Source organism: Haliotis asinina, chromosome 3 (assembly GCF_037392515.1).
Source record: "Haliotis asinina isolate JCU_RB_2024 chromosome 3, JCU_Hal_asi_v2, whole genome shotgun sequence".
In the NCBI taxonomy this organism is placed as follows: Eukaryota; Metazoa; Mollusca; class Gastropoda; order Lepetellida; family Haliotidae; genus Haliotis; species Haliotis asinina.
The window spans coordinates 79,691,855-79,763,943 of NC_090282.1; the positions used below are offsets into that span (position 1 = coordinate 79,691,855).

Here is a 72,089-nt window from a genome sequence, read left to right on the forward strand (position 1 = left end):
CCTTGTTTCAACAAGGCTACATCTCAAACCGCTTTTGTCACAACGGCCTCTTTCAGCGCCAACAACGTGCCATAAGATTCCCTGACTTGTCTACGATAGAGCACCTGTGGGCGACAATCTCGGACGTCGAATTCATCAGCTTCCACACACGTCATGAGAAGTTGACTGGCCCAGGCGCTAGAGACAGAATGGCTGCGTATCCCCAATCAAGTCATGAGGAGACTTACATACTCTGCCCTACGACGTGTTCTGACATGCTTCGCGGCAAGGGATGGACATACATGGTACTGACCATCAGTCATCCCATTTCAACCTTTAATATGTCATTTTTGCTTGTGCTCGAATAGTGGACAATCGACTCCACTTGATAACATTTCATGTACCACTTTTACATATACCACCTTCTCTTTCTTTGTTCGAGACATGCTTTACATACACCTTCGTTATGCATAGTAAACGTTCATATCTACATGTATCGTTGCGTTTGTGTTGTTTGGTAGTTAACAGATACTCACGGGCGTTTCTTTTGCAAGTGGGTTTACTTTCAGAGCATGTCTTTGTTCATAAAAAAACACATCAACTGGTTGCTGTCCTTTTCTTAAATGAACAGTATTACATTAGAATGAACACTATAAGAATGTGCCTGATTTTTTTCACACAAAGTATTTATCCTCCGTGATGAAAAAACCAACACAGTCAAATATGACATGCTTGCCTTTCATCACACTGGATACACAATGAAGGCTCATCAACTTTCAGTTGGTATGCTACGCCCAAAATCTGAATTGTTTCAGAATGTCAGTATATAAATGTACAGGCACAATGTAAACAAACATAATAATTGACTCGATACTATCCGAAAGAAGACACCATAGTAATTAATTTGCACCAACAACAGTGCCAGGAATCGAGTACCCGGAAAGGGAGAGAACTCTGTAATGACAAGGGCAGGTAATCTAACCTAGCGCAAAACGGACAGCACGTGTGCTAGGTCGAGTATTTGGGCTCATATTGAGCTTTATATAAATGGTGAAAGTACCAAATTCCGACTCTTTGGTATCATACTAACCTACTGCGGAAGTAGTACAAGTTCGATGCTCAAGCATCTTGAACTAAAACACAAACTTTTGATTTATACGGAATCAAAAGCGGCAAAGAAACAAAGTACACTTACATTCACAGTCAAGAAAGCTCTTAAGAAGGAAAGATATGCAAGGCCATGCTTAGGTGTGTGAGAGATTTGAGGCAGCTGAAAATCGTACAGGGAGGTTTCCGTGAATTCAAAATCCAAAGCGCCAGCAGCATTACAGGTGCAGATAGGATGGCTGAATACCCCATGTGCGATGTTTCGCTCAGCTTGCAGTCGGAGATGCTGTTGACAATGTCATGATTCATTCAAGAAAACCTGTCCCCTTCTTCTCAAAATCACTTGTAGTCATACATCACCTGGAGGATGTGCAAAAACATAAAACGGGGAACCCATCAAACACGTCATATGAGCCCCAGATGGAACTCCACCTGTTTCATGTTAGAGCGGTTGGGTGAAGTACAGTGCTTCATGATGACTAGAGACCTGTCACTCACAGATGCTCACTGGAGCACCATGTTCATTGTCTGACACCCTTGGCGTGTATCTGACTTCGCGCGGATGAAGAAACAGTTAGTGTAGTTTGACCTCAGTGTGGGTGGCATCACACAGGTCAATATCAGATGGCCTTCTGTCAGAATTGCTCAAGGCCAACTTCTTTCTCTCCCCAGTAAAGACTGCTCCAGTCCTACATCCCTTGAAAGGACACTCTCTTGGTTGTAAATACAATGAAGAACGATGATCAGAAATGGAAGCACAACCCACGTAAATCACATATACTACCATTCAGTTACTGTATACATTATAGTTTAACGAATAATAATCAGCCAACATTTACTGCAATGAACATATACAGTAGTCACTTCCATAAAATTTAGAATATTGAAATAGAAATATTTTTTAGTGTAGTTCAGTATACATTTCTTTATCCCAACATTCAAACAAACGCATTTCAATACAACCCTGGGCACTCTTTTGGAAAGATAAACATGTAAAGTTAATTTACTGCACATATTCCACGGTTGTTGACTTATTAACAGCTCTGTAATGTGTAATAAAGTGTAATGGAAATTACCAGCAAACCATTTTGCTATGTTGCTTAACTCAGCTGAGGTACAGTTTGCCTGTCTCTATATCGCCTATAGAATTCTCTAGTCAGTAAATTCTCTAGTCAGTTAAGGCATACATCAATCAAAATTTACTCTATGTGAGTTTACATAAAGTCAACATGAAAAACCTGATAGGTTCAGTTTGAATATGACATCGGAAGGTAGTTCTCTACTAGTTGAATAAATAACTTGTCTTTTTCATGATATATGATTTGTATTGTCCGGTTAATGGAGGTTAGTATAAAAACGACTGTAATTTATAGGCACATGACTAGTGAGAAGTCAAGTCACAATACCATCGGAATCAAAACGTTATGTGTTTCAATAAGAAATGTAAGTAATGGTGTTACTCTTTATGTTGGTTGAACAGATGTAAATCAAACAGTCTGAGATCTGTTTCAGTGTCTTACTGCCACCATCTCAACTCCTTAACAACAATCTCTGTCAAATCGTGATTGAATATTGAGAATGCTGATAGAATTGATGTATTCCTTACATTTTATGGTACTCCATTCCGTTTCGGATATGTACATCCGAGTACTCGAATCAAGTTTTTCCTACCCGTCCAAGCCCTAAATCTGTAAAGGCAAGAAGAGGCGATATGATTCTAATAGCAGATATTTAGAAATCATTCGTACTTACGTCAATACATAAGCCATGGATCCATGGCGCATGATAAAAGAGAAAATGAATATATAATATAATGAAATAATGCATAATTCATAAAATGATTTCGATCCAATCATGTGGACTTATAAGGTAACAGATGCATGACGCCAACTTTGCAAGAAATGAGACAAAACAAACTGGCAGAAAGTGTGTGGTTGTATTGAATATGAATTTGAAGAATAATATTTGTACACGTTATCCCCTTTTATTCTGATGGAAAAGTACATTAGTAAAAGTCGCACAAGCTGCCGAAGTGTACCACGTTCTTTTGACAAAGGCACTCATAGCTAGTAAAATTTCAAAGTTATAATATTGTATTATACTCCCTCTCTGTTACCTTAACTTGCATTTTCTCAAACACTATTTACCGTTATGCATTGATATTGATATTGGTGCAAGGATTAAAATCAGATTCCATGCATGATTATCAATGTAAATGATTATCATGCATGATTATCAATGTAAATGATTATCATGCATGATTATCAATGTAAATGATTATCATGCATGATTATCAATGTAAATGATTATCATGCATGATTATCAATGTAAATGATTATCATGCATGATTATCAATGTAAATGATTATCATGCATGATTATCAATGATAAAGCATTCATGCTTTATCTACTTTCCAGATATTTGAACAATGTATGTGTCTCACAGTCTGCCGCGATAAACTCAAGTCAAAAGCGGATTGAGTTTTTGTCAGTTGGAAACAAGTCGTTTATCATAGTTGGCAGCAGCCAACATGGTCGATATACACTGCATCCTTGCCTAAGAGACGGCCACGACAGGCATATGCAAGTAGGGGATGTACGGTTGACGGAACATTTTAAAGACGGTTCATGTGCAGAGTCGCGAATAACTTACATGCGGAGAATGTCAATCAGTGGCAGCAGTTCACAGATTCTGGCTTCGGTACCAAGAGCATAATTCGTTGCGTAGTTAGCAAAAAACTCGTTTATTACTCAAATGGACCCATCATTGGTGGTACATGAGTAAAACAACATACTTTCATACTGACACAACAACAAGATGACAAAGCTGGGTATCAGTTAAGACTTTTCAATATCTTGCTAATGAACTGGTTTTTGAGGGTTGAAATTTTACATGGTAAGAGATGACGGAATTTAGGTAAAGTAGACCAGGAACAATAGGATTCTTTTAACAAAGATTTACGTGTATCTGCAAAATAACAATATTTAAATAGATAGTGCAACTCATCGCCAATCAGGTCAGATTCTTTGGAATATTTTGCCATCTTCCAGTTTCTATGGGTACATTATGGTTGCACGTTCTGAACTTAAGAATGGGTTTAGAAATAGGTATTGTTAGGAGATCGCTTCAAAACTTTATAATATTTCCCTTTTAAAGAAGTTTCGGTATCGCTCATCCATGACTGTAAAAACTGGTCTTTTAGCACAGATCATGCGGAAGTGGGCTTCTACGTCACATGACCACTATGTTGATTCGAAAGTTGAAACACGACGATTAACCCAGATATCTGAGGAGTGAGTTTAGTTTTACACCGCACTGACCAGTACTCCACTCATCTGGCCTCCGTTTGTGAATAATCGAGTCTCGACAAGACAATCCAATGATCAACATCATGAGCATCGATCTGTGCCACTGGGAACCGATGACATGTGTCAACCAAGTCAGCGAGTCTGACCACCCGATCCGATTAGTCGCCTCTTACGACAAGCATGAGTTTCTGAAGGTAAATTCTAACCCGGGCCCACATGGGGGACATATCCTAAGAACAGTGCACGGTTAGTAAGCAGCCATACCAGACTAAAGGATAAATTATGAATTATAGTGAAACACATAAGTCAAATATGTGGCATCAACAATACTTCACTGATCCTTATTTCAAGTGTCAAGAACAGTAGATATTTTCCCAGAGTCGGGAATAAGGCAAGTTCATAAATCTTGGTGGCGTTTTCTGACACATTCCACCTCCAGAGGCAAGGAGATAGGGCGCAGTCATATCGTGGAGGGAGTCCTCAAACTTCACCTCGTTCCGTACGATGTTTTCTTATTGGCAATTATCAGTAAAGAATGACGCCTCCGATGGGCAGAGCTGAAAACAAGAACGCTGACTAGATTTGTTATTTACACACAAACAGTATTAGTTGTGGCATCAGATCACGCAGTATTTAGCATAAACAGTGATGGAGAAGACGGATCTTTCAAGATTTATGTTCCATCTTGCAGATGCAACAGGGAAAGTTTTAGATCCATGTGCAAACAGGAGACAGTTTGACAATGGCACTCTCGGATAAGTTGAACATATTGCTGAAGCTATTAAGACAAACACCGTATAGATAGGCATTGTTAAAATGATGAATTATGGTAATCTCTTCCATATTTATATTTTTCATGTTTTATATCGCGGTTCTATATTCTACACATATCCATATAAACAACCAACTTTCATAAAGATGGCACGACATGCATAAGGATGTAACTTTCCTTTCACATGTCAAGCAACAAATAGCAGTTCCGTCCTCTTGTGTTGCCCTTTCTTTGAAATATTTTAAGGCGATTGCAGAATTCAGGGCATTCGTAAACGTCCGTATGTCCTATAGTTAGCATGCATGGAGCATTTCCAAATTTGATGCATCTGTAATCAAATTGAAGCCTGATGTAATTCTTCATTTTGACTTTTGCTGTTGTGTTTGTCTCGACAGCAAGTGACTTACGTTGGACTCCCCTAGTGTTTGTCTCGTCACCCAGTGACTTACCTTTGACTCCCCTAGTGTTTGTCTCGTCACCAAGTGACTTACCTTTGACTCACCTTGTGTTTGTCTCGTCACTATTATACTTTCATACTTTGTATGACGCGATATGTCCAAGATCATACTTATGAAGTGATCACAACGTCTACCATTGTGCTTTGTTGAGAGTATGTGACCTGTGATACTTGACAGGGTGATTACTTGTATCTGTATGGCCAAACCAACATTTAGCAGAAGACATAAACATCTTCAAGGTCACATGACGAGGTACATGGTACCATATTGCAGCACGTTGTGTTCAATAACTGTCACGGAGTGTGACAAAATGCAGACCAACCTGACTGTGTAAGAGATTTCCTTTCTATGTCGTTTGTGTGTCTCCCGTATCGGCGGTGTTCCAAACAAGGCAAACACTGTACTGATTTTAGCTATCCAATGGCTATGACCTTATGACCAGAAATATTGCCAACCACTTTCGGTGTTTACGTTTCGCAACTTTTAAAGTACCATGCTGAGGATTTCTGAGAGCCTTTTATGCTCAGGAGTTGCTCCATCAAGGTCATAGTATTCAATGCCTCAGTGTTTATTTTTAAAGGATTACGGTAGACATGTTGAGGAAGTGACAACAAATCCATCTATTGACTTGTACCATACGTTCCATGTTCCTTCAAGGAAACAAATGCCTCGCCTTTGTATTTCAGTACAGCGAGTACCAAACAAAAAATATAAGTTACTGTCCGTTAAACAAATGTTTCTAAATGTCAGGGTAAACTGATCATTATTACTTATTACTAATTTATTATGCATAACATTGGTGCGTGTCAATCTACTGAGAATAAATGAATATATATATATATATACCCTCATCCAGAACCCACGCATACAGAACGCCATTTTAAAGAGTAAATTGCGCTAGTTTCAGAGCAGTTATTTCAATGTTATGTCAATTGCAAAAAGGTGTAAATTCACTCGTTTGAACTCAAGGCGTTCGTTGTGTTTCTGTGTACTACAGGCCAGAAGACGGCGTCAGTGTCAGCACATTGTATCGCTACCACTGACCGCAATTACTACTCGGCACAGACTGGATAAGGACACAATGTAGCTCTTGTGGAGCTCTTCGTCACTGCAATGCGATGACCAGTTGGCGTCTCTTGAGCGTCGATCGGGCTCACCTTATATGTGTTCTATCTCGTAATCGGGAGGATCACTGCAAGACATTGATGTTAGAATTGGTTCTGAACAATTGGTTCTAATATGCTTATTAAATCGACATTTTGCACGGATTGGTAAAACCATTATAAAGGCACTATTTCACACCACACTTCACTAAAAATAAACAATACATTTCTCTCAATAATAATACTATCTATCAGTCATCAGGAAGGGTGCCGTGTAATTTATTTGAAACACGTATTCACGGATTTAGATTTAGATTTAGATTACAATATTAAATTAAAAATTTCGAATGAATTTATGCAACATTGCTTCAGATCTACCGGTCGAACATCATTTCAAGCGAACCTGATAGAGTTATGTCCCTTGGAGTGTTTTTACGACTGGCCTATAACTCATTTAGAGCCTGAACTTAACTCAGTCCTGAACCTCGTAACTGATATAGACGCTAACTTCTGGCTCAAAAACATGCGCGCAACGTATGATTGAAACCAGTTCGGCAAACACCGACAGCACTGCGTGCGGCAAAATAGTGGACGCATATGCCCCAGTATATATAAAATTTGAAAACCTATTGTCGGAAAAGTGACATTTTGCCTTTAATGATGGAGATCCACGTGAAACGAATCAGAATGACAGACGAATGGATGGCTTTCCTTTCATATCCAGAAATAGCCCATGACGACTGCACCTATGGAGCAGAATACTCTCTTCGTTTCTCATCACTATTTTATATCAATAATAAAAACAAACTTATCAGATAATGATACAGCGGGGACTGTGTCTCTAAATCTTGTGTCCACCACTACATCCACCCCCACCCCCAAACACACATGCACACATATCACACCGTCAGTCATGTTTTTCCTGTTTTTTCTCCAAGTAAAAGTCACGCTTTCCTTGCTGCCCAAATACAAAAGTCATGCCTTTCTCCCTGGCATCGAACACTTTGCCCACGGTATCACAGCCAAACTGTAGATCAGCAACACGTGTAGAACTCATGAGGTTATATAGTGGATGCCCATAATATGTGGTATTATGTTTCAACACGATTTATCGTGGGTGGCATCACGTGACAACCAAGAGCACTGTCAGTTTCATCCATAAGGTAAACTTTCAGTTTCCTATCGATTACGAAATCGAGTCAAACATGGGGATGGAAGTGGATAAAGCGACTGGTATGAGTACCTATCATTCATCTGCTTATTCCATGTTGTCACTAGTTCACGCATGTACAGATGCATTCAGCATTACTATTAGTCTTAACTCACTAGGGCAGCTTCGTGCCTACTTTATTTTTTAAAGTGATTGAACTTCCACAATTGGCTAGGAATATGGATATATTGTGGATGCATGCACTCATCATGAATACAAACAAAAGAACTCAATAGAAAACTTTTACATTCAATTTGTTTTGTTTCGCTGCGCGCATTGTTAATCTGGTCCACCTGCTACATTTAATCAGCATACCGACATATATAGATGGTAAGTATACTAAGATTAGTGAACTATGACTATGAAGCTAAATTAATTCATTCATGCATTACTAGTGATGTTCGTAGTGTGATGGTATCCACTTGAGATTAGGGTGGTGGGGGTAGCCTCGCGGTACTGCGTTCCCTCGTCACGCGAAGACCTGGGTTCGATTCTCTGCACGTGTGCAAGGAGTGTGGCCCTTTTCCGATGTCCCGTGGTTTGGTAGTGCTGGAAAATTGCTAAAGCCGCATAGAACCATGCTCACTCACTCACCCTGTGAGATTGTGTGACACGTGTCTCTAAAAGGCGAACATAAACAGGATGTATAATCGTATAGCCACAGACAAGCCCGTGATTCGGATTTCCCCTGGACTCATATTACGACAAGACTAATGCGTACCGTTTCCTCCCCAGCGTTATTCTTTCGTGTTTCAATTCAGATGACAGAAGAAAAGAAAAGTAACATGTCAGTATCCGAGGACTCTTGACTCTTTTCCGAACGCATGCAGAATCCCCGCATGTGAAGATGTAAAGTGAACGTTATTTATTGACCTCCAGTCACACCTGCCCTGTTTAAATACTTCGACCTGGCACTGGTACTGATTGAACTGGCGACAGGGAAGACGTTCAAGGATAAATTGTCTGCCTATTCCGGCCGGTCATAGGTTGCTTAAGGTGAGCTCAGACATCAAAGTCATGTATGCCATCATACTATCCCTTATCGGTCCATCCCGACTTTATCTCTACAAGGTAGCTTCATTTTTTGCACCCATCTATGTCTCTTCCTTTAGAGCTTCTCAATATTATAGTCAGTTCTTGTGAAATGTATACATCCAAATGAGGCGCATACATATATATCTAGTCTGTGTTTTTCTGGTTATCTCTGACAACAGCGCTGTACGTATTTGTTCTGAAAATATGCTTGTCTCAATCCTCCACAACGAACACCTGCCTGCAGTTTCATGAACAGCTACGCATTTTAACCTCTCAACTACATGCTCACCCTGAATTACGGACCCTATATCCCAGTCACACACACGTTGCTTCTGATTATCATGTTTGAAGGACACTTAGATATCAGTATTACCATATAGATGTGCTGCATTTCTGACTTGGCAGACGATTTATTGTAACAGCTGTTGCCGAGGTGCTGATTCATTTGGCACACCATACGCACAGATTAGAGAATATCCCATTTCAACGACACCCGACAAAACAGAGCATCTTGTCATAAGACCATGGTAGTAAATCAGAGAAACCAGCAGCGAGGGAGCAACAGCATTCTCATCAACATCTGTCTCTCGCTTTGGCTGGAAATGAAGAAACTTTCCATATCTCGTTGGACGTGAGACCTGAAAGCTCGTCCATTCAGAGGGTATAATTCTAGTTTTCTATTTTCTTCAATTTTCAAATTTTGAGCTTTGTGGAGATAATTTCAAAGCGTAGGTAGGAACGGATTATTCTGATTCAATCTTACCATCGAAACGTAGAAGTTAATTTCTGATGACAATTGTGGCAGAAGAGTGTTCATACGGAGGGTTCACTTTTCGAGGACGTGCCTCTTTTAAAATGATGATTGGAGATTTAACCTGCGTTTTCCAACATAACGTATTTGGCACATGTCTTCATCAGTGTGAAATGCCAGACACCCGTGTGTAAGCTCACCTTTGGCATAACACCTACTATTTATTGATGCACATTTTAACGTGAGGATATCTTTGATAGGCATTCTGGAAGTTGAGTAGATGAAGAATGAGGGCTATGATTTATGGATATACAACTTCTTTTATTCAGTGAGTGCGACGTTTCGACATAGATACTAATGTCGTTGTCAAGCAAATGGTTACAATGAATGAGAAGACGATGAGTTGTTTATACAATTAATTCAACATCACGACGGGACTAAACCCCGAAATCCCAACTCTGCCACCGTCTTATCGAGCTTCCACACCACGACGGGACTAGACCCCGTAAGCCCTACTCAGCACCCGTCTCATCGCGCTTCCACATCACGACGGAACTAAATCCCGGAATATCAGAATCTCTACTTTACTGTAAAAGTGTTAAATTAACGCTGCCTCTGGAAATTTCTAAAAGGCATTGAGTATTCGACCAATTAATTGAAAAGGAAAAGCACAACTATGGATTTCCAAATGTAAATAGAAACACAATTCAGCGCAAGGGTTGTAAAGGATGCTGCAGCAATAAGTAGTAGGCCTTTGATAATACTCTAAAAACTGGAAACAAGCCATGTCGGAAAGGTTTCGCCTCACACTCTTGTCCATCCCTATTTTATGCGTGCAACTAGTGTTTGAGACGATATTCCACCCAGAAAGTTCCTATATCTCATTCAAACTGGGCCACCTTAATCCAGAACCCTGTACTTTCAATGTAGACTGCACACGATAAGAATACGTTGCAAGACAGATGAACGGAATATTTCGTGGTAGTTTAATAAAGATTTATACTTCTATTTCAGTATTTTTAAGTGACACATAGCTGAGCTCCTAGACTGAACCTGAACTATGAAAACCAGGTAAGCAGTTCGTAGTCTAAATGTTGACTTACCAGAATACATAGTCTGGTTTGAAATCCAATTGATGTTTATCTTTTACTACAACCGGACTGCAAATTATCCTGAACTTAATCATGTCACTGATCAAATGGTCGGCTGATTGATGTTAACCACGAGGAACTTCAGGGCCGATTAACTCAGAACTGCACTCTTTTGCATATGTTGTTGTCATGCCTATTGGCAACACCTCTTCACGGCTAATTCCTGCGTTTTGACCACAATGGCCACTATCCTGAGGTAGCGTGATGAACAACGGGGAGAGTTCTGTGGATACACAACTTCCGCATTATTCTGTAACAAGCATTTGCTTAATAACGGTGTTGGTAGTTACACCGAAACGTTGCTCATATTTCATTATAAAGAAGTTATATATCCATAGAACTCTCCCCGTTGTTCATAATGGCCACTCTTTGAATGCGTTATTGTTGCCTTTTACAACACCGGTACCTTTAGTGCCTTCTTACATTGCAGTTACCGCCTTTGCTGTCGCTGCAGCGTCTATTTATAGGTCTGGGATGCCTAATATTTATCAAAGCCTCAATACAAACAATTTTGACGAATGTGTCCCAAACATCCATATTTTAGAAACAAACTGTATTTCAAAATGCAGTGCTATGGCTTTTTCTGCAGATGTAGAGGATACTAATGTGTGTCTTTGGAAAGACGGCACAGATGTCCCTTTGTACAGTCCAGTATTGTCATCTTTGTGGAAATATTTAATAGGTATTGTACATTTAACTGGACTACTATTTCCTGCAGCAATGGCATCACCAACGCCAACCGCATCATCTACACGACGGTGTTGTTTGGCGCTGCCTATACTACGGTAAATCCACTGATACACATTTATAACTCATTACAAAAACCAAATACCGGAATCATAAAAACAATCTAATGTACGCTAATCACCTTCTTTACATGTCATGCCCAGTTTTTACCATATGTTTGACACTTGAAACAGGAAGGTGGAGTACTGAGTATAGAACATACATTTACAGCATAGAGCTTGTTGTAAGATGTAAATAATATTAAAATATATTTGAAGTCTGAACAATCTTTCCTCGATTTACATTCTATGATCACTGATTTTGACAGAAGGAAATTTGCTAATTGATATCCTTAGCTTGGGTTAGATGTGACTTATAGTGTTTTCTCACATCATAGTAAAAATAATATAAAAAAAGATTTTGGAAAGATAAAAACATCATTTGTCAGATCAATACATGTAGAAGTGACTGCCAAATGCAAACCTGCAAGTAGCATTCTCCTAGAGTGATTTACTACTAAAATAAGTAAACCACAAGATATCGCATAGTGACATGTTTTCAGTATGGCGAAGGTTGAAATTACAGAAACACTCAATTACCGATTTTAACAGAATACCAAACCAAATCACGAAATAAATAACAAAGTTTGAGAAACGTATAGCCAATCGTCCAATAAACCCCAGTAACTGAGGGCCTTGTTTTTTGTTTCACTTGACAAGATGTTCTGGAAACATCTATTTTTCGCCGATTTCACTGACGCCATTTTTGTGAACAAAAATATGGGAATCAACACAGTGCCTGGCGCATTCCTTTCGAACATACAATTTGCTGCATACATTTTTCAAGCATCTACAACAAATAGTTGCCCTTACCAAAATCAATTTCGAGTGATTCAACTTACGTGGAGGATAAACTGAAGGTAAAAACTCCGACGTGACCCACGCATAGCTTCGTGGGAATTATAGCTTTGTCTCGCATGGCAGTGAACTGTTCCGAATTAGCTCAGTATATGGTCTCCATTAAGCGTAAACATTATTCAAATTACAGTTGCTTTGTCATTTCCACGACAACTGTATGCAAAACTAAATATCCCTCATTTTCGATATTCATAGATGCATGTGATTTACTAAACGAGATCCAGTTAGATACTGGCAGTGTTACAATAAATGTTTTGTTCAAACCGTATCTTGACAAAACAAGTTGGTTAGGTTCTACAAAATAGGAGTTTCACTCAGTGTGTTCATCCTTTTAGCTGTTCATATAGTCATTAAACACAAACATTGCAACATAAACGGAAACAAAGTTGACAGAGTAAGTGTGGCATGTGAATGTAACTGTTGGTGTAGACAATAATTCGAATACAGACTGATCATTCAAGATGTCTACATGATGAATGACTTCTTTCGGCAGCATTTATAAGTTTCTGTGACCAACACAGGGGAGAGGTCTATTCATACACAATTCATTTATTATTAATATAAAGAACGTTTCGGTGTAGCTACTAACGCTGTTATCAAGTTGGGTAAATTACTGCAGGAAAAGTTATATTTACATGGGTACAGTTGATTGATGTTTACACAAAATGGCACCTGTTACAAAGGCAGAATTAGCTAGGGATTAGGATCAATGTGTGGGATGGAGGTGGAGGCAATGGAAGAATATTAGGTTTTAGATTGCTTGGTGATGAGTTGATGGTACACAGTTGGGATGTGGTATTGTTGCGTGGCCTGGTAATGTTACCACACTTTGTGTTTTGAATGTGTATTGTTATGAAAAACGTTATTTCTTGAATGTAATAACAAATGTTAAATTCACACAGATGACTCAGCCTCTGATCGGAGTAACCTTGCCCGACATCCAGTGTTTGCTGGGCGTGGACCTGAAGACAACCAGCTCCCTCCTGTTATCCTATGGTTTAGGCATGTGTTGTAGTAACCTAACAGGCCATTTCATCAAAGACAGGGTCGATACGTTCCTGCTCCTGACGACAATATTGGTATTACACGCTGTGGTTATTGCTGCTGTGCCCACGTCCCCGTTCCTGTGGCTGACCATGTTCTTGATCCTCGTTGCTGGCTGGTGTACAGGAACCTGTGTACTTGGTAAGCGCTCGCCATCTGTACATCTTTTTCAGCCTGTTCAACTTTCTGACATATGAATAACATCGCAAATGATTCTGATAGTTCTCACTTTTTATAGCTTAAATGGACAGAATTATCATGAAAACGCCCACAGAAATGAGCGGGCTACTGTAACTTGATAATGCGCACACCTCTAAACTATTTGCCCCATGACTCTATAATGGTGTTTCAGCATTACAGCGCATGCTCTGTAAAGTACACGTCCTTTGCGAGGGGTAATGAATAACCATTGCACAGAGATTGCCTCTTGTACCATTATAGCACTATTCCTGTGGCGTTTCCGTTCATTTCCACGCATTGTAATAACATGTACGATTACCTCATGTCCTTGCTCGAGGAATGAAGTCTCCTTGCGATCTTACAGCAACGCAGCTCAGCACAACTGGCATGGTGCGTGTGGTTGTTCCACATGTCAGTGTTCTCCACCATGGATAGATGTATTGGTATATCAACATGTGTAACGTTAGATAGACATCAGAAATTACTCCAGTATGTCATTTTGCCATGTGGTGCATGTTGATCTTTTCTGTGATGGTACATGTATTGAAGTCTCTGTGTTACTCTTTGTTATTTGTTTCAGTGCGAACTTTACACTGCTTCGCGATATGGCCAGACAACGTCTTTGGTGTGTTCGTAGTACAATCAGGATCTTCATTCAGTACGATAACATTTCCCCTCGTGTCTAATCTCTTCAGGCACACTCGACAGGACATTGGTGCAGAAGAATCATTTGGCAATGCGACAAAGATACATTCAACTCCAGGGAACAGGTGCATCAGTTTCAATAATAACACAGAATACCTTTACATACTTGTGTCAGGATTAAGTCTTTTTGTGGCTGCAAGTGTCATGTGTTGTTACAAAACTTTCTTAAAGGAAGGTGACTCAATGGAAGTACTGCCACCAAGACAGAGGAGTTCATCAGCCAGTAGAAGCACAAGTCCTCTGATAGTGTGTTTAATCATGTGTCTCAGCTTTTCCTGCTCTGTGTGTCTTGCGCCATTTCAAGAACTATTCGTAACCTATGGAGTTCACACGCAGCTTAACCTGAGTCTCCGGGTCGTGTCCGTAATGTATTCAGCGTATTCTGTCTCCATATTTCTTAGCAGAATATGCGGTATCTTTCTCTCAGTGAGGGTAAAACTCGACCTAATGATGCTATTCTTCGTCTTGCTCGCCGGTGTAACATCTGTTCTGTTTCTGATATTTAAGGACACTAGTATCATCATGATGTGGGCAAACTGTCTTCTATATGCCGTCGGAATAGGGCCCCTATTCCCCGGCCTTCTTGCATGGATAAAGAAGTATTCAGGTGGATCAGCGAGACTTTTAAATGCGGTTTTGCTTTTCGCCAATGCTGGAATTTCGATCGGCCCCGCGTTTTGTGGCCTTATGATGGGTATATTCGGAAACGATGCATTTATATACGTCGTTTCCGGTGTAGGTTTACTTCAGTGTGTGTTGTTCGTTTATTTGCCTTACCATAATTGTAAGAGGAAAGACATCCTGCTTGATTGAACCCCCTTAAATGTGCATCGTCAAAATATCTCGACAAATACAGGCATCTTGCATCGTCATTCACATTATATAAGATAACTAATTTACCTTAACGAAATCCCGTTTTGATATACTCACAAAGAATAATTGAATTTAGTTTTACGCCGCACTATTCCCCTTTTCTAACCTTGACCTTCACGGGTATAGTCACAAAGGATGCAACAGAGACAGCCGTAAACATGATACGGATGATAGTTCAGGAACATATAGGGACAAAGTGATGTCGTTGTTCGAGATTCTGTGCCAGAATTGTCATGCTTTTATTTACCCGCATCAACCGCAAATGAATACTAATGATCGAGTCCACAAACGAAACGACAAAAACTACACAGGGTGCACTGAGTGCACGTTTCGATGCGTAGACAGAAAGAAAGACAAACAGAATTGCTGAATCTTAACAGAGACAGTGTAACGCAATTTCAACACTGCCTTACCATACATACCACGGCCTCATAACAATACACATTTTAGGTATAGGTGTCTCTTTCAATGATGTATGTGCGTTAATGCATGTATGTATACATATGTGTTGCGTACGTGTATGAGTGCACACGAATGCATATTTCGTACTGTATGTATATGTGTGATTGTATGTGTATTCCATGTGTGCATGTTTATGAGTGTTGTCATTTGTATAGATTTGTTCATTTCTATGTTGTAGTATATACGTGTGTTTGCTTATTCTATTCATATAGTTGTTATACTTTACGTCTTTCGTCAATACGTACACTTTGACGTTATACTGATTCATTTACACTTCTGTTAATCTCTTTCTAATGTATATTGCTACTTGTTTGAGCGGCATATTTTAGAAGGTGGAAGTAAATAGAATAAGTGTATATGGATGAAAACTTCTTTAATACTGGAACACGACGTTTCGATACAGGTTCTTGTGTCGTTTTCAAGGTGTAAATGATACAGGGAGAGAACAGGCGATATATATACATATATATATATATATATATACATACATACATACATACATACATACATACATACATACATACATACATACATACATACATACATACATACATACATACATACATATATATATATATATACACACACATATATATATACACACATATATATATGTATATATATATATACACACACACACACACACACACACACACATAAACTAATTAACAATTGATGATAAAGACAAAGGCTTAACAATGGATACACAGGACTTTGAGTCTTCCACAGGACTTTGATGTGGTCAAACATGGCATCCAAACATGCATTGACGACGTTTTGGAATGGATACTCAGTAATAAACTGAAACTGAACACTGAAAAAACAGAACTTATGCCAGTTGGTGCACCAAACCGTCTAAAACTCATTCAAGATGAGTCAGCTGTGGTAGGGGAGAGCGATATTCCCCTCCAACCTCGTGTGAAGTATCTAGGGGTGCACCTGGATGAATCGCTAACTCTCCACAACCACATCACCAGTGTATCACGTACTTGCTTCCTTGAGATGCGCCGACTTGCTTTCATTAGACCATATCCCACTGAAGATGCAGCAACCGGTCTTGTAAGTTGCTTTATCACTTCAATGTTGGACTACTGCAATTCAGTTTTCTTAGGTGTCCGTCTTGACGAGATCGGATCGACTCAAACGAATACAGCACAGTGCAGCTCGTCTCGTTATGAAGAGAAGGAAACATGATCATGTAACTCCCATGCTGCAGCATCTGCATTGGCTGCCTATCGTATTTCGATGCAAATACAAGATTGCAACACTTGTGTTTCGCCATTTTGATGGTTCACTACCGCCATATCTGTCCAGAGAACTTTCTACATACAAGGCTCCACGAACTCTCCGTTCTTCCAGTGAGAAACTGTTAAAAGTCCCAAAATACAACTTAAGGTCAGCTGGACAGCGCTCTTTCAAATACAGTGCGCCCTCAGTCTGGAATGCCCTTCCGAATAAACTGCGCAATTCCCCTTCTCTAAGTTCATTCAAGACTGGTTTAAAAACATTCCTATTCAAACAGGCTTTCCCTTAATGTGTACTCTTCCATCCAATTTTGGTGATACAAATGCGCAAAGAGTCCTTTCGGAGGTTAGCGCTGTATAAATGTTATCCATTATCATTATTATAACATGGAACCCAGTAGTGTAGGAACATCAGCCATCAACCATCAAATCGGACCAGAAATCAGCAGTTTCAGATCACATAGCGGCCCATCCCGATCACCAAATCAACTGGACTGACTACACCATCCTCTCAAGGAACCAATCAGACTTTACCAAAAGGAAAATAACTGAAGCTATCAACATCAAACGATACCGACCCCTGATTAACAGAGACCAAGGTTACCCCATCCCCACGGCTTACGATGAGCTCATCAAACCACTCTAGCCTACTGTACAAACAACCCACTCTGTGTTACTCACTGGCTTACTTACTTATCATCACTTTGTTAACTTGTATTCATACTAGGCTCTGTGCACCACTGGCTTCCATGCTATCCTTGTATCCATTGTTAACCCTTTGCCTTTATCATCACTTGTTAATTAGTTTATGTACATATGTATCGCCTGTTTTCTCCTTGTATCATTTACACTTTGAAAACGATACAAGAACTTGTATCGAAACGTCGACGTCGTGTTCCAGTATTAAAGAAGTTGTCATCCATATACACTTATTCTACATATTGCTACTGCTTCGTGTGGAAAGAGAACAGAGAGACTATTTTCAGAGACTGGCAGTTGTCATTGGACTCGGCATTCATGTTTGATAAATGTATTGACTTCATCCACTCGAATAATGTTATATCATCCTTGTTATGTAAAGCTACTAACCATACTCAGTAACTCATATATACAGGTTTTTCTGCAGGATATATCACTACAGACAATATTTTCACTTTTCACCCTACATGCAGTCATCCAGCGGTACGTGCATAAGAAGAGAGGTGAGATGGACATTTTCTATGTGGATTTTTCCAAAGCGTTCGACAGTATTGATAGATGTCATCTGTGGTTGATTTTAAAGGAAAATGGAATCTCGCCTAAAGTTCAATTTATAATCGTGTCTGGCTTAACGTGAAGTTTGTTAACCAATTATCAGAGAGCTGAGAGTTTAAACATGTTGTCCGTCAGGCAGCATCTTAAGCCCCCTCATGTTTTACTGATTTATTAATAAAGGAAATAATAAGGAAGCAGAGTTAGGATGTTTCCCAGGCGTTCAGTTTCACCTCGAACTGTTTTTGTTTTTCCTCTGCTTTTGTCTGACGATATTACTCTCGATGCATGTACGGTTTGGGCCCTCCCTCCCCAAACATATTTTTGTATGATTTTTGCCAGAGATATTTACTTTACGTAAATGTGGAGAAAACGAAAGTGGTCGTTTTCAAAAATGGTGGAATGAATTCTTTCAAGGAATGAAAAGTGGTACTATGGTAATAAGTTGTTGTGTCCTGACCGTTCATATTGGGCTGAAGCAAGGAGAGGAAATAGAATTAGTTCATTTATTGGGTTGCAAGTTATTAATTATTAGGAGTTGAAACATCTATTGCGGACCACTTCGGCGAGTACGGAAGTTATCCCCTCAATATTTCAGTCTTCAAACGTTGTCTGACATGCTGGTGTAACTTTTGAATATGCTCTACTCTCATTTTCGCAGGAAAGGGTATACTGTGATGTACCTCGAGGCTTCTCGTGGGAAGACAAATTGGGCATATAAATATAAATCCGTGCTTTAAGTTGATAAGTTCAGAACAGCTTTGGTGCGTTTCGTTGTAGTTCTCATCCTTTAAACATAGAAACGGGAAGGTTATCATAATACCCCCAAACGTCAAAAGGATCTGTAAACGGTAATAATGAAAACGAATTGCATTTTCTTATTTCATTTTCTTCTTGTATGTTACGCTTACAATAACCTTAGAAAACAGTTTATATCACATACATATTTCGTGCACCGTACAATAAGGTTAAAATCCTATTGTCCAATATTATTATTCAAATTATGAAACGTGCTGCAATGTTGATACTACGTGAGAGTATATATCGAAACTCTATACACCAGTGATATATATATGTAAGATGGACCCATACTAATGTAAATAACGAAATGTGTTGTCAAGTTTGTACTATGTGCGCGCAACTCCGTGGTTTATGGTGCATGCACCAAAGCCAGTACTAGTTTTACTGAAAATATGGAACGTGTTGAAATGTTTGTATTTATTTGCGAGCAAATACTGATACTCTGTGGGCTATGATGTATGTATGTGTTTTGTGTGTGTGTTTGTGTTTGTGTTTGTGTTTGTGTTTGTGTGTTTGTGTGTGTGTGTGTGTGTGTATCGTAGCCTATACTAATGCTGCAATTATGAAACGTGCTGCAACGATTGTACTAAGTGCGAGCAAGTACTGAAACTTTGTTGATCAATGATGTGTGCTTACTAATGTTAAAATCATGAAATGTGTTTCACTGGCCGTATTATGCGCGCGCAAATATTGAAATTGTGTGGGCAGTGATGTATGTTTACTATGTTTACATAATGAAACGTGTTGCACTGACCTTATTGCAAATAAACAGATATTAGCTCATAAAAGTAAAATTATATATTAAAATTCTATATGTATCTGTATGTATGTAACAGCGAGGGATAGCAAAGTCGTATTATTCTTGTCCAGTCTATCTGACCATTAAGCCAATACACGTCATTGCTGAAAGCCAAACATAACATGACACCCTGTGGCTACATATTATAATAATGGCTTTATTGACTTTGTCTGTACATCACAAACGATATTATCTTCCAGGAACTTCACACGGTAAGTATCTGAAAACAGACCAAGCTTTATGAAACAAGAGAAATACTACCTACACAATACAGTACAAACTACCTACGCAATACACTACAAACTACGTGACCTTGTACTCTACTTTGTAAAAACTACACTCTTCAGTGTATATATACGATGTAAAACTAAAAGACTTCTGAATAGCAGTTACACTTTCTTAAAACAATAAGCAACATACTGTATTATAACGTGGCATGTTTATGTTCGTGAGTATAACCAAAAGTATCTCATAACGTTATCATAATCCATTTATCACCGTGGGGTACCACATAGGATTCACATGTTTGTGCTGCGTGGAAATCAAACCTGCGCCTTACGCGTGGAGAGCAGAAGCTCTACCTACGAGGCTGCTCTACCTCCCCTTGTAAACGAGTAGAAGTAGTCATCAACAAAAGACAAAATCACTGACCATTCTTTAGAACCTGCACCACACAAGCTGGATACCACAGGCCGTCTTCCCACTGGGCCTCAACTATGTCGTTCACCTTGAGCTTCTGCAAAAAAAGAATAATTTCAAAGACCATTACTTCGGTCGTGACAAAGCTGGTTAAACAAAACGTTGTCACAAAACATCCGCATCTTTTGTTGTTATCACCCTAACTAATGAATTTTGGGATATAATGACCATAATTTATGGACGAGCGCTTAATATCCAATTTCATTTACATTTCATTTTGCAACCTACATACGTGAGTATATATTATATATATACATCTAGAAGAGATACATACTAGTAATGTAGAAGTAGAAGGTTGCTGATAATACCCTGAAGAACAATCCGACTGAAGTAGTCAATGACTTACATGCCTTGTATGACTTCTGGAAGGGAGCGATGATTCCAGCTGTTTGACCTTCTCCCGTAGCTCTGCCTCCGCCTAGAAAACACATACAATCAGAATCAGGGCTGACCCATTCCACACCGTTACATACGGTTCGAAAACAAAATGACATTTTGTGACCCTTGAGTGAACCACAGCTAGTACTTGGCAACAAAGTATCTTGCGGGGTAAAACGAACAATGAAAATGACGGATGCTGAGCATGTTCAACTGCGAAATATATGTAGTTTATGAACAACCAGAGAATCAAGTGAAGCACATGTTATAACTGGATTACACTCTCTTAGTTAAGTACAGATTCTAGTACTTTCATTGGGTTGAGACTCATCCGGGATTCGAACCCACCCCCCTTACAGTCAATAACGTACTCGCCAGCAGACGAAGTCAACGCTACTGTACAATATTGTGGGACCCCCGGTGGGTGAGTGGGTTAAATCGCTGTGTGTGCTGGCCACCTTTTACATGACATTGTGTATTCAAAGATTATCAAAGAAATCAAGAACGTCATTTGCCTGCCTATACTGATTCATTTGGGGTTGAGGTGTCGGGATTGAGCCCACCTGTCATCGGGTGTAAAAGCCTTGGAGTCAACTTTGTGCAGACCCCAGCAAGAGTTTTATAATCGCAAGGGAATTTAGATTGATAATACGATGTGCCGCTGGGATTGTCATCCAATGATCGAGGGAAAAAATACCAGCGCCTTGAGCAAACACTAGTTTCGCTGATATGTGCCCTATATAAATAACCTCTAATTAAAAAAAAACAAAAACACAAAAGAATAATTTGGGTGTGTAGGGTGGAAACAGCAGGTAAATATTGTAATCAGTGATTTACAGTTACCTTGACAAATGTGTTCATTTGCCGGTACAGATACTATCATGCCAAAGTTCTTACATTAATGTCAAATAATGTTGTCTCTGCCATGTGTCTTTAATGTAAACATTCTGCAAGTAAGTCGTCATCTGGAATTGTCAAATCCTTAACCCATACATGTACTATCTCTATTTGAGGTAGCGGAAACCCTATCCCATAAAGTCCGATATAATGATAAATACTTCATTGCATCCCCTTTCTTCACAAACACTGTTAATGCAACGGTCCCTGATGGCAAAGCTCATGTGTCTTTGGCTGTATTGACATGAAACAATAACCCGAAGAGTTTACCATGAACGCTTGCTATTAAGATCTCTGAATCTTCAACATAGTAAAATGTGAATGCACCAACATAGGTTTATTCCATTATATTCAACGATGCATTCAAACAGCGGTGCCATGTTTAACACTCATTATCTAAGGCCGTATCACTGCCTCGGTTCATATGTAAACATATTTCTGGTGTATCGCTATGGAACAAATTATTGATCACATATTTTAGACAGTTGATATGAGTATTTACTAAAACATCGTGTTTCTGCACAGGCACATGTCATGATCTCGTAAATCTTTAATTGGTTATTGTCATATGAAGTTTATTTTGTGCGTCCGTTTTTTCTGTTACTGTTCAGTAGAGAACTTGTGGAAGTGGCGGTGGCTGAGCGGGCCAGTGAAATCCCAAACATGACATATGAGGTTCTTGGAGTCCATGAAACGGTATAATCACTCTGCTTTTGATGTGGATTTTAAATAAAACGAGAAACACAGCTTCTATAATCATATGATATAACAGTTGTAAGTGACCATATCTTCAGCATATGCACAGTTAACTATTAATGGGTTAAGTGAAATAATGAAATAAGAAATAATGTCTCATCCAATGCCATAAATTAAATGAAAAGACATATTTTATCCACTATCATAAATTAATTGAAATGACATAGTTTATCCACAACTATATATAAATTGAAAAGATACATTTTATCCACTACCATAAATTAATTGAAATGACATAGCTTATTAACTACTATAAAGAAATTGAAAAGACATATTTCATCCACTACCACAAATACACTGAAAAGATGTATTTCATGCACCATCATAAATAAACTGAAAAGACATGTCATCCACTATCGAAATAAAACTGTAAATATACATTTTATGCACTATCATAGATAAACGGAAAAGAAATATTTTACCACTGCAATAAATATACTGAAAAGAATTTCATACACAATTGTGAATAAACTGAAAACATGTATTTCATACACTATCATAAATACACCGAAAGACCATCACTATCAAAATAAAACTGTAAACACATATTTCACCTAGTATGATAGATAAACAGAAAAGATTTTCTCCTCTGGAACAGTTTGTAGTAATCACTGCACTTACTATTTGTGTATCACACATGACAGTGAGGCGAATTGAAAACACCTATAAATGTTTTACATGTTATGTGATATAGCTCGGATTAGACACAGACACAAAACACACTTCTCAGTCTTAGGATACTCAAATTTGAAAACAACAAGCAAATAGTCATATGACTATAACCTTCTAGCGCATAACAGGCAGTTTGGGTTATCGGGGGTAATGATATGCCTGCTTTCACTGTTAGCGCTATGAGCATTCACCTCGTGAGTGGAGTTTGGCGCGATATACATGCACATATTATTATATCATAAATATTAATTATCCCTTACCTTTCTACACAATGAGAGACACGCTTTGGCTTTGAGTAATTCGTCACTTGTATCCCTCTCCTTCTTCTCTAACTGCAAAGTAAAGGTATGTCTTGTTCAGATATACATATTCAAGCATATATTCTGGTTTACAATTTATACAAATTGAATAGAGAATACTAATTGGGACCTGTCGTCATTCTGATATGCATTGGGAAATGATTTCGAGATAGAGCCAATAGACAAAGGATGACGATCATGTAAGTTAGATGTAGCTTTGTGTCACTTTTTATCTTCAATAATCATGAATGGCTGAATTTGTTTGTTTGTAAATATGGTATCATGGATATTTGAGACATCTTCTTGAATGTATGTAGACCAAGCAGTAAATGTTATTTTATCGTGAATCTGTTATGAAAATCACCTTTGCTATTTTTGTTTTGAGATGAGCTATTTCCTCTTGGTGGTTCGCCTCCTTTTGTTCCAACTGAAAAGAAAATACAAAAACTTGCAAGTAATGAAATGAAGCATTTTCCCCTATCGCACATAACTCTGTTCCTAGTCGGTGAGTGCTGTTAACCTGTCTCACTTAGGTTAAGGTGATCAGTTGCAACGCGAAATGAAATCACTCACGTTACTGAGTCGATGGTGTCTGACTCATCAAAGGGGACACCACTCTGCACAGCGCAATACAGAAATCATGGCATGGCAGATCAAGCATAGCAGATTATTGTTCAAAGAGGAAACCCCGATCTTACTGATACAAAAAAATATGAGTTCGATATACACAGAACATGATGCAGTGCATGTCGATATTCTCAAAGCATTTTACATACTCACAATTGCATTGTCAGCTCTCAGGCTCATAAGTTCGTCATCCTGTTCCGATAATCGTGCCTGCAGCTGAAACCAGCATCAGGAAAACTTTTAAATCCGCAGCTTGTACATTTGACATCATTCATCTAGATGTTAAATTAAACATGCAATGTTTTTTTTTTGTCTCCAACAGTTTACAGTAATTACATATTGTATCAGCTGTCGCAATAAATTGTGTGTATTCTTGCGCTTCACTGTACAAAGCCACCTTTCAAATACCGAACTTCCCATCACAGCAGCCCTATGACAGGTCTGTGGAACCAAGCCACGGTCTACCTGATCCATTTAGTCGCCTCTTAACACCTAACTCTGTATGACACTGGGATTCGCCGACCATGATACTCACCTCTTTGTTCGTGTCCTTCTGTTGTGTGAGTTCGTTGGTCAAAGATTCAGTCTAAAACATCAATCACATACCATGGTAATTCATCCTAGACATTCAAATTAAAAATCTCATTCATGCACTAGATGCCATACAAGTATAGAACGATTTTCATAATATGCCCATTTCTAGTGTGAAAACTACTGCTCGTTTAAGTTTTAGTCCAATGGTAAAAGCAGTATGATTACTGGTTAAATGTGGTCTTGAGCATGTGAAAATACGATGATGACATTGTTGCTGTACTTCGTCAAATACAGAACAAATACATACTATATCCAATCCATTTTGACTAACGCCTAGTTTCTAAAACATATTTTACAGAAGATCTGTCACAGAAATTCGTAGCAGTAACCCAACGACTTTACTATGGTGTTCTAGTCATATATTCTAGACCAGCATGGGCTGTATTGAGTACACCTGTTTGACAAACAACTATTTCATTGAATCAATTAAAATGTGTTTTCATATTCCCTTTACGTGTGAGCTGAGATTAAAAGAATTCATGTTATATTAAGGCGTGTCAACTTAGTGAAGACGAAGTACCTTCTTCGTGAAACCCACAATCACGAGTATAGTGCTGACGTACTTAGAAGCATTCTGAGTATCAGAGAAATGGAACCAGCTTATATGTATAAACTGAAGCGTCAGTCAATACCTGCTGACCGAACAATACGTCCGGTTCTTTCTTGTCTGTTCTGCGTCTCTTTGAGTGGTGGCTGTTCTTTGACATAATCTTCACCTTGTTTCGTCTCTGTCAAAATCAGACACAATACATATTGTCAGCCCATGAACGAAAATTCCATATGTCATTTAATTTTCATGCAAGCATATAATATCAATGCATTCGTGGGGTAATTCATGTCATGAGACGAGAAGACGACGCTCTCTTCTTGGTGCTAACATACCTGAGTGACACATAACAAAACGAATTTGCATGTTGTGAAGCATCCTCGATATCTCCAGAGTATACGCTCCGATAAGTCTCCACTATACCGTGGACGCATCTACGGCTCTGCCAGATAAATTTATTACCTCCCTTTGCTGGCTCCGCCTTCTCACAGTAGCCAATCAGCTAGACCGCTGTTATAACAGAGCTTGCCAGTGTCAACAAAGGTAGCGGTCGCAACTGCGAAGGTTTGCCCACAGTGCGTCGCAGATTTTAGGGAAATCATACAAACAAATTGACAGGTCCGAAACTTTAAAACAACATATGCAAGAACGCCTTCTACCTCTTCCAGGGAACCTCTGCATGGTTTCTGTTGCCAAGTATAATCAGTTAGATAATTCAAAAAACGAAAGTGAGTTGTGATTGGTTCGCTCAACTTCCCAGCGTAGACACCTGACTGGATGAAAAGACAGTCAAGGGAGGTAATAAATTTATCTGGCAGAGCCGTAGAAGCGTCCATGGTATAGTGGAGACTTATCGGAACGTATACCCTGGAGATATCGAGGATGGTTGTGAAGTCGCGTGATTGAGACCTCGTTGTGTACATTTGAGGTGTGACACTGAGGATTTTGATAGTATTGCATTCTATCAAGATGACATTCTACACGGGGCTCATATATATGTAAAGCAGAATACCTGACTGTCACAGTTGAAGCTGTCGCTGTCTTCTTCAGTGTCCTCATTTGACGTTGATCTAGAGCGGATGGACACGCCATTGTCGCTCTCAGCGTCACTAAATTGGTCCTTTGATCGCTGTCTCTTCAGGTGTCGCCTGAAGAAGTCTCAGATTAATCAACCAAGAGCGGTTATTTATAATCGCATACCAAACTTAACCGTCAACAGATGTAAAACCGAATCCTGTTTATTAATGGATTATTAAAACAACAAACATTGCACATAGAGAAACATCATGGCAAACAGTATAATCAAATATTTATTTCTTGTTTTCTTTACAAGCACAGTTGATCCGACAGTGTCTAATAGATAATTTCAAAGTTGTACACAGTGTTTATAAAAATGGGAGGAACAATGTAAGTATGTTTGGACGAAGTTTCTATTTTGGGTTGCCATTCTAGTGCCCCTGCAACTCCAGTTTAAAAAAAAATATCGTTATCATAAATAATCAATTCGTTCTCTTCGCAAAACTGATGCTGTCAAATAAGCCAACAACACTCACCTAAACTTCGCGCCAGCCTCTGCACATTTTTTCTGAAAGCTCCGCGGCGAGAGGGCTCCTTTCAACATATCCTTGATACACGTGATCAGCTCCCGGTCATCAAGGAAGTGGGCGTTAGCCAAGAAGTACGCCTTCATTGGTCCCTTTTTCTGACCTTTGACATGACCTTTGTCCCAGGCTGTGAACAGTGAGGCCAAGTGTGGCCAGACTGTGTCGTTGACGGACGACACTCGGAGTGCCGCCATGTAGTTGGCAGACAGGATGCGCTTCTACAAACATGAAACATAAATACTGCTATAGGACGCTGCGCTTCACAAACATGAAACATAAAAACTGCCAGAGGTGAATGTGCTTCCACAAAGATTATATAAATACAGTAAATGAATGAAAGCAGCATCTAGATATATTATCCATAAGAAACAACAGATCTGAGACCGCGATATGTTGATAAAGATTTACACTTGACAGATTAGGTTTTCAGTGTATTTCGCCTCAAGACTTATCAAAGAAGGAGCAATAAGATCAGCTAAGAAGAAAGACTGTCCCTGGGCCTCCGTTCACAAAGCACTAAGGCGATTGTAAATCATTTAGGTAACCTAATGGCGATGTTCAAGAATGGGTGTTAGGGTTAACCTTAGTAAAGGCTGCTTCGTGAAAGGAGCCCCTGGTCAGTAAAACGTTTCAGTCACATAACCATAACCATGAAGATCCCTTCACCCTCCCGTCAGAGCAGACACTGCAATAGACGACACTCCCATTTCATTTTGACCTCACTGAGTTGAGCTTAGCTGCCCAGCAATACACTGCACTCACCGTCAGCGACATCATGTGGCAAAGTTTCTCCTTCCATTCGTACTCAAGAGTCTCTGGAGATGCTCCAGCCTTCTGACAAGCCACTCTCTCTGTCCGAAACAGCCGGACATAGTCCAGGAAGGTCATCTGTTTGGCCACTTCGTGGTTCCTGTTGTGGAGATAGGCCAGGGCCTTGGATTCTTCCTCCGTCAACTGGTGGTACAGCTGACAGGGCCACAGGGCGTACCTGCAGACAAAGAAGATGATCCGATCACCCCGTTGTTACTTTTTCGCCCAATGGGATTGAATTTGATCGGATTACCTTCTAAATTCTCTGGCAGTCACGGTTCACATCCAAAATAGTTTGCATTTAAGAACCATATCGTGAACATTATACATTTCGTAATATTTATTTGGGTAACATTCTAAATAAATACCAACAATTAGACATCTATTTGGCTGTTCATTAACTTGCTTCTAAGCACTCGTGCACTTACTTGACAACACCGTTGTCAAAATTTTCGCACTGAGTGTCATAACTCTGATATTTGAACTACCTCTTGTCCTCTGTCTCTACCCACAACTCCATGGCAGCCTGGCGGGTGTGGTTCCCACCCAGCACCTCCAGGCGGCACGATCTTGCTTTCTGAAGATCCTTGATGGGGGGCATGTCAGGTGTGGAGACGTTGGCAACAATGAGGGTGAACTTCGTAACTTGTTTCTCCCTCATTTCGCGTTTAATGTTCTCAACATGGGCACGGTCTATTGCACGGATGAGGCACTCTGTCTTTGGTTTGACCAGGTTTTCAATATGGACGGCCGCATACGTGGCTACAATGTAGACAATTAAAACGGTAGTGCATCCCATCCTATAACACGACGCCCAAAAATGCTGCACAAGGTGTTCACTGGAGATTAGGTATAGAGATGAAGTAAGATTGTGTACAACACTGACGGAAACACTACTGACAGGGTGTTTTGACAGGGTGTTTTCCTTCGGGAAAGAGTGAGTTTAGTTTTACGCCAACAGACAGATTTTTTATTTACGTCTCACCTGTTAATACACCCTGCTCTTAGTAATATTCCATCAGTGTCACGGCGGGGGACACCAGAAAAGGGATTCACACAAGGAGTTCCTTCGCGCGGATATTCAGACAGATGTAAACAATAATAAAACAACAGCGGCAATCACCCACACTCACTCACGCAGTACGTTGTCACACTCACCAGGTTGTCGAACAGAGGGCGTCCGTGGCCCGCCATCCTCGGATTTCTTCCTCTTTGTCTTGGGTGCCTTGATAGTCGGTGTCTGGAATTATTTCAGACATTTATATACATTCTAAAAATTCACTTCCATCATGTCCTAATGTGACTCCACTTTAACGAATCACACCATCGACACTTTTGATAGGCTATGTAGACACGACATACAAAAATAAAAATAAATACATATATTTTATATATATTATAATTAAGTAAGTTAATTCATATAAATATATACATAATCACTTAAGGACATATGCCAGTATTTACCAATAAGTCAAGCAGGTAAAAATCAAACAACGCTACTCTTGAATGACAAACAACGCACCTGCTGATCAGGGGAGGGTGCCTCTTCATCCGGTAACCCTTCATCCATCACGGGGTTATAGTCAGGATCTCTGGACGCCATTACGTATTTGTTGATTCAACACTACAAACATAAACATTGGTTGTTGTTGGTAAATCATTACAGTAATTCAACTCACAAATTACCCAATACCTCTGCTTTGGAACAAACTAATCGTACACCTCCATATATTACGTCAGCTAACTGACGGCGTCAAGCTTCTATGCAGATCGAACAAAGCTAGAGTTTAACATAACTAGGAATGATTCATTACTAGTTAAGCTATACTGTACCTTTCTAGCGTTCGAAATAACCGTCGGCCCGAAGGCCCAGCGCCGGTTGTTGTATCGGACCGGCACTTTCAGATATTTGTAGGCCCTTAAGGCCTTTAGTGAATTATCTGTCTTTTTTTCCAACTCGAATCTTTCCCTTTTATATTTATTTACGTTAGAAAATGATCCATAGTGTGTATTACGGTATCTTAGTATCACTTCCTGGCATCTCAACCCTTTGCGCATAGAAATATCTTTAATCCGTTTTAACTACTAAAAACGTGTGTGTGTGTGTGTGTGTGTGTGTGTGTGTGTGTGTGTGTGTGTGTGTGTGTGTGTGAGTGAGGAGAGGGGGTGGGGATCATTCAAATTGTAGAAGATTCTCCATAAAACATCCTCACACCACCCACCCTACCACCGCAATAAATTGTTTTCTTGCACAATATTAAGCGTACATTTGCCAAAGGGTTAGTATATAAACAATATCATCATAAATAAGTGTGGTGTTACCGCACTGTTGTAAATAAAACTGGATATGGCCAACGGTACACTACTATCCCGAATAAGAGAGCCCTACTCACGAGCGTATGTCAAGGACTTGTGTAAACATGCCGCTAACTAACTCAAGGACGAAAGTAAGGGGCGTTACTCTAAATGACACTTTGGACTGAACTAATATTTGAGTGAAGAGATCTCCTAGAAGCGCTTGTACAATCCTTTGCATTTGCGGGGAGGGATGAAGAAGCCTCTAAGTGAATGGACAGATGATTTCAGCTGGTGTGTGAAAATGGCAACTGTTGTGTGTCGCAAATAATTGTCAGTCAACCTAACATTGTGTATCTTAATAATACGGCAGTGTGAATAATTATCTGTCAAGGCGGATTCGTCCAGAGTAATTGAACAAGTAGAAATGTGGCACATAGATGAGTGACACAAACACCTACATCCCTGCTGTACACTACAAATGGTAACTATTCATATCAGTCTTTTTCTAATCACTGGTGCGAAACCGACATCACACTTTAGACAATGATTAAAATCATACGAGCTCATTGTACTACATCGCGAATGAGACGTAATGATAACATTCCTCGGTCATCAGAAACACACGCAAAGACATGCCAAGTGTTCATATGATAATATACATGAACATATGTCAAACCTAGGAACTGCATCGGATATAACTCTGATGAATGACGGACTTATTTATTCTATTGATTATATCACTTTTTGTCAAATACTACCTCTAACTGAAAATATATTATTCCCAGTCAACATTTACCTGTTTGACAAACCAAAATATAGAAAGGGTGAACACAGCTAGCCACAAAATATTAACTGGTGTTACCAAAATAATGTGGACTTGAGGCGAGTGCATCTACATGTAAACCCTCTCCAGTGACATATTTCGTTGGTACAGACCCTATCAAATATTTCCTTCAGAGGGTTTTTTTACATCCCACACAGAATTTCTGCCCACTTGTAACATTTAAGTACACATTACAAATATGACGTAATGAACATATTTCCAATGATGAATTGAGCTGGTAGTGTAGGAAACAGTCGCAGTTTGTGTGTGAGGTGCACCATCAGGGTCCACAGACCCAAACATAAACAACGCCCAAGGCAGAGACGGAGTTCGTATGTCATCAGTAGGTACACACGTGTCATTAGTACTTACCAATATGACTTTGTACATATATATTACATGTGGACACCCTGGGCAGAAGTTCTGCCTTCAAAATGTCAATGACATTTTCCTGCTGACACATTAACAATAGACAAGTACTTTACTTATCGCATGTGATACAGACACTTCGTTCAGCCCCCTTCTTTCCGAGCGGCAGATTGTACGTTGGGCGGTCGGAGGTACATGAACTGCAGAGAGTTGCTGCATGAACTCAGTATCAAGGAATGGTTGTTAACCTGTAGGTTTTATGTTAAATATGCTGCTTATTACGGTCAGTCACAATTATCGAGAATATGTTCCTGTCGCGTTGTGATTACAACACAATTAAGTCTAATTAAGTCTATCTCTTCAACGAAGTTATGAAGCCCGTTTGCTGGAAAGAATTGAACACCTGAACAGTTCAGACAAATGCCTGAATAATCAGAACACCTGAATAACCTGATCAGATTGACCTTGGTGTGGTTGATCTGAACGATTAGAATCTTAATATGAACGATATGCAGATAAATGGCCTCAATAATCTTAACAATAAATCATAGTAAGTATAATATAAAGTGACAGTAAGTGATCTAGACAGTCTGAGCAGTTAGGTCCTGATAGTGACGGTATGAAAAGAAGGATGATGATCTGAACAATGTCATCAGTCAGATCAGATAGAAACGATATGAAGAGATATGGTCTGAATACCATCTGAACTCTAGATCCTTTACTAAAACACGAATCTTTCATCAAGGACGTTTCAGTTGCCTAACTGTTACGACTGGATATGGCATCATGTACATCAGATATCACCCGAGGATACTACATTCCTAGCTACTGCTTGAAAAAGTACAGACAAGATACACCACTGGGCAATACACGCCCTTGGTATGAAGACAAGACAGGCATATGGATGTCGACTTTTGTTACTGAAAAGTATGATTTAAAACCGCCAACTTCGACCTATCGTCTCGACACCGCGGGTATAAAAAGTCACTTCAACGAATATCTATAGCATCATATGGTCTCACCTAAAAGACTTCAGACGTGCACGTCAGAATAAACAACATACAGTGAAGTTATCATGACTGCCTTCACGCTTTATGCAAGGGTTTAATTAATACCTTAAATGATTAGTGACCTCGTTACGTCACAAAGTAGTGATTTCCTTCCATGTGTTATAGAGCGGAAGTGTACCAGCTGGGCGAGACCCCGCTACAGCGACGGAAGGCGGGGAGTGAACACGTGACGTAACAGTCCATTGTTTTTACTCTGAACTTGCGCTGTTTAATGAACATCACAGCTCCTCCAGGTGTGGACGCGTGTGATTGTCAATGACACACTTCTGCTAATTAGTGTAAACACGACCCATTAACTAGAGCGTCCACAATTGGAGTGCTCAGATAAGTTGTTTATAGCGTCATTTAGTGAGTAAATTGTGATAAGGGGTTTCGTTAACGCTGACTGGTTTAAGACCGTAATTGATTGTGTTTGTGTTGTATGTAGGATTGTTTTGAACTTTTGACCAATGTGAATAGTAATCATATGTGCAGAAATAGTGGCCTCCGGTGCCTTTGAAGCCGAACGCTGAAGTCAGTCTAAATTTGATATCTGATACATATTCGCAATAACAGCACGTGCAGCAGAGAGTAGGAAATTGTGAAAGTGCAGTTTATGGATGTTGAGTGCCTGCACACAATGACATAGTCTGGACCCTTGTTAAACTAGAGTGTAAACTGACTATAACCTCCAACCACCTCCTTTGTGGAAAGTAGTGAAAGTAGAAATGAAAATGCAATATAAGCTACCATAACGCTATCAACAGATGGGAGAGAGAAAGTATGCTCGTGGTTATTTGATTTGACTCCAAACCTACAACTTGACTCCAAACCTACAACGTGTTCACCGAGCAGACGAAGAAACACTACAAACTCCAAGACACAGGCATGATTCCTTACCCGAATGCATCACAATCGAAAAATAATTTCTTGTTTATAATTTTCACCAGTCATACATTTCTTTGTCCTGCCGTTTAGTTGACGGTTTTAGAACTTTATGTACCACAGTGTCGTTTCCTCGGTCAATGCCAGAGTTCCTCTCGAATTGTGAATCTCGTATACTGAACACGATTTTCATTCAAATATAAATGAAAGAGAAGCCTTAGCTGAGGACATGCTTGGCCGAGGCTGACGCAGTCGAGCAAGATGAGGCGCCAGCTACTTGAAGCAGGGGCTGACTGACATCAGCTGTGTAACAGCACGCGAATCACACTTCCTCTCACTTCAACACTATAATACAACATGCAGGACGTGGAAACTAAAGAATGTCTATATTAACCAACAGATATGCCCGTCGTCACTAACAGCCGTACTTGACCATGCACATGCAACTATACCTCTGTTTTCTCCGCGCTCTTCTTGCCAACTTGAAAGATGCTGACCTACATACCTAACTCCTCGCCAAGTTCACAGCGCACAGCAGATACCACCACTATAGGAAACGTCGGTAATACGAGACAAGGGGCCAAGTGTTCAACTTCCTCACAACTTATATAAACTTTATATTACAACACATTCTTCTCTACATATTCACACTGTACTTACATACACCGAAGACTGTAAACAAAGGTTGGGACGTTTCGGCTCTGGCCCCGCTGCGATAATGCCAGCAGAAAGTTTTACCAAACCTGGGAAATCTTCAGCTGCCCCGCCCCTCGTCTGCATATACCGTAATGTATCCGTGAATGGTCTGCTTTCGGTACTGGGAAGACATTTTTTTGCCAAATTCATCTCTAACAAACATATTTATATCTTCGTTTCATTTTAGCCAAGTATGAATAAAACCACAACTAGACCACCTTATATGTGAATTGTTCTAAGAAAGTGGACAATTCAATTCCTTAAATATTTTCCAGCTTTCCTCACCAGCTTCGAATGACACTGAGGTGATGAAAACGGGAAAATAATAAACGAACGCTAGAATTTTCCTGTGATCCTTTACTTCAGTATATGCACTGGTGATGTATTAATAACAGCAAAGTCTAGATTGTTTGAGAACAAAGATATATTCAAAGCAAGTTGGAAAAGTAGTGTTTGTATATAAAGTTATTACGACCGACCATAATGTATACAGGTAAGAACAATCTATATCTACATGACATATTAGTTGTGCTACAGAAAGCTGGTAACATTTTCAATGCTATCATCTCTGTAACAGGTTTTAAATTTGTATTATGCCATACAATGGAGACTGCTTATTTAGAGCGTATTCTTACGTATTTAATTCCCCGAAAACCCAGTCGTTAATCTACTTGTGGAATTATGTAATGAGTGAGTTCATGATAACGGCTTGAGATCCTACATCGATTCGTCGCTGCAGGCGACAAATAAACAGTTGTCATCAATATAGTTTTATCTTTCTTTTCTACATAATTGCTTGAATTCTTATGAAATAATTATGAGATAACTCATGTGATATTGTAAATATTACATTATCCCTTTTTGTTATTTTCTAAGGATGTTGGGTACATCATGTATGTTTTCGTCATAAATGGTAATGCTTGGGTGCACTATTTGTTTGTGCTACAATGTTTTGGGATTTAAAAAAAAAACAACAACAACAACAACAACAAAAACAGGAAATAATTTTAAATGCTGATTACAAGGAAAGACGACATTCATACTACATATACACAGAAAGGTTTTCAAAACGAAAAAAAATAATAAAGACAATTATTAGATATGCATTGTCAAGCTTACCAGACATATCATGCGTGACACGTCAGGTGTAGTGTAAATATATTTCACCAAGTTAGGTTCAGTGTCGGATGCATCATGGCACGTTAACTCGAACACACATATAACCATCACGTGTTGTTTATAGGAATCACTACGGCTTCTTGTTGTAACTGACAACCTTACCCCCTCTCTCTCTCCCTCCTCCTCCACCCCCACTCCCGCTGGCGCCACCACGCTTGTCACGGCGATGATGCGAACCACATGTGCTGGTGCTTCCAGTGCCGCGCCAATACATGCACACAGAAGCTTCTCCCTCAGCCCGGGGGTCACTGCCGCCATTACAAACCGGTGCTTCAACATTTTCCTGTTCACGTTCCAGTCTTTTCGGCTGATGGGTGAAGGATATTCTACACAGATTCTCCACATAGTGAACTAAGTTTCACAAATCTCATCTGTTATTAACATGTCAGGTAGATATGAGGAGTAGTTAAGGACGTTGAACATCCAAGAGAAGCCCTTACTGTCAATTATAGCAAAACACATAAGTGCGTTATTATTGCACTGCTAATTCATATACGCATATGTCCGTTGTACAGGCGACATGCTTCTGCATAATGAATTAAGTACTCACTTAACCACAATATGTTCTACACCATTTCATTAAAAGTTTTTAATTACAAAACATTATTTCTGTTATATCAATTACGTTTTTAACAGAGTGATCAGTGTCATTTGTTCCATACCATCTGAACAATAATTCCTTCATATATTTGTCAAAATGTGTTCGTGAACTTGCAAGCAGATATATTATGTCTGTAGATAAAATAAATGACAAATGTCTGTTGAGGCGAGAGGCGCATCCTTCCATATTAAATTTATTTCCATGTCTCGACAAATATAAGAATGGTCATATGTTTTTAACCTTACCACAAGTGGAGGAAAGGTGTAGATTGTAGATTGACTTTGTACATCTTGACGATGACCACACTGAGCTATATATTTCTTACCCAGAATCATTAGGCAAACCGAAAGACTTTCAGGAACCGGGATGGAATAAACAGAAACTAGTTGAAATCAAATTGGGAAATCATCAGTTGTTGGAGACAGCTGCTGTATCGTACATCAGGCTTCATGCAATAATCATGATTGAAATTAGAGGCAATTTCCCCTAAACTGTCCCTTGATGTACGTTTTATCTTCACGTGCATGCATCCCATCACGCCCGACCTGCCATAGGCACCCCACTTCTCATCCCCTCCCAATCTCACCCCACCGCCCTGACCCTCCTCACCCCGTCCTCCCTCCCCTCCCCGCCCGACCCACCATCCCGTCTTTGCAGACCCTCTAATGACCACACGGCGATCATGGTGGCCATCTGTTTTGTCTGTCAACCACTGACCACTGCATGTGGTGTTCCTCGTTACGTTTCTTGTAACCTCTGTCATCCGTAGCGTTTCTTCAATAAACGGGGGTAGATAAGGGGTTCTACAAGTTAGACGTCATTATGTAACCTGTAGTGTGTCGAAGTTGTAGACACGTATGTGGCTGACACTGCTCTTTGCAGTATCTCAGTCAACAGCGAAGTTTTCATATGAAGGTGAACCAACAAGGACGGGAAACCGATGTACCTCTCCATTCACCAAAATGACGCATATGGAATTGGGGATACGGAATGATGTGTATTGGTACACTCAGAGGAAGGGGATATCACGAACTGTGGCAAACACAGGAAGTGTGTATCATGTGTTGTGTCATTGAGAGGAAGGTGATATCATGTTTTGTGTCAATGAGAGGAAAGGGTTGCATGTAGTGTTTCATTGAGAGGAAGGGGTACCATGTATTGTATCAATGAGAGGAAGGGGTATCATGTAGTGTGTCAATGATAGGCATGTAAAGTTTCATTGAGAAGAAGTGGTACCATGTATTGCATCAATGAGAGGAAGGGGTGTCGTGTAGTGTGTCAATGAGAGGAAGGGGCATCGTGTGTAGTGTCAGTCAGGGGAAGATGAGACCATGCTTGGCAATCGGAAGGTGTTATCATGTAATAGGGTAAAGAGGGAATATCATGTATTGTGTCAGTCATTGAGAAAAATGTCATGTCATGGGGCAATCATGCAGAAGGGTGTAATGTGGCAGTCATGGAGAAAGATGCCACATAATGTGGCAGTCATGGAGAAAGATGCCATATAATGTGGCAATCATGGATAAGGATGACATGGAATGTGGAGAAGGATGCCGTGTGTTGTGGCAATCATGGAGCGGAAGGTCATGTAACGTGGAGATGGATGTCATGTAATGTGGCAGTCATGGAGAGTGATGGCATGTAATGTGGCAATCATGGAGAGGAATGTTATGTTATGTTACGAAGGATGTCATGCAGAAGGCAATAACGTGTATCGAGGCTTATAGTACAATGTATTTTCAACAGTTGTGTACACCATGTAGAATTAATGTGAACTAATCATAAATCTTTTGTTTACTAATATTTAAAACGTAGAAGAGAACACGCCATTGTAGAAATATATGCAGAATGCGTTTTAAACGAAAATATCTGCAAGTGTTGTAAAGTTACCTACATTATATTACCGTCACACAACCCCAACCTATCCAAAACAAGACAACCACAGTCCCCATTCTCTTTACCTAATACGGCCTTGTAATTACTTTGATACGAACTGCTGTAGCAACAGTCTCTGAAAGGAAAATGTTTTGCAGAAAAAAGTTTTTAAATTAAATTGAAACACAATAAGTAGCCGATATGGTTTCTTCATTCTTGAAGCTAGATATGCCACGCATTATATACATGTACTGGACAAAATAAGTTAGGGATATTGGTATTTCTATGACTGATATTTTATCAGTGTCTCAATAAATAAATAGATGAATGTCAGCATGGATATGCATATGTTGAAGGTCTGAAATGAAAAGAATAAAATGGATTCTCTTTGCACAAACCTCAAAGGAAATGATTACTGTTTGATAATATCTTGAAATGTCAACTTAGAGTATAATATTATTAGCAACTTTCCTTATAAATGTCCTAAGACTTAGCAGTAACAAGGATGGAATGACAGTTCATCCGGCGACTCACCATTCAGTTTAGCCCAATACTAAAAGCTAAATTGTTTCTATTAGAGACCATCAAACAAATAATAATTTATTTTATGGTAAGTATTCATATTTTATTTCATGGAAAATGCAGCTGAGTTAATATAACTCTCATCGCCGAGGCTCCTTTTGAATAGCGTTGATGTGATATGTATGGAAAGTTATTTCTTTGAGGAAAATAATATATATGATACAAATTGAAAAAAAACTTCTATGTATTTGTTCTGAAATATTGCATTGAGGATACCTAATAATCCGTTTGTTAACTTCGGTTTAAACCCGTTTGTTAACTTCGGTTTAACAATGCTTAAAAAAGATATTTACATGATTTAGCTACATTTAAAGTATGGACGTTAGTAATCCAAGACTGATGTGTTTGTAATCTCTATATTCAGTGTTACCATGGAAACGCGGCATCCTAGAGGGCGCGGTAATCGGAGGAGTCCAGTTTCAGACATATGGGACTTATCTTGCCGCCGCTTTGCTGCTCGAAGCAAACTCATTCCGGAATAACTGAAGATGTCAGCATCTGCTAAGAACGCTGCAGCATTCTGGAATGGTTCTCAAACTAGAATTCAGTTTGGGGGATATTTTCGGAAAAGTGTCGGCCATTTTGAAGCTTCGTATCATATACTCAAAAGTTTGTGAAGTTTGTAAAGACGGATACAGGGAGATACTTGATTGACATTGTGAGTATTTGTTTCTCGAAATGAACAGTGCGTTGTGGTTGTACAGCTTCTATATATTTGTGTTTTTAGAATCTCTCGCGCTATAGATTATGGTCTGTATGACATGTGCAGGCGATGATTCACACTGTCAGGATGAGACTGGAAATGAGTGTATTGTTTTTACACCATTCCCTGACAAAGAAATTAACATTATTGCGTTTTACCTTGCCATTAGGAATATTAGAGATTTAGAGTTAATGAAAGTAGCAGTTTATTTACGTAAATTCCATCAATATTACAGATGCAAAAACATGGTATCCAACTTGGACCTATACCTACATCTTAATGCAGGTGATGACGTCTGTAACAATCATAGTGATGACAGTCCACTTCATAATTCAGTGTAAAGTGTTTCTGTGTTTGTATCCGTTTGTGAGTACAGACCCAAGCAATGAATACAGGAAATGATATGACGATATTTACATGCGCACATACAATCACAATGACAAGACGATTTCTAATATACATCACACGGCCAACTAGCCTTTGAAGCACGAAGTGTCGTGGAACTCTTAAACTTCAAGAAGTAATGTAAAATAAATCATAGACAATACAACAACAGACAAGAGAATGGCTACAGTCACAGGTAGGCAAGGTTGGTACAACGCACCTAATGGGGTGCCTTAATTAGCTAATACAGTGCCCTCTTCAAATTCATTCATACCTATAACCCATATAAACTATATCAAATAACCTTTGAATTGCTAAATATATTAGCAATTATGTGTTATGTACACATTTATGATTTTCAAGCTTATTTGGAATTGATTATTTTATGTGATTTTTCGACGTGTCTATATCATAGTTTATGTATGAAAGATATGTGATTCATGAAAGGGAGAGTCATATTTAGCTGCTTGAAACAGCTATGACATACAAAAGAACGCCAAGCTTCACTGCTGGAAAACACTGATCTCCCCCCCCCCCTCTCTCTCTCTCTCCACACACACATGCACACACACACACACACACTCTCTCTCTCTCTCTCACACACACACAGCGTGTCAGACGTCTTATAATGACATATAGCATCTACACACAGAAGATGTATCTAACTCTATGGAATTACGGACATCATACCGATATAAAAGACACTGTTTTTAAACAGTGATATCACATATACACGAAAGTCAAGCGTTTCTGCTTGAAATCGTGACAGCAGATACAAAGAACGACTGGATGCATGGAAACAGTGGTATTACACAAACACAAGACTAGATGCTGGACGAGGTAACTGAGAGGCATATAGAAGTTAGTTTTCAAGTCTTCGTCAGGTGAATGAAACATTCGGAAGCCCAGAAATGTTCTGTATACAATAACGAAGAAGTTGACATCCATAATATTTTGCCTTATGATTGAAAACCAACTTCTTATTGATGTCAAATTCTTCTTTATTGTGTGCACAATGTTTCATGGCTTTTCGTGCCCATTTGTTAGGTGACTGAAACATTCACGAGCCCAGTGACGTTGTGTATACCAAAAAAGATTAAGTTGACATCCATATTATTTTGTTTTATGACTGATTGACATTACAATGGAATCACAACACGTATATCATCGGTACATCGTTATAATAATTGTGAATTTATCATGCGCCATTTCCATGTCGAAGACACATGATCAAAGAGCTAACACATAATCTGATTATTATTGCCCCAGATAACCCAAGCTGCATCGATAGTTAATGGACACAAGACCATCGCATGTGTCATACACCAGATAGTCATACATTGTTGTCAGGACGATACAACATGTGGTTAACACACGGAGTTTATTTATCGACATTTCTAGCCGCCAGTCACACCTTGGGAACTGTGTTGTGAGTAGGACTGTATGGGATATAAACAACTGTTTGCTGCATTACTACTCAGACGGTACACGTGGAAATCCGCTTAACAAAATGCAGCACCACCAACTTCGTACACTGTCTCAAAACAATGCGCTAGCAAATGCTGATGACACACACTAGAACAGTGAAAGGACATAATTTATACCGTACATTGTCAGATAAAATTGTACAACACGTTTCGGGAGGGGATGGGATTATTTTGTGTGTTTAAAGCCGCAATATTCCAGTTATATGAAGGCAAAATATTCCAACTATATGAAGGCGGTCTGAAGATATTCCAACCTGAACAAGGAAGTCAAATAACAGACACCTTAAGCGTAGGTTTGTTGAATACGCTATGATGTTTCAAATGCTTGGTTGACACATGGCATTGTTGCATAGATAGATGCTCACGCTGCTGCTCACTGGATTTTCTGGTCCAGACCCGATTATTTACAGGCCGCCTTATAACTGGAATATTGCCATGTAAGGCCTTAAACTAAACTCACTCATTCACACCATTTCAACGTGGTAACTATCGATAATTTGCTTTGATGGTGTATGATGGCATACCAAAATTTTGATCTTGTGCAATAACACAGCATTATGCCCTGGTCAAAGTATTAGTGTAAACGCAAGACCCAGATACCTGCAGACACAGCATATATAATTCACCCCTTAAAGAGCAACTGACAAAGATGTTCACCTTTGTGGGATACCATGTGTACTGCTTTGCCAAAGTCTATGTTTATACTAGTACTTCACAAAAACTCTCAAGCATATCAATCCTCTTCGTTATAACAGAGCCACGGTATCAGATATATCAAACACATCTTTTGCAAAGAAAGGAGCTGCAAAACGTGAAAATTTACTTGAAATAAATTTTCCACCATTGTTAGTGATCATATTAGGTACAATCTACAATAGAAAGTGAGATCAGTTTTACTCCGCACTCAGCAATATTCCTGCTATATGGTGGCGGTCTGAAAATAGTCGAGTCAGACAATGCAGTGACCATGTGGGTTAGCATCGATCTACTTAACTTGGTTATGATGACTTGTGTCAAGTCTGCGAGCCTGACCACCCGATCCCGTTAATTGCCCTTTTTTGACATGTAAGGTTACTGAAGATCACTTCCAACCCAGACCTTCACGGGTGAGATGCTTTATGAATATAACAAATAATAAACAAATATTAACATGCACTGCTGACTGGTGCCAGTAGTACACCTAAGGCACTTTCGTCACAAATTCTTTGTCCGGACACAAGCGCAATGATTGACTATTGACAGAAATTTTGAAATTTTCATGACGTATCAACCAGTAAATCTGTCAAAGCTAATCTTATGCCCTTTCATAAGTATTTATTCATACATGCCATTGACTTTCCTCCACAGCTGTCAACCTACCAAGATGTCCAGTACACGCACCAAGAAGTCCAAACGGACTCGAACCCAGCGCTATACATCCAATGTATTCGCTATGTTCGACCAAGCCCAGATCCAGGAGTTTAAGGTAGGTGGTACACCAAACAGGTCACTTATTCGTGAAGAATAAAAAATCTGATCATGAAAAGAAAACAATGTTTTTTGTTTTGTTTTGTTTTGGTATTTTTTGTTTTGTTTGGTTTTGTTTGTTTGGTTTTGTTTCAATATAGCTGTCAGTCATTAAACGCTGACAGCGAGAACGATTTGCATTCGGTTCAATCGGCACAATACCTGTATACATACCTGTGTGTGAATATCTGAAACCTGCAACATTTCTGCATCAGTTATCTTTAGCGTTCCCGTTCCCAATTTCCAGTGACATCATACCCCATCTACATTCATTGCACCTGATACTCTTGTTGATAATTTGTTGATGGTGCGCATATTCATAATAAGGGTCACTCACCATGGATATGTAATAACCTTCGAGATATATATTGTATAAGTGTTAAGCTAGACTGGATATCCGGAGTGTATATTTCAGCCGACAAGAACAACCTTTCTGTATTGTATATCATGTGTGATATTCAGAGTTGTGAGGAAGCACAGCTTTCCATTAATTACTCTGTAGGACACAGTTCGATGTATATACTCTCCAATTCTCGCATTTTCGAAATTGTATCATCTATCGCATTCTCGCATTTCTAAAATTGTTTACATTCTCGCTTTCTCGAATTTGTACATTCCTTCGCATTTCTCGCATTTTTTGAAGTTATATATTCCCCCATATTCCCCTGATTTCTGATGTAACTATACTCTGGAGGAATACAGAGCCTTCTAATAATGCAATGTTCAGAGCCCGTTTCTGGAGTCTCCCCCCGATCATCCTATGCTGACAGTTGTATTTACTTCACGCTCAGGAGGCATTCAATATGATCGACCAGAACCGTGATGGTTATATTGACAAGGACGACCTGCTAGAGATGCTCACGTCCCTCGGGAAGGACCCCTCCGATGCAGACCTTGATGTCATGATCAACATGGCGCCAGGGCCCATCAACTTTACCATGTTCCTCACGCTGTTTGGAGAGAGACTGAACGGCACAGACCCTGAAGACGTCATTAAAAACGCATTCGCTTGCTTTGATGAAAAGAACGCAGGTAAGAGTCTATGCGGAAACGGTACCACATATATCTGATTAATGTTGAATATTATCTGTGAGTTAACATCTCATGTGTTTTGTTGAGATATTTCACGGAAAAAGTTGATATCAAACATATCCGTTACATCATTTGAACATTCAGTTGTCAGTCTCAACTGGTTGTTGTTCAACATTCCCATTCTGATTCATTCTCGTCACTAAGCGTCCGAGTGATTGATATCACAAGCACGGCAGTGTGCTATCTAACCAGGAATCCACTAAGGGTTCATACAATGTACCTCCCATTAATGTATATCTTCATCGAAAGACTGTAACCATGACCAAAGCTTTACTCTGAAACCACACAGTCTGGAAAACTGTGATTCCGGACGAACGGTTCTCTGAATATCAGTAAATGGTAAAAGGACATTAATCTATTTCAATCAATCGTTACATTTGTGGATCCAAAATGTGCATGGAATGATAACGTTTATTGTAAGATGAAATGATATGTAAAGATCCACGAAGCATAAATCAATCCTTGTGTCCTCTTGTGCATGTTAATCTGGAAAACGAAGACTAGGAAAAATTAAGATTTTCTTTGGACTTACCAACAAGATTGATAACGAACTACTTATAATCGTATTTGTTGACTCAACGATTTGTATAAACATTATATCCTAATACTGATAATAATCCGACATTGTCTTTTACTTTTATATAATTTGATATGGGAACAGTGGCTTGCTTTGGTCTCCACAATGCCATAACTTAGAACGAATGATTACACGAGTTGTCTCCCCTAGGCTACATTCCCGAGGAGTATCTGCGCGAATGCCTGACGACAATGGGCGACAGATGGACTGACGACATGGTGGACGACCTCCTCCACGGCGCCCCCATCACCGACGGCAAATTTGACTACGCCGAGTTCACCCGGATGCTCAAACACGGTGCCAAGGAGAAAGATGAAGATGAGGTCCCGGACGAACCAATCGAATCGTCTGCCCTCACCAAAGCTAAAGCGTGATGACTGTGATTCTCTGTTCGGATGTGATTGGGCGAATGGTCCATGTTTGCGAGACGTTTATACATGGTCTGTGTCTTCTGAGGGGCTCGTTCTGTTGACCTGATTCCATTATATACCGACATAATATATATCTCTAGTGTACCGTATTAGTGCATTTTTAGGTGCGTGAACATTTTTTTCAGGGTTTGAGTATATATAACACTTGTTTCTATTTATGCTTATAAACTGTCTTCCGCAATGTAACCCCTAAGGCATAATTGAGGACAGACTCTTGGTTGTGACGTCGCGTTTCGATTCAAAGGTAACGGTAGCACTATTTGTACATGCAGCGTGCGTATGTGTGCTGACAACTGTCAGCTCTAGGTAAACTTTTTGCAACCTGGGTATTTTACCCAGGATTCCTGTAATTAGTGGGTAATACTGATCTTCAGAAAATTTCCGATACCCACCCGTTTTAGAATTTGGGTATTTTTTGTGTCAGTATTTTTTAAAGAAATATTTGAAAAGATAACTTTGACAAATTGTTTGTACTTCAGCCGTGCATAGGGTTGTTGTTGTATAAGAATTACGATAAAGTGAATCCTTAACACGACGAGCGATTTCATTGGATGTTCTTTTCAAAAGAACGAATTAAGATGAGTGTTACAAACATAACTTGATGCGTTTGCGCGAACGTTTCTTTCTGTAATTGATAAAGTGTACTGTTACACGATGAAATTCGTTCGATAATCTAACAGATCCACTCGTGGCATTTGGCATTGAGCTATGTCTTTCTGTTATACATTCTTTGTCACTAGTTAGTCAGGGTACGCAACAACTAACAAGAGCATTTCTGTAATTTCCTTTGCATATTTGGGACGCTGCGGATACATTTTAGTGCGTATTTTGGAAATATCAATGCGTATTTTACGCAGATAAGCAGCTTATCTAGACGTCTGTGTTAGATTCCATTGTAATTATATACCGCGGTATATTGGTGCTAAAAGTATGTCTCCTTGTAGGACACAAATCACTGGAGTGAAAAAAGGCTTTATGCTGGATGTACATGACCTCACGGTTGTCACAGCAAGACAACGAAGATCAGTAATGCTCTTGTGTCTCTTATGTCAAACAACATATGACTGGCATCGCGTGTCTTTCTCGACCTTTCACCTGACACATTTGACAATATTACTCGTGGTTGCGCCACTCATTCAAGTATCAATGTTGGCAGATCAGTGGAGGAAGTAAAACACCAGGTGTCCTTCTTTCCCGTGATAAACAGTCAGGATTTCATATATAACCCATGTGTCTAGCTATATATGTTGTGATACTCCTTTCCGCACAATATGCCCATGCTATACCTCACTGCACCATGTCTTTGGTTGCATATTATCGATATGTTTTCATAATAGGTTTTCATATTTGTCGTCATATATTGGTTTCATTTTTTACAGATTAAATTTTATGTTTTGTGCACAGCATCCGCCACACAGTGTTGAATAACACATTCACCACACGATTTAACACACTGGTGATATTTATGTGTTGTAGATCTGTTTACAGCCGTTATATTTCTAGTTGAGCTGTTTTGAATAGTTTCAGTATTTAAACGTACAGAATCAGACTGATATCAAGGTTGTTGTAGGCAACTTAGCATTAGTCTTGGCTTGAATTCTTTTATGAATAATTCCTAAGATTTCTCTGAGTGTTTAAATTACAAAAATATAACGTAAAACGTTTGCTTAACCCAACCTCCATCTAGATGAAATATCTGAAAAAACGAAGTACTTGTAATACGAAATTTGTGGAGATGTTCCCGATTCTTCCATGGTTGGTGATCTGTCACCCACTCATCTTTATACATTACAACCTTTTTGTATATATCATTTGGGCATTACGACCACCTCTAAATAAAGAAACCCCAAAACCTGATATGTGTTTGTTTAATGGTGATTATTCGGTTGCATGACGTCATCGAATTCCGATTAGAAACAAGCGTCTATAATTTTTGTAGGAGTTTGTAATTAGTGTTAATGTAGTTATGCACATTCTTCTACTGATATAGTCATCTACTGGTACACACGCATGGGTGTACAATGGTATATGGTCTATCTCGTACACTAGTCTGTCATATTGACACTGATATATCCACGAAAGCCCACGCGAGATGGTCAAGGTATCTGAATAGGAATCAGTGAGTGAGTTTCGTTTTACACCGCACTTAGCAATATTCCTGCTTTATGGCGGCAGTCTGTAAATAATCGGGCCTGGACTAGACAATCCATCGACCAACATCATGAGCATCGATCTGCGCAGTTGGGAACCGATGACACCTGCCAACCAAGTCAGCGAGTCTGACCACCCGACCCTGTTAGTCGCCTCCTATGTCAAGTATAGGTTACTGAAGATCAGTTCTAACCCGGGTGTTCACAGCTCTGGACTTTTTTATTATCTTTTATGATTATATTTTAGGAATCTTTTATTCTATAAAATGAATGTGCATGTATTTCAGAAACGAGGTGTTGGTCTCATACGTGCTAATATCTGTTCTCAGACAGATAAAATACCTGATAACTGATATCATACTGAAATATGATCTCATACTGATATATAGTCTTGTGTTAACACATGGGCATATAATATATATTCCGATGTAGGAGTGAGTCCTGTGGTACTATCTACCGGGAATCAAACCTAAAATCTCACGTAAATCGAACCGCATTGTGTTTCACCTCTGATGCGCACGTAAAAGCACTACGTCTCTACCAGAGTATACTCGGACTAGTTATCACAAGCCTTATTTGAATCCGACCTGCACGCATTCACCTGGGAATAATTGAGTGAGTGAGTGAGTTTAGCTTACGTCGGCACTAACTCAGCCCAATAATGACTAGAATAAGTTCTCAGTTTATAAAAAATAAACATGAATTATATAATACCTGTCACGCAGGACACTGGTCAGTAAGATACCTACTAGTAAATTATCACATACCTGTTACAACTAGCTCAAGGACATTTAAAGTCATACGATACGATCGCTATCAACGGATGCTGTCACCCTACCTGGGACCTAAGCAGGGTTTATACCACCCCTTCAGCTGGTAGACATGAATATTCTTATTGAGGCTGTGGAATACATTCAGCCAGTGTCCCACTCCATACAAGACCAAAAATGTATTGAAACCAGTTATCAACATTTAGCAACAAACCAAACTGAAACGTTATAACTGTAAGTATACAGATTCAATTAAAACTCGCAACTTCAATTTACGCAATGTCAATATTGACATCCTACACACAGTGGCTGTGGCATATTTCAGTGGCCATCCTCTAAACACAACACTAAGCCACATCTTATATGTGATACATTATGTCAAGGGACGACAGCGACTCTACCTCCAGGAATATACATATATATCTGTTGCGTATGTGTGGGGCATTATTGGATAGATCCCCCAGATCAAAATTGCGGCAGTCTGTAATAACTGCAATGCCTCCACGTCAGATATTACCTTCTCATACAGTCTGTGAGAAGGGATGTTTTTGCAGCAGGCGGAGGTTACATCAGATATTGACACTGCACTCGGTTATTGATACTTATGACATTGCTTGAGGATTGTACGAATAAATCCTACAGATACAACCACAGTCATCAGCATGACAAAATGAGTATTTTTTGCAATATTCACTCAGAATACATTGCAGCTGTTCTTTCTTTTTGTCCGGACATTTGCCCTTAAATTTATACCTTGTTCGCCAGTTAAATATAGGTTTTAGTAAGATCCTGTGCTATGGTTACTGGTAACACATTACTACTATGACAAACAAGGGGTGCTGCGAAACTTCTTTCAATTACACCTTTTAAAAAGTAGGGGATAATCCATTTTGCGAGCATACCACTAGTCAATTCCAATGCAAATGAAAAAAAGTATAAAATTATATATATCCATAGAGATGAAATATGTAAATCCAATGTCCCCTACCTTTTTTAATGGGAATATGCTTACTAATGATGAGAGTATCTTGTAGCGACAACACTTGTCAATCACTACACTTGTACTGAAAAGAAGACACTTAGCATATAGAGTCTTCATTTATTCAGTTATGTCACTTATCATATATTTTGCAATAGTGATAACGTGACCTCCCGTCATAACTGTGGCCTTAAGTATCTGTCACAATCCAGTAGAAGGAGCGCGTCAGCATAAAGGCTACGGGGTCCCAAGAATATGACACGGTCCATCACTAAATCATGCAGGAAATTCCTCAAATGCACAGGCATGTCTTTAAATAACTTAACGTATTTTTAAATAAGGGTTCTCTAACATTTGAAATAGAATAGAAACATTCTTGCCCATCAACTATTTATTACTTGAAAATATTTAATTGCACACAGACAGACACCCGAGAACATCTGCTTCTTCTCAATACGGTGAAGTGATACTTAAATACAGTGAGGATATCAAGTGTTTCCGAAAACGATGTTCATGTGCATAAAGTATTTAAAACAAGTAAACCCGCGATTGGTACTGAATGCAGTAATACTCCCTTCATACGACAGTGTTCTCGAAACTTTTGTGTGTGGACAATATAATCAAGTGATTAGTGTCAAGAGCTATGATCCCTGTATGTGTTCGAGGTCAGGCAGTCAGCAAACCATAAGCAAAAAAAGAAAATGTCCCCGAGAAGGTATAAAAATCTTCCCGTTGATGTAACAGCCCGGCGTACGATATTCGTACGTTATCACAATTAATCAAGAGTTACCCTGACGGGTGTCATTTACAGTTCTAGCTCACATCAGCACATGACAAAAGAACATCAAAACACGGAACCAGGGGACGCATTTCAAAGAATGCATTGCGATATTCTTTCAACAGCGTTTGCATTGTATCTTTCCTGTAAAGTTGCAACTGGACGTCAATTTTGTCAGATTTTGACCAATGGTACAATGTACACTTGGGCAGTTGCCGGGAGAATTGTACGTGCCAAACACTGACAGTAAACCATGTCGTAAACCTAAGTATGTTCTAGAAGTCACCCAATACATTACAAAGAAACACAACGAAATGGCGTAAGTAAATCATTTCGACAAACGTCAAACAAGATGTATCCCAAACCACAAATGTTAACGCAATCTGCTGATACCTACAACAAAGGATTTATCAATCAAGTGTTTTTGCACTAGTATTTTTGTGAATATTGCCCAAGAGTCAACTCTGCTTGGACAACATACTTACAATCGCACATAAACACAACCGTTCATGCATTCACAACCGTTCACGCATGCACGAGTTGATCGGCAGATATACATGTACATGATTTGTACAGACAGCATTCGTTCTGTGTTCAACTATAAACCTTTTGTGACTGATATTCGTATAATGGGTTTTATGTCTGGCTGAAATTTACTCATCGCCTGTTACAGATTGTTTGGCCACTACCCTTGGAACATGTTCTCTAACAAGCCTTCACAGACCGCCTTGTCCAATATATAATCCGTAATACCAGAAATATCTCTCAATAAAACAGTAAAGGAATATGAGATTCCAACCAATATCCCGTCTTAGCCGCCATGTGAATATAGACTAATAAGCAAAACAACCCGGGAGTAATCGGATGTGAAGAAAACATCATTTCTAATGCGCTTAGACATGAGTACATTTTTGCTCTGAATCATAAATCCATGACGTGCACGAAATATGCCACGTTACTAAGAGCTTATTTGTATCAGAACACTGTTCCCCATCAATGTATTCCTGCTGAAAGTACAACGTTATAGACAACACTTAACAATGTGGGCCTTCAGACGTCCATATTCCCAGTCTAAGGTATCTGTGTTCCCCTTTCACTGCGACAACATAGTCTTACAATCTATGGTTATTATGTTTCAGCTTAGGTTTCAGGAGCACGGCGACATCCATCAGAACGATCAGCAAACCGACTGTGACGAGCACGGCTACTCCCAACACAGATCCAACAACGCGGGCTGACGGACGGTCGTCAGTAGCTGAGGTGAGGTGACGTATGTACCTTGATACCTTCTGTCGATCAACTTGCATCTCCGTCCGATTAATCACATTCGCTCGAGTTCGGTTGTCAGTGTGAAGAACAATGCATCGACATTGGCCTGCAACGGTAGAGAACATTATTAGTTCATTTGTGTCAGTTACAGCAAAGCTGTTTACAGTGTATAATATGTCTTGTTATATAACAAATGAAAATCAAATCAAAAGAAATACATCTTTATTGCTCACATGTGCTGTTGCTTCGGACCTGTGTCTGCAGTACTCGTCCCGTTGTTTCAGCTCGGTGCAAAATATTTGCGTTGTCCTGAACCCATGTAAGTGACGGCAACAGAGATGAACCATCGTTGTACAAAGATAAAGCACTGTCATCAGCCTGTGTCTGTAACGACAATAGGAACCCAGACGAACCATCATGATGTAAGGATAGAGCACTGTCCTTACCCTGTGCCTCTAACGTCAATAGTGATCCAGATGAACCATCATGGGGAAAGGAAATAGCGTTCTGTGACGGCAATAGAGGTGCAGAAGAACGATAGTCATGCGACGAAATGCTGTTGTCTTCAGTCTCTGTCTGTGAAATCAGTTCCGGTCCAGGTGACCCATCGTGATGCAAGGATATAGCACTGTATTTTACCTCTGCTTGGGACATCAATGCAGGTGTCGCAGGTTCAGTTTGATCCATTAACGGCGACGATGGTAGCAGTTCCCATGGCGATGCCTGTAGCATCCCGATGTGAAGACTGGGAGCTGTGGTTGTATCTTCAACCATTAATGTATTTCCAGTAGCATCAGACAGAGTCTGCGATAAGAGCTGCCAGTCCGATGACTGCGTGGGGACGAGGGGAAATGCTATTCTGACAGGACTGCAACTTGTTGAGCTTTGTTGGTCAGTATGTTTAACATTAGAGTTGAGGGTAGTGCAGATGCTGCTGAGCTCGAACCTCTTTACATTGTCGGTGTACCTTAAAGAGCCTCTCTCGGTGTAGACTAGAACATACAAGTGGTGTGTTGTCAGATTACGAGTAGGAAACTGGAGACATTATTCTACTGTCAGTGATTATATAAGTTTGTTTGACATCATTTTAAGACAGCAACACCTTTTCATGTTCTGAAATATAACTGTTTTAGAAACTACTTGACATAATCAATATATTGGAAGATTGTTTTAGAAAAATCAACGTTGTTGCAAAACAAGTCTATTAAAGTGGTTATTTCTGAAGAAATACGTTCCGTCAATGTTACAATGACATTGGATAATTTTACTACAAATGTCAACCCATTGCTTACCTACGGAAGCGTATTAGGTCTACGGTGAAAACGTTTTTCGTCTAAATTTCTCCTACGTAGGACCTACTGTCTCCTACTTAAGACTTGGTATCCCCTGTAGGAGATTCGATACATGTTGATATACATTAATTTCAAATGGTCAACTTAATTCCCCGAAACACGGAAACTATTTCCTGTTTCAGTCACTATTAGAGTCTACAGCCACGTGTTCCATTTACCTTTATAGTCAGTTATGGGTATTCAATCTCTCTCTCTCATAGTTTATATTTACCATGAGAGTCTGTTTTCATGTGTTTCATTTACTCAAAGAGTCTACCGTTTCCTTCCCCGTTAGACTCGTGTGTTCAACTATACTACCCATCAAAAGTTTTGACACACTAGTGTAAATGTAGCCGCATTCTTCAGGCAACTGTTCTAAATTATATTTTGCAAAATATTCCATACTCTTTAAACGTAAAGTTTACACATCACGATTATTGTCATGCGTTGAACAAATGATGAAACTTTACACCAAAACGCAGCAGTTCACATGCACGATATTTACATATACTTTACAGCAACTTGATGATTCATCCCCGTACAAATTTATCTGCATAAGGTTTACAGTTGTAATTTACAATTACAAAGTTGTTTACAATTTGTAACATATATAACATATAGTGAGTGTTTTAAGTGAGTCTAGACTTTTGATGGGTAGTATAATTGTTGCATATTACTTTCATGTATTTGACCGACTGTTGTACTTCACTGCCTCGCGTTCAGTTTGCTCTGATGTTACGCGTTAGTTCACTTGTACATGCTGCACTTTCTTACATTTTGCTATTATGCTCTGGATATTTCAGAGGTCGTTGCACATTAGTCATAATGAAGACGTGTCTTAGACTATCGGTGGCCGTCTATGCGTACTTATTCCCTTATACAAACAACAATAATGATAATCGTTTGCCCCTAGTAATTCCACCCCAGTCAAGTCAACGTGTAAACAATCATGAAAACACAAACCGCAAACGAGCGTTATATCTGACCCAACTCAGCCTCATGAAGATAAGCAAAACGTTCGGAGGACGTGTCATAACGAGAATTTCATATCAGAAACTATCCCCTCCTCCTCTGTCTGCGTGTGCTTGCGTGTGCGTCTGCGTGTGTGTGGGAGAGAGAGAGAGAGATTGAATACCCATAACTGCAATTAGAGCAAGGTCCACGTCACCCAAACGTAACACACACCCAATGACACTATTTAGTAACACTGTGTTAGTGTTAATCAATCAATATGCATTGACGTACATTTCTACTGTCTAACGTCCTGCATAACTAAACATTGCTCAACTTAATAACCACACTTCAAAATCCGAACTTTTAAAAGGACATACTACGAAACAGATAAAATGTCCTGCGTAGGAGATAGTAAGTCCTACGTAGAAGATAATTAGACCTATGTAGGAGATAGTGACACCAAAACAATTTTTGTGATATGATGATTTTATATGAGAGAAATGTTGTGATATGATGATTTTATATGAGAGAAATGTTGTGATATGATGATTTTATATGAGAGAAATGTTGTGATATGATGATTTTATATGAGAGAAATGTTGTGATATGATGATTTTATATGAGAGAAATGTTGTGATATGATGATTTTATATGAGAGAAATGTTGTGATATGATGATTTTATATGAGAGAAATGTTGTGATATGATGATTTTATATGAGAGAAATGTTGTGATATGATGATTTTACATGAGAGAAATGTTGTGATATGATGATTTTATATGAGAGAAATGTTGTGATATGATGATTTTATATGAGAGAAATGTTGTGATATGATGATTTTATATGAGAGAAATGTTGTGATATGATGATTTTACATGAGAGAAATGGACTATATGGACTATATGGGATAAATGGAGTGACATCACAGATATTATTTTCTTCTGGGTTTGGAGATATGTGCCATAATCAAGAAATTGGAATATATCCGAAATTCATCAAATCGTTTACTCAAAGTAAAGCTGGCAAAAAATATATGCGACACTTAAAATGTATGTATTAATGACTTGTATAAAACAATATCGACAACGAAGTCTACATATCAGGTTTAAATGTATAGATAATGTGATAGAATAGGATATGATTCCAATGCTCATCTCACAAACATTAAATTTATAAAGGTAGATGTGTAAATATGAATAGTGAACACAGAACTTGTCAGTTATGTAAGTCAAATGCAACTGATGAGTGTCATTTTTTGTTGTATGCCCTCATTACAGTAATCCTCAAAGCAAATGTATACGAGAAATATGAGAAATATTATGTACATCCAAACAGGCTTGAGTTTCCCTGCTAAGGATAATGAAAACCATCTATATTATCTACGCATTTGAACATAAAAACGTCTTCTTGCTTGAACGTTCACAGAGCATGTAATGAAGTTTTGTAGACTTATTGACTTCACAGACATGATTTTGTTGCATATAATGCTGCATGTAATTGACCTACAGTCATAACATTTCTTGATCCCCGTGATGGAGTCCAGGTCAGAACGCATTTGTGGAGACCCAGAAATGTAGATATCTGTCTGCAGGAGCAACATACACTGGTCACTCTTCTTGTCGTGGGTGAAGGCTGCACATTCCTTCTCATCAGCACAGAAGCTGATACAAAGATCTCTGCACTCAGATTGGGCCATAACCCCAGCCAAACTCACATTAGCATTGCCTTTCAGTGTAACGTTGTTCAGCATCAAGAATGTACACTTCCCTGTCAAAAGAACAATAATGGTAAATAATAGTAAAGGGGCGTTACTAAAAAATATTATTATTATCCAAGCTTTGCCTGGCATGTTCCGTGTAAGCGTGTACAAGCTTATTTGCATTGTATATTTCATTGTCATCGATTTAAAAAAGTGTTAAAGGGTGCAGAACCTCGCATATATGGTCGATTTGAGCGAAAAGTGTACACATCCAGGTACATTTATGATATATATAAACATCATATGTATGTATATATTCTGTGATTAGACGGATTACATGTTGCCAAAGTCTGAAAGTCTGAAGCCATCTCATGTTTTTCATGTTTTATAACCCCACGCTGCGCGAAAATAGAACCGTTTTGGTGCAAGAGAGATAGCACCACTACACATATCATCGTTACATATTTATCTATTCATCTGAGAGACAACGGGTGGAACTTACGGTAAGTACGACAAATTTGAAAATGCATCAAAAACATTTTGGGTGGAAGATGCACTTGCAGGTAACAACTATCACATAATTCCTGTTATTTTAGAAACGTTTATATCTCAGATTGTATCATTTGTACTGAAAGAAAGCACATCACAAATGTTCAAAACACTTGAGTGAGTGAGTGAGTGAGTGAGTATTATTTCACACCGCATTCAGCAATCTTCCAGCTATATGGTGGCGGTCTGTAAATAATCGAGTCGGTACCGGACAATCCAGTGATCAACAGCATGAGCATCGATCTGCACAACTGGGAACCGACGACATGTGTAAACCAAGTCAGCGAGCCTGCCCACCCGATCCCGTTAGTCGCCTCTTACGACAAGCATAGTCGCATTTTATGGCAAGCATGGGTTGCTGAAGGCCTATTCTAACCCGGGACCTTCACGGGTTTCAAAACACTTGAAATATTACTATATACTATACATGTATACCATTATGTACAGACAAACATGTCATTAAAACAACCAATACATTCTACGTCTAGAACTATAACTCATTACCCATATTTGGCAATGAGAGTTGCTATTAGATAGACATTTGCAGAAGGTTTCAACTACAAATCGAGTTGCCTGTGAATAATACATATCAAATTACGAAACCCATGCAACTTTTACTACAATCTCAAGATGATTTGTAAGAGCATGGCTGACAGCCCTGAACAAGCCGAAGAACTTGTTTATGATGACTAACGCTACCTATAAATACGGAACGTTACGAATCTACCGCTGATCACGTAATCTCTTGCAAACCTTTTGTCTCCAAGATCAACTTGTTTCACTAAAAAGGAATTCATTATGTCATTAAAATAAGGACTAAACAAAATAATGCAGTGCATCCCTGAGTAGAATATTTTTATTGAACGCTCAGTTGTGTATCCATGTGAAAGTCCAAGGAACCATTTCCATATATTAACAGGCAGCCCTGCGTACCTAATCAGTTTAATGATATGAGTGAGTGAGTGAGTGAGTTAATATTTAACGTCACATCGGCAATATCACGAGAACATTTAATACTGAAATGAAATATATATATATCTATTATAAAACCTGTCAACGAAGGACAGTAAAACAACTAGAATATCACAGATGAGAATATAAAACTAGTAACTATACCTAAAACAATTTATCTATAGAGGACAATACAAGATAAAAATGGGCTATAGATTGCTAACAACTGAAAGTAGATCACCATACTAGGGACCATGGGGACTTACAGCACCTTTGCTACCTGCATGGACCCTAGCTGGATTTACATCATCCCCTCAGCCATCAGCAATTTGGGAAATATAGCCTTGCAAATAAAACGACACTTATGCTACGATTAAAAACGTGAAAGTTTGAATTTACTTTGAATGTTTGTGGACTTACGTACCCTCTCAGGGGGACAATAGTTTTACAGTACTTCAACCCCCTTTGAGGATACAGCCACTAACAAGCACAGTTACCAATTTAAACTTCCAATAATAACATATTTATCTATTTACAATTCTGTCAATAAATCTAATTCTTTTAAAAATGCAATGATTAAATGAGAGCTTGTGTTATTAAAAAGATCCTTCAGAGTTCGTGAATTAAAATACTGATCCCTTGTGATGGAATACTCGACACAGTCAAGCAGGATATGCTTGACTGTGATTCTTCCATCACAAGGGATACAAAACCGAGGATCCTCGTCTTTAAGCAAATATGTATGTGTATATCTTGTGTGGCCAATACGACATCGTCGCATGATGACCTCCTCAAATCTGGACTGACAACCAAAGTAGGTGTAACCAATATACGGTTTTATTTCATGTAATTTATTGATACCTACTTGAGTGTCCCACTTCTTCTGCATCAGATAACGGATATACATTCTAATGCAAGCTTTGTAATCTGAATATGGAAGAAGAAGTGGTGTCACAGATTTGTTCAGTGCTGCCTTGGCAGCAAGATCGGCCATCACATTCCCAGAAATACCTACGTGACTGGGTAACCAACAAAAGACGATGTCGTATTGGCCAATAGCAAGAGTATTACACAATTCAATAATTTCAGTTAAGAGTGGATGTTTACAAGAAATATTTTTAATAGCCTGAAGGCAAGAAAGAGAGTCGGAATATATTATATACTGTTTACGTTTCGGGTGTCTTTGAATATATTTAAGAGCTGTTAATATGGCGTTAGCTTCTGCTGTAAAAATAGAACTATTATCTGGCAATCTAGAAGATATTGTTCTGGATCCAATGACAGCAGCGCAAGCAACTGTACCACCGTCCTTGGACCCATCTGTAAATAAGGATTTGTAATTGTTATATTTATGTTTCAATTGATTATATTCTTGTTTATACTGTAATTCATTCGTTTCTGATTTTTTAAATGTAGTTAATATTAGGTCAACCTGTGGCCTAACCAACTGCCAAGGGGGAGAGGAAAGAAGACGGAAAGGAGCTATATTGTCCAGCTCAATACCAGCAGCAGCAATAAACGGCTTTATTCTGAGCCCAAGAGGTGGAACAAGAGAAGACTTTTTGCTAAACAAATCCTCATAAAGAGGATTGAAGACACATTTATATGCAGGGTTAGATTCGTTAGAGTATAGTTTTGTGATATATTGTAAAGATAATTTAATAGTAAAAAATTACGGCGTTGTGCAAGAGATGGTTCATCGGCCTCAATGTAAAGACTGTCAATAGGTGAAGTTCTGAAGGACCCAAGACAAAGTCTTAGACCTTGGTGATGGACAGGATCAAGAAGTTTAAGCTTGCTTTTGCAGGCTCCATCATAGACGATGGAGCCATAATCAAGTTTAGAACGAACGAGTGATCGATATAGATGGAGAAGGGTAGCTTGATCCCCTCCCCATTTTGAATTTGAAACCACTTTCAACAAGTCAAGTGCTTTCAGGCATTTACTTTTAAGAGATTTAATATGTGGTAAAAAAGTTAAATGTGAATCAAAGATTAGACCCACGAATTTGGCTTCCTTCACAACTTTAATGGGCGTCCCATCTAGAGACAGTTCAGGGTCTTTATGGGGTTTGTATTTACGACAAAAATGTATGCAGTTAGTTTTCGATTTAGAAAATTTAAAGCCGTTTTCAAGACACCATTTATCTATTTTGTTTAAACACAACTGCAATCGCCGTTCAATGGTATGCATATTTTTACCACGACAAGAAATATTAAAATCGTCCACAAATAACGATCCATCAATTGAATCGTTTAAAACTTTTGATAAACTGTTGATCTTGATGCTAAAAAGAGTGACAGATAAAATACTGCCTTGTGGAACACCCTGATCCTGATTGTAATGATCAGACAGGGTAGAACCCACACGGACCTGGAATTGTCTGTCATTTAAAAAGTTGGCTATGAATTGAGGTAAACGACCTCGCAAACCAAAGTCATGTAAATCCCTCAAAATACCATGTTTCCAGGTTGTGTCATATGCTTTTTCAAGATCAAAAAAAGATAGACACAGCATGTTGTTTATTAATTAGTGCGTTTTTAACAAATGATTCCAGTCGCAGTAAGGAATCGACGGTACTTCTGTTTTTACGGAAACCACACTGTATATCTGTGATAAGATTATTTGTTTCCAAGTACCAAACAAGTCGATTATTTATCATGCGTTCCATGGTCTTGCAAACACAGCTAGTTAGTGAAATAGGTCGGTAATTGGACGGATCCGTATGATCACGTCCAGGTTTAGGTATTGGTACTGCTATGGCGTCACGCCATGGCGGAGGAAAGTTACCCGATGTCCAAATATCATCAAAAATATTGAGAAGAGTTTCTAGGCAGGATTCCGGTAAGTGCTTCAGGAGTTGATAATGTATGTTATGAGCTCCTGTAGCAGTGTCATGAGCTTGATCAAGAGCAGTAGGGAGTTCATGAATAGAAAAAGTTTCATTATAATCTTCCCCATTATCAGAGTTGAAATTAATAGTTTTCTTTTCTTGTAGTTTTTGATATTGCTGGAATTTTGGTACATAATTTGAAGAGGAAGATTGTTTAGAAAGGGTTTCACCTAGTTTATTAGCAATATCTGATTTATCAGTAAGCAATTGATCTCCATGTTTAAGATGATGGACAGTAGATTTAGTACCTTTACCTTTGATTTTCTGGACCATGTTCCATACCTTGGACATGGGTGTCCGAGAATTTATTTTGGACACATAATTTTGCCAAGATTGGCGTTTGTTTTGTTTAAAAGTACGCCGTGCTTTAGCATTTAAAATTTTAAATTTAAATTAAATTATGCACAATAGGATGGCGACGGAAATAATGTTCTGCCTTTTTCCTTGCCTTCCTAGCTTGTTTGCACTCATCGTTAAACCATGGTTTTTTATGTGTGGAACTGTAGAGGAATTTGGTATACACTCATCAGCTATAGAGTTCAATTCATCAGAAAAAGATTTAATAGCATCAGGAACGTCAATAAAACGTTCGGGTTTAAGTTTTTCAGCACACAGTGTTTCATATAAAGCCCAGTTAGCCTTTTTAAAATTCCGCCTTGATGATGGAGGAACATCAGATGGAGTTACAGCTTTTAATATAGTAGGAAAATGGTCACTTCCACATAAGTCATCGTGGACTGACCATTCGAAATCACTTAATAGTTCGGAATTTGTCAATGACAAGTCGAGAGCAGAATAAGTCCCTGTACCAGGGTGTAAATATGTGTTGGAACCATCATTATAAATACATAAGTCATTGTCAGAACAAAAGTCCTCCAACAATTTACCTCTAGTGTTTGTATTTACACTACCCCAGAGTGGGTTGTGCCCATTTAAATCTCCCATTATAATACAGGGCTTCGGGAGCTGATCATATAGAGCTTGAAGATCGGTTTTGGCAAAAGCCGAAGATGGTGAAATATAAAGAGAGCATGGCGTAAACGCTACATGTAAAGTAATTCTCACTGCAACAGCCTGCATATTAGTATTAAGTGAAACAGGGCTTTGAATAACGTTTTGTTTGACTAGAATGGATGATCCGCCAGTGGCCCTATCACCCGGAGGTGAAAAACAATGATATGCATTAAAATGACGAAGGTCAAATGTATCTGTTTGCTTTAAATATGTCTCTTGGAGACATAACGCTGAAGGTGTGAAATCTTGGACTAATAGCTGTAATTCATGTAAATTAGTCCTCAATCCTCTGCAGTTCCACTGTACAATATTATTGGAATAAACTATCTTTTGGGGGGATTTATTGGGGATCTACCCCGCACTCTTTTGGAGGGCGACAAGCTATGTGCCCTAGAATGGACGTTTTCAGAAACGTCCATATCTTCAAGAGACCCATATTTATTGTACAATTGAATTTTATTTTGTGACCCCTTAGGAGCTCTGCTACTGTGTTGTTTTAAAGCATCAGGCTTTGGCTTCGGTTTACTTTTCGCCGTTTGTTGACTATCAGATGTTGATTGAGACCTTGAATGTGACTGAGATGATGCTGATTTGTGATCAGAAGACGACTTTGAGGTACTAGGGAGTGGTTCCTCAGTCTGTGATGATATAGCAGGGTACAAAAGCTGTGGAGAATCGCAATTTACCCAAGTCAAGGTAGTTTGGCAGCCTATGGATGATTTTGTTATTTTAGAGCGTGACTCCAATGTTGTTTTTGCTACTGCAGCATAACTTTCTGGAAAATCAGATCTTTTTACTATATTTTTGGCCTCAGAAAAAGAGATATTTTGAGTGAATTTGATTCTATTTATTTCCATTTGTTCTTTCCAAACAGGACATTGTTTAGAAAATGAGGAATGGTCGCCTGAGCAGTTGGTGCATTTTTTAAAATCACTGGTACAATCTTCTGTTGTGTGTGTCTTCTCACCACAGTGGGCACACACAACGGACAATGTACAAGTATTTACACCATGGCCGTACTTCTGACATTTAAAACACCTGATGTTGCAGTAACCAGCCTTCAATGATTTGGGAGCTGTCGGAGATGAAAAGGAGAACAGATAAGTATTGGTTGGAACACTTTCATTGTTTTTACGGACTGAAAAGCGTTTGACGTCGAGCACACCTTGATCTTTCATTTCAGTCAAGTTCTGTCATGTCAGAAAACAACCGATCACGGTCTCTGATGATTCCTTTGCTCGTGTTTAACGTCTTATGAGCAGATACAGTAACCGGAATTCAAACAAACGATTCTATGCTCATCAAATTGATTGACTGCCGTTTCCCACACTCAACCTGCAGTGCACCTGAACGTAACCGTTTAATGTTCTTAACTTCCCCGGCAATACCTTGGCAACTGCAAACGGGTTCAATTTTAGAGGCGTTTTATCAGCAGATTCGATCACAAGAAAGCGTGGCCAAAACTCAATTGATCTGGACGGTCGAAGGTCATTATCATCAACATCAGTTTCAAGAGGACGTTTGGTTTTTTTTGTGGGGATTTCATAAGCCATATTTAGGGTTCAGATTTCATCATCCGAGCTTCCCACCCACCACGGAGTATCACAAGGACAATGCTAAAAACCAGCGGATCTCCAGCTTGCAGCACCAAGGATACCCGTATGATATACTCCAGCAGAAAAATTAAAAGATTAATAGTTCCACCAGATTTGGCCCATGAGCCACCGCCTTCTGGCATAGGACTCTAGGCAAATTTCAGAACAACATATGTCAAAATACAAAATGTTTCAGATAATATAGCCAAGTCCAAAGTTAGAACAATTCTAAATGACATGTGTGCATTGAAAAATATAACAATACTCCATGCACAGGGCTTGGCATGACCAGCCGATTGGTCGAACCGGGCCCATTCGACCACCCGTCTAGGCGAAGTCAGGGCCAAAGTGGTGTATTTAGCAACAGGAGCACGATTGCAGGCCCCTATTGCCCTCAACCACCAGGATCCCCTCCTCCGCCGACACAGGGCCGCAACCCACGGCAAACGGGTTGGTGGACCAAATATGCCCCCGGGTCCACTACGGGGGTGTTGGCGAGCTCTTGGCGTTACCCAGCACCCACCACGAGGAGGTGGCTCGCCACGGGTGCCTTTAATGATATGAAGTTCTATTCATCAACATATATTATGTCATAGCAGCGTATTGTTTTCTCTATTTCACTTTTGTTAACAACAAATACTTATTACGTACACATACGGCCAGGCAAATCCCAGCGGGACACCATGTCTTACCAATTTGAGCCCCCGTGGTGAATTCCATTTGCAGTCTGAGGTCTTGTCTTACAATAAATAATAAGATTTAAAACCTCACTAAATTTATAGCTGTTTAGTTGAAACAGATGTCATGTGCATCCTATGCTATTGACACATGGGTTTATGTATTAATGATGACTTCCAAAACATGTCACATGTTCTCATCCCACCGATCTACTTGAATGTGATCAGTTGTTGACACGTGATGGTAACATTTTAGGGGTTAAAATTCCATACGATACGATGTTATTTTGTGTGATAAATGCCGCACAGACAATGCTCAGATGTGGCACATGTCTTGTGACCCTTGCACTTGCACTTAGGATATCATTCACTAATGTGTTCGTCGGTGGAAACAGCAACATATTTAATGATATTTGTAGGTAACATTATATGTGTTTTACCAAATCAGATTTGATTTTCCGAAACGTTGTTTAGATTATTACTTTTTCAGAAACATTGTATTTGAGCACTTTACATATTAATGCTATAACACGTAAGGCACAACGTAACGTTGTGTTGCATTTATTTGATTTGACAGAGTCGCTGGAAACTATATTCGTTAGTGACGCAATAACACAACTTGAAAACAAATTACCAAAATCACAAATTAAGCCACAGACAAATACAGTTCAAGGGATGTATTCACGAAATATTTGGCAGTCAGGTTAATAAAATTCTGTTCATCATTAGTGACGCAATAACACAACTTGAAAACAAATTACCAAAATCACATATTAAGCCACAGACAAATACAGTCCAAGGGATGTATTCACGAAATATTTGGCAGTCAGGTTAATAAAATTCTGTTCATCCAGTCTGAGTAGCATGTAATACATGACATGGTTTCAACAACACATTTGTAAACTGTAGTGAATATATTTCGCCTGTTTTTGTCTCCCAAGGGTCTAATTTTAATGTTAGACGAGCACTCCGAAATAAATGAAGATATTACTGCTAAAATGTTATTGGCCAAAACATGCTGTGTACACTTTTCGTTGGAATCGACTTTATATGGACACAGTTTATCTCTCTTGACAAAGGGTATTTTGTGTGCAAAGGGATACATTTAAACAGCTCACAGACCAACAGCTTGGTGAAAGACCGGGACACACATGCCATTCCATGCTAAATGATTTACCAAACACAAATAACAAATAATACTCAGCGCAAATAATACTCCAAACTATAAACTATAAAAAACGGATTGACAAACTATATGGATAACAACTCCTTTATTATGATAGTGCGACGTTTCGTTACGGATTCTTGCACCGTTGTCAAGCAGGAATGAAACATACAGTGGTGGCAAAGTACATATAGTGAGGCTAACAAAGACAACAAGATAACAAGGTAATTAACACAATAGGGTGGGGACTGAGGTGATGAAGCCAGAGGGTAGACAATGGGGAAGGGAGTAGAAGACAATGTTGTACAAATGTAAGGGATGGTTTAACAAGGCAGAGAGTTTATACAGTTCACTGGGCTTGGAGGAGCTGGTGGAATGTAATGTCCTTGATCTTGGCTGATGGTAGGCTTTTGACGTTTGATATGAATGGCTTCGGTGAGGTTTGGTGAAGCGCTTTCGGTTGTTGGCCAGGATGGTGATGTCGGCCCAGTTAATGAGGTGATTGGGGTTAGACTGGATGCAATAAAGAAGTTGTTATCCATAAAGTTTGTCAATCTTGTACTGCCCAACTTCTAAAATGTCATCTCAAAAGTTATAAAAAACGGTATAACAATGCTTATGATGTATGTCTGACGCACAGACGCCATATCGCTGGATCATTCCTGAGTGCGGTGTTACAAACAAACAAAGCCAAAAGATGTGCCACCCAAGCTGTCTATAGGTAAATGTATCCAAGTATGTAAATCACTCCAAAATATCATTTTAGATACCATGACCAACACACAGCTGCAAGTAAATTCTAAGTAGTTATTACTTGCCTTCATCTTTCTCACAGATGAAAGTCAATCGCCTGTCGCACTGTGTTGTCCTCCATTGTAAGTTCTGGATCCCCAGACATGGACTGGTATCCAGAAGGTCCGGTTCGTTTATGTACCAAGGCCAGTTAGTAGATAGATCGGCCGCAGTACATCCGGTCCATACATAATCCATATCCGGGGGGGATCGGTCAAACATACCCATCCAAGTCCGAAATCTTAAAATCAAAACCAGTATATCCACATTTTGAATGCGTAACAGGCCTCCACAGAAACGGAATTCAAGATCATGTACTATGTGTATCTCTCTGGAAAGTATGAATTGGCTCGGCTTTCATGACCGAAACAATGAATACAGACTTTGCGCTGCACTTAATCGCTAAAGTACAGAATCGACTGCTGGGGCATTTGATAACAATCCAGCATGTGAACCCCAACTCAGTAAGTGTCGGCAGCACAAAAAGGCTGATCACTGATTGGGTGCCTCACCAAGAGATTTCTGGCATAGCATATGTCACCGAAACCCTTCAACTCCAGTCAATTTAAAATTATGAAACAATTGGTTCGTGTTTTTACAAGACTTGCTGCGCCCTAGAGGCATGTACTCACGCTGTCCATGATCGAGGTGCGTAACTAAAGTCTTCCAATTTCTGTGGCGTGTTGAGCTGCAGCAGTGTTCCATTTCTTCCTTCACATTCTGCCAAAGCTTTATACCAATATGTCCTGGTTAAGTGGAACGTGTAGGCAAACTTACGTCGCGGGGATCGGGCTACAATGTTCAAGACACGAATGATTGTTGTTTAATGAACGTACGAACGCTTTTTGTTGACATGTTTAAGCCTTCGCTACATTTCGGGGCTTTTTTTAATGAACATTTTGCAAATATGGTATCAGATCATTAGTGATCCCAAAAGTCAAACATTATGCATCGTAACACCTAATCTTTAAACCCAATCTATTCTCAAAGTCAAACGAATGAATGAGTTTAGGTTTACGCCTCTCTCAGCAAATATTCCAGCAATATGGCAGCAGTCTGTAAATAATCGAGTCGGGACCAGACAATCCAGTGAACTGAATGAGCATCGATCTGCGCAATTGGGAACCCATGACATGTGTCAGCGAGCCTGACCACCCGATCCCGTTAGTCGTTTCTTACGACAAGCGTAGTCGCCTCTCATGACAAGCGCGTGTTGCTGAAGGCGAGTGCTATGCCGGATTTTTACGGGTCTCAAAAGTCAAAAGTTATTATGATCAACACATTACGTTATACTTTTTTCTGTACACGAGAAACTTGTAATAAGCATTTTAACAATCCTTGATACATTTAATCTACAATCCAAAAAGGGCCCTGAGGGTAGTTCGGGGTTTTTTTGTGTGTTGTTTTTGGGGTGGCGGGTGGCTCTGAACCTCGAATCATTTTTACCCAAATCACTGTTTAGGCCTCAAGAAGTCCAAAAAACACAAATTTCATAAATTTCGAAGAATCTGCATGCTTTTGTCTACGTCACAGAGTACTGAAAATGAACATGGCGAGCCACTGTATGCACGAAACCAGAACACCGAAACGCAGCGTTGCACAGCAGCTGTCAGCAAAACACAGTCGTTGCAGACCGGCCACATAACCACAACATGCACCAATCGTTGGATTTGAAAACCCTTTTGCGCTTATGACACTAACCAGCCACACTAACAATATGAACAGTTAATGCTGTCAACATGATATCCCCAAGGACCATTCGCCAGCGTCTCGGTGTACACGGGAAATATGGGAGACGTCCTGCCGCAGACGCCAGATTTTAACATTTCGTCACCAACGTCTAGGACTGCAGTGGTTCAGACAACATGGTGGAGAGCACATGGGTGGAGACATGTTCTCTTCACAGACGTGTCCAGAGTAACTTCGCACCGTGCTGATGGTGACCGGTGAGCTAGTTAGCGTTAATTTAGGAACTGTGTCCTTGAAGCCGACCGAGTTGGGGTTGGTGAATTGATGGTGGGATGGCTTGAGGTTTAGACGTAAATCTTTGCTTGTCAATCATGGAATTTAACGGATCTCAGGTTCAGAGACGAAGTTGTCACTCTAGTCGCCTTACCGTTTCTCCAGTTTCTCAATACGCATGTGCAACTATGTATAAATGTAAAAAATAAAGAAATTATGACAAGAACATTCTCCACCGGAATAGTCCAGGAATGATCTTCCAGCAGGACAACGCCAGTCTTCATGTCGTGTCGGCCAGTGTGGTTCAGCAGATCCTGCCGCAGCACAATGCTAACATCCTGACCTCTCCCGGTAAATTCCCAGATCTGTCCTTTATTGAACTCGTCTGGTACGAAATGGAGAGAAGATTCAGACGTTGGTCAAATCCCGTCCAGTCACGCTTCAGAATCTCTACCTGATGCTTGCACAGATACGGAATGCCATTCAACAAAACGTCTTGCATTATTGATTGTGTTAAGTTGCTGTATCGTCTGCAGTCTGCGCACGGAAGTGGCACTGCTGGCAAAAGCTCGTGATGAAAACTCACGTGTATGAAAGGAGGCGAGCCGGCATGTAAGACTGTTGAGAGTAGCAGAGTGGTGTCATGTACAATAAGAAGAATAAAGATGCTAATGAGAATCATCAGATTGGTTCTACCAGGAGAAGGTATCAAACGTGTAACAATTCTCATGGTGGACATACACGTTAATGACTGTGTGAATTTCCTTTCACCGGTCTCTCAGTGTCACCTCAATAGCATGTGCCCGCCAGGAGAGTTTGAAATATTCCATTTGCAATCCTATTGACGAGTGATTTTCTCATGTATCCTCATAAATATGTAATTCGTCAATTAACAAATCTAGCATAATCACAATAACTTTTGCCTCTGAGTATAGTTGACTTTACTGATTACTTTTGTCAACTCTGCACAAGACATGCTAAATGTGACGTACCATGTATTCTCCATGAGCATGTTGATATGAAAACACGCATTACAGTCAGTAATGTATTTTGCTGGTTATGTACAGTGATGATTATCACAAAACGTGATACTTTACCCGCAATATATACCACGTCTACAGTCAGGAGCGCGATGAACACCCCTAGTGGAAACTGACACATCATCTGTTATCATGAAGAACATGCGTATCGGAAAGAGTCGAGGCGATGTGGACATATATGCTATTCGAGAGTTCTGGTTAACGGGGTTCTGAAAAGAATTTCACCAGTAAAGTTAACAGTTGAAAGGCGTATTCTGCAGTATGTCCAATTTTACATCACATTGTGCACTTTTAACGTTACATTATTACCTGACTTGTTTGTCCTTTCAACGATACTACTAAGTGCAAAGAGTGACAAAATAGGTCTGCTACAACCGCTACTCAGGTACCCACTCAGGTACCCATTTTAGACAGACGGATGGCCTGAGTACAATGGGGACGAAGTGCCTTGCCCGGGGATATGGGACCCACGTCACAAATTTTGATGTTTCCACCGAGATTCGAGTCCACGCATGTGGCGTGAGAGGCCAGCAAGCTAACCACTGCACTAGTGTGCTCCACATTATTATAATTCATCTGTATTTTTCACGTTGTCACAGGTATATATAGATTCAAATCGTATTTAAGTTCTTGATATTCACTTTTATCAAGGCGGTGTTCTCTTTGGTAACTGTTGCCAATTTGGCGACATTCTAAAGGTGTCCAGTGAATGGTGTGTCAAGACTTGATCTTTTGCCGCAGTCAAACCCAGTATTAACATGATTAATAATTATGTGTTGTAATCTAATTAATGCACCAGATTAAAAACATCTGGCCACTGTCATCAAACATTTGTGCTATGCCAAACTGTCAAAATGCCACTGATCTAGGCCTGTCGAAATGTGCACATCAATACAAGAATAATTGGAATATATTCATTGTTATATACTATAGCTATCTCCCGGAAATGCACATGAGTAAAGTAATTTGTGTTTAGAAGTAACGTCTTAATTTGATCTGCCAGTCAAACCGTTTGCCAAATTCGAAACTCCACGTACTTCAAACTGATGCCATATTTCACCTGAATATGAATATAGATTGTTGTGGCATTTCCGTGCTGTCTCAGAGAAAGCTCGGTGTCTGGTTTATTCACACCCATATTTCTGCCTGCCTGTCTGCTAAAGACAACATGCAGTACACAGCTTCAATCACTGACCACGTGCAATTTGAACTTAACACCAATCAGACTATACGACATAAAGAAAATAAATTGGTTTATGACTCGTGTACCCGAGTCCCGTCTCTGCCACATTATGTAATTGGGCAGGTGTGATACACATGACATGCTTTTATGTCTGTGGGTTGCAAACAAACTACAACCATTTTTTTCGGATGAGTGGATCTGACGGAAACTGGTGCAAACTCATGTCAGTTTCAGGTCCTGCTTTGTACTTGGACGAATGACAGATTCCAGCCACGCAGTAGTTTACCATCTCTACTGAGATGATTTTTGATTGGATCGAGCTCGAATTCAGAGAACATGTATTTTCAAAACCTAACATCTCTATATACATTCTTCATGGATAACAACTTCTTTTGGTGTATATGATTTTTTGTTTGACAACAGTATATGAATCCATACTGAAACGACGCATCAAGTACACAAAAAGAAGTTGTTATCCATAAATAGCCTTACTTTCTTGTGACTCGCCATACTTCTAAAATGCCCACCAAACAGATCATCTTTCTGTACACAAAATGAACCCTCAGCATATCAGCAAATGAACAAGCCAATCGGAAGCCGTCGTTACACTTGAGTGCAGATCCACCCGCGACGACTGGGTTCGGTCTCCCGAGGGCTTCCTTTCGGGGGAAGTAAGCCCAAGTACAAAATATTGCACTTTTGAATCGCGATTGTACGCTTATAATTTTGTTTATTTGTTTTTTAAAAGCAGCAAAGTATATTATATGTCATGATAAGTGATAAATGTGTTTTAATTATGTTTGAGTTTTTGGTTGCATGTGACCTTTAACTTGAATTACGTTCAGAGATTTAAATGTTCAGCTGGCAAGGTAGAACTTGGGAATTCGCAATCTTAATATTTCACTTTATTCGATTTATGTTTTTGTTTAAAGCGAAATTCATAGGTACGTTTTCACTGCCGACTATACCTTACATTCACGAATTGGAGGATGGTCTTTCAATTTTTCCCTGCAAATAGTCTGTTGTTAGTAAGCTTCAGTGTTAATACAACTGTGATGCTGCACGTGGATCTGGCTTTCACGAATACCTACAGATATCTCACGCTTATCACCCAAATTATGTATAATCGTATGATCAACAAACGTTCTCATGTAACAACAAAAGATGGCAAACCTTTCTCTAGTATCTATCTCAAGCCGTTACTTCGTCTTACATGTTTAGGGGCGCTGTGGTAGCCTAGCGGTTAAAGCGTTCGTTCGTCATGCCGAAAGTTCGATTTCACAAGTGGGTACAATGTGTGAAGACCATTTCTGATGTCCCCCGGAATATTGCCGGAATATTGCTAAAAGCTGTGACAGGTACTCCTTTTTTCACTTATACATTTACGTATTAAGTGCACAGTCACAGAATAAACGAATCTAGCTTGACTCACCCAAATCCTCCTCGGAGAATATGTGGACCTTACCGTCATGTATTCAGTAGTGAAATGTCTCCGTTAAGCAGATTATATGCTGGTATTATTTATTCATTACAGTTGCAAACTAACTATTATTCATGATGAGCTAGGAACATTGTGCGTGTATAATTAATATGTTCAATGACGTTTCTTGTCTTTCATTCAAATAAATAAAATGCTGTCTCTATTGTGCTCCTTTGTGCAAAACATAAGGTGTGATAATCAATCTCAGTACTGTAAGTTCGAGTTGTTTTTCACGTTTTCAAAATGCAACGAAGACATAAGAAATATTTAACGTCTATAGAATACCCAGAGTCAAAAGCACATTTCGTATCGTGCAAAGGACAAAATAACAGTATTCTGCATGCATCGACAATTAGCGATCACATGCTCTCCCTCCCCCTCCATGGTGAAAGCGAACTTCCCGCTGCTGCTGGATTGAGTGTTGTAATTGTATTTTGATGAGGTACAGAGAGCATCAGGTAGTATAGATTTAACACATACTGCTGGTTTAACCTTAACAACTACGCACAACCTTAATGAAACATTTTTATTCTTTTAAGAAAATATTCTCAACCAGATATTTCGTCCAGATGGCCTAGGTTACAGTTCTGCATGGAATGTCATGTAAACTTGCACTGCACTATGAGTGTTTTAATTTATACGATAAAAAGAAACTATTTTAGGACACACGATGGGACACACAAAAGACAAATGTTGGTATACACACTTGTTAAACCTTCATATAGTCTCACACAAATATTCAGAAGATTATGACTATTTTCTTAAGATATTTCCCCGATCCCACAATACAAACGATCAACATCAGACAAATGTTGATGTCTGTCGGACATGATACCTGGACAGAGTTACAGATGCGCTGCGTATCTGCGTAAAACAGGCAAATGTTTGAGTGAAAACTCAATTCCTATTAAGGAACCTTGTAAAATCAGTAACGTTGATCATGCATGCATGCACAAGAAAATCCTTACCGGGCTTATAAATAACATAACAGTGGTATTTGAGAAGTTGGCAACTTGCAGTCTTTCTTATTGCTTCTCATATTACCACTGAAATATTAAAACCACACGTACACTACTAACATTTAAACTTTAGCATTTTAACATTTGTTGGGAAAAGGCAAAATACCAAACTGAGCTTGAGTAAAGTGGGTTACTTCAAGGAAAATTAAGATACCCATTTGAGATGAATACAAGCGAGTACATAACTCAATGACCCCCAAATTGCCTTCAGTTCCGATTCCATTCAAACAGGTGACACGTGAATGTCTGCATTATATAGTACAGATAAAACAATGGTTGCATGATATCATCACAACATTCTTAAACACTCGTGACCTTCATGGACAGCATGTCATCATATCTTCAGAGCTATCCGTGTGTATTAGACTACGAATTGTTACAGGTTTTCTGATTGGGTCATTTGGTACAGCCAGTACTCTGTCCAGCACATAGTTCATATGACAGAAGTCAGATCAAATTAAAGCTCTCGTGACAAAATATACCCATGGTAAAAATGGATGACAAAACTGATATATGAAGGATAAAACAAATTGTCCTTTTCACTTAATTTCATTGTTTTACATCATAGTTCCTGATATCGATTGATGTATGCATCTGTTGACCACTGAACAGATTACATCATACTATTGTTGCAGCAAAACAATCGACGAAGGTAATTTCATGAAAAATACGTAATATTTGCGTTGTAAGTTCTAGATACACAACAAGACAACCGAGGATCAGGATGCAGACACTGTCATTATGACGACAGGATACATATTTTCAGGCAATAACGCCTGGCTCAACCACTCGCCTCAAGAAGGGCGGCAACTCTTCGTGGCATACTGTCAATCAGCTTGTTGATGTCCACTGCGACCATAGCGTCCCATGTTTGGACCAAACAATCACCTAAAACACTTAATGTTTGTGGTACAGAATCCAGCTTTTGCAGTTCACGGTCAATCCTGTCCCACATGTACTCAATCAGGTTCGGATCGGGATTTTTAGCTGGCCAGGGTAATCGGTCAACGCTCTGTTGTTAGATGAAGTTGTTGATTGCTGCTGCAAGATCGGGGCGGGTGCTGTCGTCCTGTAGCAGGGACTAGTTTACATACACCTGGTGAGCATGTGGATGTAACATCTGCTCCAAGAATTGGCATATTCGTCCATCTACCCAATAAAGCAGGAAACGCGATTCACCAGTGTGGCAACTTTACGTTGCGTTGCCGTAGTGTTCATTCTTGTGAGTGTATCTTTAATTTGGGTCCTGCAGCCCTGTTGCAACAGCCTCTTGTTGACTGTTTCCCGAGAAATCCTAACAATAGTTATTTGGCACCATTTGTCCGCTGTGTTCTTGCTGACAAAGGTCGATTTCTTTGTGCTAAATACCACAATCATGTCTTCTCTTGCACCAGTCTTCCGTGCACGTCCTCAACTCATCTTTGGTATAACATTTTGGCTGGTTCTGTGCAGTTGTTTCATGCGTTGCACTGTTCATTTGCTAACATTAAGTTATTGAGCAATCTTTGTTGAACAAAGCTGAACAAGGTTTTGAGTCGAAAGA

General features: G+C 39.3%; 3 protein-coding genes across 4 annotated transcripts; 2 read left to right on the forward strand and 1 right to left on the reverse strand.

Annotated features, from left to right (window-relative positions):
* Positions 1-9,496: 9,496 nt before the first annotated feature.
* On the forward strand, positions 9,497-15,274 carry LOC137279073 (sodium-dependent glucose transporter 1-like). The gene is made up of 4 exons (XM_067811551.1): positions 9,497-9,603; positions 11,593-11,659; positions 13,420-13,702; positions 14,322-15,274. Exons 1-4 carry the CDS (start codon positions 9,497-9,499, stop codon positions 15,257-15,259), a joined length of 1,395 nt encoding a protein of 464 aa, XP_067667652.1. The 3' UTR covers positions 15,260-15,274.
* A 4,739-nt stretch (positions 15,275-20,013) lies between these two features.
* Positions 20,014-33,955, reverse strand: LOC137278543 (uncharacterized). 2 transcript variants are annotated; one of them, XM_067810971.1, is made up of 15 exons: positions 33,844-33,955; positions 29,282-29,383; positions 28,918-28,999; positions 28,248-28,521; positions 27,712-27,937; positions 26,899-27,167; positions 26,358-26,493; positions 25,431-25,526; positions 24,740-24,790; positions 24,358-24,420; positions 23,942-24,004; positions 23,539-23,610; positions 20,922-20,993; positions 20,528-20,612; positions 20,014-20,096 (listed from the first exon to the last, which is right to left on the reverse strand). In XM_067810971.1, exons 2-15 carry the CDS (start codon positions 29,360-29,362, stop codon positions 20,020-20,022), a joined length of 1,647 nt encoding a protein of 548 aa, XP_067667072.1. In that variant the 5' UTR covers positions 29,363-29,383; positions 33,844-33,955; the 3' UTR covers positions 20,014-20,019. The 2 variants fall into 2 exon arrangements, with proteins under 2 accessions (XP_067667072.1, XP_067667074.1); XM_067810973.1 differs by having other exon boundaries at positions 33,636-33,863.
* Positions 33,956-38,672: 4,717 nt separating this feature from the next.
* LOC137277125 (myosin regulatory light chain 12A-like) lies at positions 38,673-46,151 on the forward strand. The gene is made up of 4 exons (XM_067808794.1): positions 38,673-38,774; positions 42,038-42,155; positions 42,988-43,228; positions 44,016-46,151. Exons 2-4 carry the CDS (start codon positions 42,054-42,056, stop codon positions 44,237-44,239), a joined length of 567 nt encoding a protein of 188 aa, XP_067664895.1. The 5' UTR covers positions 38,673-38,774; positions 42,038-42,053; the 3' UTR covers positions 44,240-46,151.
* The last annotated feature ends 25,938 nt before the right edge of the window (positions 46,152-72,089 follow it).

Bases quoted from the DNA above. Each gene is read 5' to 3' on its own strand.
- LOC137279073 (XM_067811551.1), top strand. From the start codon at position 9,497: ATGGTAGTAAATCAGAGAAACCAGCAGCGAGGGAGCAACAGCATTCTC. The intron at 9,604-11,592 runs GTGAGACCTGAA...TATTTCCTGCAG, and splicing joins CTTTCCATATCTCGTTGGAC to CAATGGCATCACCAACGCCA. The intron at 13,703-14,321 runs GTAAGCGCTCGC...TATTTGTTTCAG, and splicing joins TACAGGAACCTGTGTACTTG to TGCGAACTTTACACTGCTTC.
- LOC137278543 (XM_067810971.1), bottom strand. From the start codon at position 29,362: ATGGCGTCCAGAGATCCTGACTATAACCCCGTGATGGATGAAGGGTTA. The intron at 24,791-25,430 runs GTATTGACTGAC...TTGATGTTTTAG, and splicing joins ACGTATTGTTCGGTCAGCAG to ACTGAATCTTTGACCAACGA. The intron at 24,005-24,357 runs GTGAGTATGTAA...TTTTCTTTTCAG, and splicing joins TGAGAGCTGACAATGCAATT to TTGGAACAAAAGGAGGCGAA.
- LOC137277125 (XM_067808794.1), top strand. From the start codon at position 42,054: ATGTCCAGTACACGCACCAAGAAGTCCAAACGGACTCGAACCCAGCGC. The intron at 42,156-42,987 runs GTAGGTGGTACA...CTTCACGCTCAG, and splicing joins CCCAGATCCAGGAGTTTAAG to GAGGCATTCAATATGATCGA. The intron at 43,229-44,015 runs GTAAGAGTCTAT...TGTCTCCCCTAG, and splicing joins CTTTGATGAAAAGAACGCAG to GCTACATTCCCGAGGAGTAT.